Here is a 72,089-nt window from a genome sequence, read left to right as displayed (position 1 = left end):
CACTATTTCCACTGTTTCCCCATCTATCTGACATGAAATGATGGGACCGGATGCCATGATCTTAGTTTTCTGAATGTTGAACTTTAAGCCAACTTTTTCACTCTCTTTCACTTTCATCAAGAGGCTCTTTAGTTCTTCTTCACTTTCTGCCATAAGGGTGGTGTCGTCTGCATATCTGAGGTTATTGATATTTCTCCTGGCAATCTTGATTACAGCTTGTGCTTCTTCCAGCCCAGCGTTCCTCATTATGTACTCTGCATCTAAGTTAAATAAGCAGGGTGACAATATACAGCCTTGACGTACTCCTTTTCGTATTTGGAACCAGTCTGTTGTTCCATGTCCTGTTCTAACTATTGCTTCCTGAACTGCATACAGGTTTCTCAAGAGGCAGGTCAGGTGGTCTGGTATTCCTATCTCTTTCAGAATTTTCCAGTTTATTGTGATCCACATAGTCAAAGGCTTTGGCAAAGGGACTCAATAGCTAACTTGAAAAGATAGCAAAAGATAAAACAATTTTAGGAAAAAGATAATATTTAAAAGTATGGAAATACTAAATATATTGAAAATCCATGTGCTCACAAAAATTTTTAAAAATGAAAACTTCTATCACCTTTTGGAGAATGGAGGACATGAGGGAACCAATCTATTATTATGAAAATCAGTTAAGTAAAAGGAATAAATCCTGCATTATTTTTACTATCTTTTCTTCATTAACTATACCTGAAAGTAACTGAATAGTTGATGAGGACAAGTTCTTTATAGAAATTTTTCAGCTAATAAATAAAAAAGAAAGTTAGATTTTGCAGCTCTTAATGGCATAATCAGATGCATCAATGGGTGCTAAAATCATTAGGCAAACTGTAGGTGGGAGGTGAGGAATGGGAATTGTATAAGGTATGGATCAGACTGACAATAGCTGAAACTTCTCATCAATCTAACCTTACCATTGCATGAGAAAAAGAGCAACCAAATGTTACATGCCTCCTTGTATGACGCAACAGAAAGTATATATCACCACCTACGAAATTATTCTTGCCTGAAAAAAAAAATTAAGCCTGAGTTAAGTTTTTACATCTAACTACTGTTTAACAGAAACAGGAGACAGAATAACATATTTAACAACACCTAGGATGCAGTCTGGCTCTAGGTGAGTGATCATACCATCGTGATTATCTGGGTCGTGAAGATCTTTTTTGTACAGTTTTTCTGTGTATTCTTGCCACCTCTTCTTGGTATCTTCTGCTTCTGTTAGGTCTATACCATTTCTGTCCTTTATCGAGCCCATCTTTGCATGAAATGTTCTCTTGGTATCTCTATTTTTCTCGACGAGATCTCTAGTCTTTCCCATTCTGTTGTTTTCCTCTTTCTTTGCATTGATTGCTGAGGAAGGCTTTCTTACCTCTCCTTGATATTCTTTGGAACCCTGCATTCAGATGCTTATATCTTTCCTTTTCTCCTTTGCTTTTTGCTTCTCTTCTTTTCACAGCTATTTGTAAGGCCTCCCCAGACAGCCATTTTGCTTTTTTGCATTTCTTTTCCATGGGGATGGTTTTGATCCCTGTCTCCTGTACAATGTCACAAACCTCCGTCCATAGTTCACCAGGCACTCTATCTACCAGATCTAGGCCCTTAAATCTATTTCTCACTTCCACTGTATAATCATAAGGGATTTGATTTAGGTCATACCTGAATGGTCTAGTGGTTTTCCCTACTTTCTTCAATTTAAGTCTGAATTTGGCAATACGGAGTTCATGATCTGAGCCACAGTCAGCTCCCAGTCTTGTTTTTGCTGACTGTATAGAGCTTCTCCATCTTTGGCTGCAAAGACTATAATCAATCTCATTTCAGTGTTGACCATCTGGTGATGTCCATGTGTAGAGTCTTCTCTTGTGTGCGTCTAGTCAAGGCTATGGTTTTTCCTGTGGTCATGTATGGATGTGAGAGTTGGACTGTGAAGAAGGCTGAGCACTGAAGAATTGATGCTTTTGAACTGTGGCGTTGGAGAAGACTCTTGAGAGTCCCTTGGACTGCAAGGAGATCCAACCACTCCATTCTGAAGGAGATCAGCCCTGGGATTTCTTTGGAAGGAATGATGCTAAAGATGAAACTCCAGTACTTTGGCTACCTCATGTGAAGAGTTGACTCATTAGAAAAGACCCTGATGCTGGGCGGGATTGGGGGCAGGAGGAGAAGGGAACGACAGAGGATGAGTTGGCTAGATGGCATCATCGACGCAATGCACATGAGCTTGAGTGAACTCCAGGAGTTAGTGATGGACAGGGAGGCCTGGCGTGCTGTGATTCATAGGGTCGCAAAGAGTCGGACACGACTGAGTGACTGAACTGAACTGAGGATGCAGTCATCAAAATCCTGAATGTAGGTGTACAGAAAAAAGTTAATAAAGCACGCCCAAAAATTCTATCCTTAGAAAAACCTGTTTGCAAGGTTGGACCTTAGCTGGTGTCTGGGAACTCAGATTTCAGTAAGGCTCCCACCATTGCCAAAACTGGTAAGAGCGCTCGATGTGCTTAAACTGTTTGTACAATGTGGTTTATGGTGAACACCTGCTCTCCTTCTCAGAGTCTTAAATTTTGGTATATGCCAGGCAGAGGATACCTACATAGTCAACCTCCAATAAAAACCCTGGTACTGAATCTCTAATGAGCTCTTCTTTTTAAAGTATTTCACACGTGTTGTCACAATTCTTTCCTGAGGGTTAAAATTAAGCACATCCTGTGGCACTCTACTAGAAGACTCTTAGAAACTTGTACCTGGTTTCCTCCACACTTTGCCCTCCATCTGTCTTTTCCCTTTACTGGTATTACTTTGTATGCCTTTGCTATAATAAATACCCATGAATACAACTATATGCTGAACCCCTGAGTCCTCCTACTGAGTCACTGAATCTAGGAGTGGTCTTTGAAAGCCCCAACACAGCGGGAAATTTAACAGATTAATAAACTGAATTCATTAACAAATAAACTGTATAAGAAAAAAAAGGGGAAAACTGTAAAGAAATGTAATAATAAAAGTTTAATTTTAATGTTTTATTTCAGTTCCTGTGATTAAAGATTAAAAACTCTGGCTGGAAAAAAAAAAAGTTTATTCATGATTAAAAAACCATAAAGCTTACAATACATTTAAATAAACTTCCAAGTAATTGTACAAGTCTGTGGCATTTATACTCTTGAAGTTATTCAAATTTAAAATTACAGTAAGACTTTCGGAATAGCCTATATAAGCAACCTAAATTTGACACAAGAAGAATATCAAGAACCGGAATATATTCATGAACATCAAAATATTAAATCAGCAGTCAAATATCTATCCACAAGAAAGCATCAACCCAAGGCTATTTATAGAAAGTACTATCAAATCTTAAAGAAACAGGTAACACTTATTTTAAACAAGACATTTTAGAGAACAGAAAAACAGAAAAAGCTATTCAGCTCATTTTATAAGGCTAGTATAACATTCCCTGGAGAAGGGAATGGCAACCCACTCCAGTATTCTTGCCTAGAGAATCCCATGGACAGAGGAGCCTGATGGGCTATATAGTCCATGGGGTTGCAAAGAGTCAGACACAAAACTGTAAAAGAAAAAACTATAGGCTAGTCTCATTTACTAACCCAGATTTTTTTAATTCTACATAAAGTATTAGCAAATTTAATCAATTTAATAATGCAGACTATGTGTCTGTGTACATCAGCTACATGCGAGTATGAGTGAGTAAAAGTAGCTCAGTTGTGTCGGACTCTTTGCAATTCCATGGACTGTGTAGCCCTCCAGGCTCCTCTGTCCATGGAATTCTCCAAGCAAGAATACTGGAATGGGTTGCCATTTCCTTTTCAAGGAGATCTTCCCGACCCAAGAATCTGAGCCCAGGGCAGGATGGCATTGTCTTGAGGATCAAACAGCAGATTTAGGACTTTTGAAGTCAGCAGAAGCAAGCCCATTTAGGTTATCATGATCAAGTTTATTCCAGGAACTCAAGGAAAGACTAACACTTAAAAATCTATTTATAACATGGGTAAACCTATGGCTGATTCATGTTGATATTTGGTAGAAACCAACATAATACTGTAAAGCCATAATCCTTCAATTACAAATAAATAAAAATTTTAAACCTATTAATATAATTGTCACATCAACATATTAATAAAAAAATCATATGATCTTTTTAAAAGATCAGCAGGATCAACATGAAAAAAATCAGCATGCCTATATTACCTTTTGTTGAGAACCTCTTAGCAAGCTAACAATACAAAGAAATCTCCTTAATCTAATATTAATAGTAAAACTTATATTTGAAGTCAGAAACATGATGAAAATGTTTGCTTTATTCAACCTTATACAAGAAAGCCTATTAAATATTTCTTAAACAGTTATTATTTGCAGATAATATAATTATATAGAAGATCCAAGAGAATCTAAAAATTGTTAAGACTAAAAATACAGTTCAACAGGTTACTGGATATAAGATCAATATACAAAAAATTAATAGCATTCCTGTACACAAAGAACAATCAAGTAGAAATGTAATTAAAGATCTCATTCACAATAGAAACAAAATCATAATGTACTTAAGATATCTTACAAAATCTGAGTAAGACCTCTATAAAGGAAATCATAAAACTTTATTGTCAGGCATAAAAAGAAACACAGATGAATGGAAAGATATACCATGTTGGTGGATGGAAAGACTGAGTTTCATAAAATGTCTATTCTCACTAAATTATTCTATAAATTCAATTCCAACAGAAATCTCATGAAGGGTGTTAACAGATCTTGACAAAATAACCCCATAAATTCACACATGAGAGTACAGACTGAAAATAGCACAATTCTGAAGATCAACAAGTCTTATCCACCATCCACTGTCATATTAAAAAGCTTTGTTATTTAGATGGCATGATACTGGCACAGAGATGAACAAACCTAACCACACAAAATAGAGAACCCAGAAACAGATCCACCCACTGATGGCAATTTGGAAGATGAAAAAGTTAGCAAGACAAGTCACTGAGAAAAGGAGAAATTACTTTTTAAATGATGCTGAGAAATTAATTTATACAAATGGAGGAAAAACTAGATCAGTGTCTCATAAAATAAATCCCAGGTGGGTTTAAAAAAGCTAAATCTAGAAGGCAAAATTATAACACTATTAGAGGAAAAAGGAGGAAATTAGCCATATGCCATCAAAACAGGAAAAGCCTACTTAAACAAGAGCCAAAAAAGTACAAGTATTAAAGGGAAGGCTAAAAAAGTTACACAAAAAATTGTAAAACTTCTATACATTAAAACATTACTAACAAAGTAAAAAGATAAGCCATAAAATGAGATATTTTATAATAGATATAACCAAAAATAATTATAAAGAACTTCTAAATCAAAAAGACAAAAAACATTTTTTAAAAAGGAATACAAACACAAAATTCCCAGAAAAGGAAATCCAAACAGCCAATAAACATACGAAATGTTGCTCATTCAAAATATTAATATTAGGAAAAATGTATATTAAAACAAAATAACATTTGACACTACAGTCTAATAAATTTAAAAATCAGCAAGTATGCAAAAAAATCTTTATACTGGTTGAAGTATAAGTTGGTATAGCTACTTTAGGGATTGAGTTGGCAACATCATGTAAAGTTGACAATGATTACAACCAATAAGTGCATGCCCCCAAGAAACGTACACCCACGTGTAAGGAAACAAGCATAAAAGGGCCACTGCAGGTTAGGCTGGAAATAGTCTAAATGCCCAGAAACCAGTGTGTCATTATAGATAAATCTCAAAAACATTAGACTGAGTGAAACAAGTTCCAGAAAATGAATAGTGTGATATCATTTGTATGAAGTTTAAGAACATGAAAGCAATGGTATATATCAGAACTTTCTGCCATGATGAAAATGTTCTGTATCTGCACTAACACAGTACCCTAAGGCACGTGTGACTACTGAACACTTGTAATGTGGTTCGTGCTCCTGAGGAATTTCATGTATTTCATTGTATTTTAATTCTAATTTAAATGGCTGTTGGCCACCATATTGGCAGAGCAGGTATACATCATTTATGGGTACATACATACATAGAAATATAAAATCTTAGAGGAAGAATACACACCAACTTCAGGATAGTGCTGGAGAAGTGAAGTGGGCTAAAACGGTATGCGAAGGGATTCCCCAGTCTCTGTGACCTTTTATTTCTTAAAACAACAAAAATATATACAATAAATACGTCAAAATGCTAATATACGTTAAATTAGTCTGATAAGTGTATTTTTTGCATGAAACACTTCCTAATTTAATTTTTCTAATATTTCCTAATTTAAAAGTTTCATTTTAATTTCTTCGAAATATATATTAATTTATATTTTTAAATAACTTTTTGAAAGTAAACAATATTTAAATCTTTATCATATCTAGAGAGCTAAAAAACCAGGAGATCAACCATCATATATTCCCTGATAGCTCAGCTGGTAAAGAATCCACCTGCAATGCAGGAGACCTCAGTTCTATTCCTGGGTCAGGAAGATCCCCTCGAGAAGGGAAAGGCTACCCACTCCAGTATTCTGGCCTATAGAGTCCATAGGGTCTCAAAGAGTCAGACACAACTGAATGACTTCCACTTTCACATGTTAGTCTCAGTGAATATATGTAACACTGAAAAAAGCAGACTACAGAGCAAACTTGTGACATAATATGTTAGTATACCTGTATGCAGGTCAGGAAGCAACAGTTAGAACTGGACATGGAACAACAGACTGGTTCCAAATACGAAAAGGAGTACGTCAAGGCTGTATATTGTCACCCTGCTTATTTAACTTATATGCAGAGTACATCATGAGAAACGCTGGGCTGGAAAAAGCACAAGCTGGAATCAAGGTTGCCGGGAGAAATATCAATAACCTCAGATATGCAGATGACACCACCCTTATGCCAGAAAGTGAAGAAGAACTAAAGAGCCTCTTGATGAAAGTGAAAGAGAGTGAAAAAGTTGGCTTAAAGCTCAATATTCAGAAAATGAAGATCATGGCATCCAGTCCCATCACTTCAAGGCAAACAGATGTGGAAACGGTGTCTGACTTTATTTTTCTGGGCTCCAAAATCACTGTGGATGGTGATTTCAGCCATGAAATTAAAAGATGCTTACACCTTGGAAGGAAAGTTATGACCAACCTAGACAGCATATTAAAAAGCAGAGACATTACTTTGTCAACAAAGGTCTGTCTAGTCAAGGCTATGGTTTTTCCTGTGGTCATGTATGGATGTGAGAGTTGGACTATAAAGAAAGCTGAGTACTGAAGAATTGATGCTTTTGAACTGTGGTGTTGGAGAAGACTCTTGAGAGTCCCTTGGACTGCAAGGAGATCCAACCAGTCCATCCTAAAGGAGATCAGTCCTGGGTGTTTATAGGAAGGACTGATGTTGAAGCTGAAACTCCAATACTTTGGCCACCTCATGCAAAGAGCTGACTCATTGGAAAAGACCCTGATGCTGGGAAAGATTGAGGGCAGGAGGAGAAGGGGACAACAGAGGATGAGATGGTTGGGTGGCATCGTCGACTCGATGGACATGGGTTTGGGTGGACTCGGGGAGTTGATGATGGACAGGGAGGCCTGGCATGCTATGATTCATGGGGTTGCAGACTTGGACACGACTGAGCAACCGAACTGAACTGAACTGATGCCAGTATAGCTCCTAACTTACATTATTTTTACAGTTAATTTTCAAAGGCCAACAAATATACTTCAAAAATGTGTTATTTTAAATTCTAAATGCAACAAAATGGAGAAAATCAAGTATTTATCTTATTGATAAATTAGAACTATTATAAATATATTGAATAAAATACTGAAAATAGCATTGGACCAAGGGTGGTCAAGGTAGTTTAGATTAAGTTTCTAGTACTGGTTTACATTTGCATTCTGTGTTCTATTTACCTAAGTTTCCTCATTTGTACAGGATGAACTAGGAGACTGAAATCACTGTCAATTTTTTTTAAGATTAGAAATTTTGAGTTTTCTTTCTTCTTTCAAATACATACTTAATAAGTAATTTAGAGTAATCATTCCTTTGTATCAAAGTGTCAAAATATCTGCACACCTGAAATCCACAGTACCTTATCATTGTCTGATCCTACCTCCTATTGTCCATAAAACAGAAAAAAAAAGTAAATTTATGATTAGCCAGTTAATGATCCATGGTTTTAAAAAAACCTCATTTTTCTTTATTTTTATTGAGGTACAGTTGATTTTAAAAACTTAATTTTGATGCATAGCAAAGCAACTTTTATATATATATATGTGTGTGTGTGTATATATATATATCCTTTTTTATATTATTTTCCATTATGGTTTATCTCAGGATATTGAATACATTCCTTGTGCAATACAGTTGGACCTTGTCATTTATCCATTCTCTATATACCCAATCCCAATCCAACCCTCCACCACCCCTCTCCCTCTTGGTAACCACAAGTCTATTCTCTGTGTCCCCGATTCTGTTCTGGTTTCACAGATAGGTTCATTTGTGCCATACTTTAGATTCCACATATAAGTGGTATCATGTGGTATTTGTTTTTCTCTTACTGACTTACTTCACTTAGTATGATAGTCTCTAATTGCATCCATGTTGCTGGATGCAATGGTGCTGCAAATGGCATTATTTTGTTCTTTTTAATGATTGTGTAATAGTCCATTGTATATATGTACCATCTCTTTATCCATTTATCTGTTGAAAGGCATTTAGGCTGATTCCATGTCTTTGGCTATTGTGAACAGTGCTGCTATTAATATAAGGGTACATGTTTTTTTTTTGAAATTATAATTTCATCCAGATATATGCCGAGGAGTGAGATTGCTGGATGATATGGTAATTCTATTTTTAGTTTTCTGAGGAACCTCCATACTGTTTTCCATAGCAGCTATCCCAATTTACATTCCCACCAACAATGTAGAAGGGTTCTATTTTCACCACACTCTCTCCAGCATTTGTTATTTGTACACTTTTTGAAGATAGCCATTCTAACTGGCATGAAGTGGTACCTCACTGTAGTTTTGATTTGCATTTCTCAAGTAATTAGTGACTCTGAGCGCCTTTTCATGTGCCTATTGGCCATCTGTATGTTCCCATTGGAGAAGTATTTATGTAGACCTTCTGCCCATTTTTTCACTGAGTTGTTCGTTTTTTGCTATTGTTGGGCTGTGTATTTGGGAAGAAAAACTCACTTTTTAAAGCCTGAAGCTTTTCTGTTGCGTGGTTGCTTTTCTTTTTCTCAACAGAAAATCACATTTATCCCATATCCTCAACGGAAAATGTGATTCTCTACGTAAGCTACATCTTTGCTCACATGAATTTTCTTCAACTCATAAAAGTATAAAACTTATGCCTAGTTCCAATGCACATTTTGCTTCATTTTACATTAACCAGAGATCTCAATTCATTCAGTGTTCTCCCCATGTCATTATGCATCAGAGAATGGGAAAGAATTGGGTCCCTCCATGCTGTATCTAACTCTGTGAAAGAAATGTCCAGATTGGAGAAGTTTAACCTGCATGACTATTACTAAGTTGTGAGGTTCTGGGGTTAAATTATTTTGAATAATGGTACAAACAGCAGGAAATGGTAGTAATAATCTCTTGCTTTGGGGTTTATTTTGTGGCAAAATTATGGAGACATTTCTGACCTTCATCACCTTTCATAAGACATGTACAGAACTTAACAAATGTCTCCTGTGATTCACTTCTCAACCATGATGAGGGGAAGGGCAGTATTCTTACTGTACCTAAGTATTTTTGTTTTTTAGCATAAGGGAAAATTCAAGCTTGGAGACTGCAAGGATTGAGAAATAGGGAAGAGTATGTCCTCTACACAAAGACGAGAAGAGCATTTTATGTTCATTAATCCTAACTGTAACAGTTGACCCTTATGGAGACCATTATAAACTAGGAGTTTATAGATAAGATTACAGTGAATTTGAATATATACAGTTTACTTTGAAACACTCAACTTTTCTTTCATGTTATACTGTATATTCAAAGCCAAAATAACACGGCTGAATGTTGAATTCAAGACTACTTAAAGGAACATTTGTTTGAAATCCAAGGACTGAGAGAGAAGAGAGAAGAAAATATTTCAGTTTGGTATTTCTAGTAACACCCAGTACTGAATATTCTATACCAAAAACTATAAATGCAGTAAATTGCTACTTTTTGATAAATCTAAATTGAAAATAGCCAAAAGGGGTGGGGTGGGGGGGAATGAACATAAATGGCACTATCCTCATGATTAAAATATACAATCCAAAGGCATATGTTTTTCTTCTCTCAGCTTCCAACCAACCAAGGGATTTTTACCTCCAGCATCCATTAAAATATGAAATTCATTCAAAGAGCTTGTGTAATGAAAATGAGAGGTTCTGTGCTGTCATAAAGTCTGGCCAGTTTCCCGGCAAACAGAGGAAATGCTAATAGTATATAAATTCGAGATTATTTGTAAATTACCTACCATTCAGTAACTAGTAAGAAGTTAAACACTGTTATACCCCTTTTTTTCCCTTTAAGCAAGAGAATATTTTACTAGGGGCAATTCTTTCTGATACATTGAATTAAAAACTTAGGGAGGCAGATTTAACATTATATAACAGTGTAACTAGAACTCTCCTTTAGGAGTGACTGGCAATCAAACCAGTCATTTCAAGGAAATCAGCCCTGAATATTCACTGGAAGGACTGTTGCTGAAGCTGAAGTTCCAATACTTTGACTGCCTGATGTAAAGAGCCGACTCATTGGAAAAGACCCTGATGCTGGGAAAGATTGAAGGCAAAAAGGGAAGGGAGCGGCAGAGGATGAGATAGATAGTATTACTGACTCAATGGACATGAATCTGAGCAAACTCTGGGAGACAGTGGAAGACAGAGGAGCTTGGCGTGATAAAGTCTGTGGGACCACAAAGACTTGGACGCGACTGTGACTGAACGACAACTAAACCTGAATGCTACAGAGCCAGTTTAAGGAATTTCAAATTTACACTTTGATTGTGAAAATAAAGAGAAATATTTTATAAAACTAAAAATCATTTTTAATTTTTAAGTGTCTTATAGTAAATGCAATTTAAACAACATTATGAATAGTTCATGTAACAAAGCAAAACTGACAAATTTAAAGTGAAGCTAATGGCTTTCCTTTATAAAGTTAAGTTTCAAAAAAGTTAAAAACCTCAATGAAAAAATGATATAAATTTTAATGTTTCCATTAAAATCTTAAAAAAAGGAATTATATTTTGGCTATCTTCATAGTTTCCAAGTTGCTATATTTTCCTGTATTTCAAGGCAAAGAAATACTGTATAAGAAAGCAATGTGTAAAAAAAAAATAATTTAACATATGAATTTATTACACCAATTCCAAGCATATAAAATAAAGCCATGGGGTTTTCTATAATGGTCCAGATTTTATACTTAACATCACTTTTATCATCTATTTTATATAGTTCTTTATTACATTAAAATTGTTTAAGTTCACTTAGCCAACGGAAAATTACTCCCACCCATAATTTTGTCAAAACTCTTACCACTAGAACTCTGGGATATATGACACATGTAATAATTGTTATCAATTACTAAGGGTAGTTTCCTAATTCTTTTATCATTTTTATCATTCAAATATGTACCTATCATTTTTATATTTCTCTCAAATGTTGTATTTTCTCATAAGATCCCACATACCTCTCCTTAGGAATTAATTCAAAATTTAACTCTAAAGTTATTTGACTAATGTCGATCTCTTCCACTAGATTATAAGTAAGTATAATTTATCCTCAGCATCTAGCACAATATCTGACTGAGAACAAATGATCAATAAATACGTGTTAATCAATGGGTGCTATTAACAGAATATTGTTTTCTTTCACTTTTAGAAAGTCTATCCATCTCCTATAAATAAACTGGTCCTCAATATATAGGTGACTGAATGGAGATAATGCCGGAAGACTTCCCTCAAAGCACAGCTATATAGCCAAGAAATATATCACTTTTATCTCTTTTGTATACCAATTTTGTCTCTTTATATTTAAACGTAAGGTAATAAACTGAAAACAGAATGCATCCTTATTAATATGTACATCCAGCGATTTCTGGAATCTCTTGAAAAGGCACATAGTATGAAACTAATAATTATGCCATGAACAAACTGATGACCAAGTTTTCATAATTAATGTAGTGCAATACTAGCACCTGGGCAATTAACTTGTACCTGACACAAACAGCACACAAAGGAATGAAAAAACGAATGACATTTTCTCCTCAAAAGGCACTACGTCTTAGTATGCCCACTGCAGTATTTTGGTACGCACAAAGTATATACACATTACATGTAAACATATTGCCACCACAAATAATAATATAAAGTTAGAGATACTTGAAATGCAAGGCAGCAATACTAAAATTAAACTAGCAGGATACCTCTGTGAAGTTAAGAAACTAGAACGGAATAATCTGAGTACTTCATATCAAAACAAGAGATCTCACTTTTTATTTAGAGTTACTACATTTCTTTCACTACACAATGCACTAGTTAATAAAAGATTCACAAGAATAGCACATATCTACCAAACTACAAAAAGAAACCATGTAGCAGATTTACTCAATTACACAGCTAACACAAACCATCCTGTACTTAGTTTGTAAAATATAATGGGAGTATTTTCCTGAATCTCTCGCTGATAGAATACAGTCTTTTTGATTAATTTACATTATTATTTGATATATGCTCTTCATGAAGTCTTTTAACTCTTATTTTCCCCCTCCCTAAAACTCCAGAAGCTTTTCAAAAACTTCTAAAGGTTCTAAAGCACAGTAAGCAATTGCTTGATACCTTCTTTCCACCCCTACATTTTAAAGTGTTGTACAGCTGTTAATGTATGTTTGTGCTGGCATTGCAGAGTGGAGCCTTGGGAATACAAAATCTGATTTCAGAGAAACCAGAGCTAGCTTCAAAGAAAAGAGTAACCGTCTCCAGCTGATAAGATTTTTCCTGAAAGAAAACAACTACCAAGTAAGAAACACACTGATGATATCTCCTGTTAGTCCTCTACAATCCTTATTTATTCAACTACGTATTTCCATTTCACATTTTCTTCTGTAATGGTTTAATTTTTTTAATTAAGAGTCTTTTTATTTTATTTATTTACTTAGTCACACAATGCAGCTTGCAGGATCTCAGCTCCCCAGCCATAAATCAAACTCTGGCCACTAAACCCTCAACGAACTTCTTGGTAGTTTAGCTTTTGTTAATTTATTTATTTACAGTAGGTTTCAGAGTACAATCCCATTGTTTCAAAGTACAATAAATTGGATATTTAAGGCAAAGAAAAAAAGCTATGCAATTGCACAATATCCTCAAAATATCTCAGGATGAGATGAAACAAATTTAAGAAATATGCAATATCTTTTATAGATTTACAATGTTACTAGGTAATAATAAACAGGTAATTTATTTTCATATGCTCATACTATAAAACTTAAATGTCATAACTGATTAGTTATTAGTAAGTTTATTTTAAGTCTTCTTTTCAGAAGACAGGAATGAAATAAACAAAATGGTCACCAAGAATTTTATCCCTTATTCTGGGAAAGACTTGAGTTAAAGAAGGAAGAATGAAATTGTGTGGACAACCTATTACATAACTCTTCGTAGTTTACAAATATAAGTTTGAACTGCGGTTGGAGGGGAGAAGAAGAGAAACATTCATTCAAAGGACTTCTATAATATATTATAGACATAAAATTATCTTTGAAGTTTGAACAAGAGTTCTGCAAAACTTAATTTATGATAAATATTAATAACATGAAACAGACCTAGTAGTAAGTAGACCAAGTATCTCCAGACCTGAAACCGTGTGCAAACAGTAGAAAGAGCACTGAGCTGGTCTTTTCAAACATATAATTAAAATGATGGATTTATGAGTAGTAGTGCAGTAGAATAAGCTTCCCTGATAGCTCAGTTGGTAAAGAATCCACCTGCAATGCAGAAGACCCCAGTTCGATTCCTGGGTTAGGAAGATCCCCTGGAGAAGGGAAAGGCTACCCACTCCATTATTCTTGGGTTTCCCTTGTGGCTCAGCTGGTAAAGAATCTGCCCGCAATGCAGAAAACCTGGGTTTGATCCCTGGGTTGGGAAGATCCCCTGGAGAAGGGAAAGGGTACTCACTCCAGTATTCTGGCCTGGAATTCCATGGACTGTATAATCCAAAGAGTCGGACGCAACTTTACTTTCAGTGCAGTAGAATACTGTAATCCTGACTTTGTATTTGATGGAACTTTACAGTTTAAAACATTTTCACAAAAGTGATTTCATTCAATCCTCCAAGTTATCCTCAAAACCCCATTTTACAGGTGAAAAAACAGAGAACCAAAAGAGTTTTTTCCAAATCCTAATCCACATAATTTCAGAAATGGAATATGAACCCAGATCTTATCATTCCAAGGTAATACATTTGTCTTCACCTGTACTTGTTTCTTCATCTTTAAAATGCGAACCATGACTCCATGCAACAGTTTTTCATTTACTCCTCAAAAATTTGATAACAATTATATGACAGGCAAGGTTAAATGACATGCATGGTGAAAGTACTTTGGATGCTGTATAAAAATAAAAGCAAAACATCCATACACAAAGGTAGGGTGGTAGCACTAAAGAAACTGGTCTGGGCTTCAAGATCTCAGAACTAATCATTTAACCCACAGCACTGTGTTCCTGTGGGCTCCCTACAACATGTATGTGAGAAATAATCATGACAGAGGCTGGTGCAAAAGTCTATTAAATTAGATTTAAAGTAGATTAAAATAGTCTAGTAGACTATTAACATTTTAAATTAAGCCAAAAAATCACTAGCTAAGTGACTTCTCTCTCAGGGATTAGGATCTAAAGTCAGCATATAAGGAAAATTTGCATATGGTCAATGGCACACTGAAGATGGACACACTTTCTCTCATAGTCAGTTTTTTTTCTTTGATTGAGTACCAGAATAATTAGTTAGTTTGCATTTCATGTTACATTGAAAATATATACATATCTTCATGGGAAATAGATGGGGAAACAGTGGAAACGGTGTCAGACTTTATTTTTGGGGGCTCCAAAATCACTGCAGATGGTGATTGCAGGCATAAAATTAAAAGGCGCTTACTCCTTGGAAGGAAAGTTATGACCAACCCAGATAGCATATTCAAAAGCAGAGACATTACTTTGCCAACAAAGGTCCGTCTAATCAAGTCTATGGTTTTTCCTGTGGTCATGTATGGATGTGAGAGTTGGACTGTGAAGAAAGCTGAGCACCGAAGTATTGATGCTTTTGAAGTGTGGTGTTGGAGAAGACTCTTGAGAGTCCCTTGGACTTCAAGGAGATCCAACCAGGCCATTCTAAAGGAGATCAGCCCTGGGATTTCTTTGGAAGGAATGATGCTAAAGCTGAAACTCCAGTACTTTGGCCACCTCATGCAAAGAGTTGATTCATTGGAAAAGATTCTGATGCTGGGAGGGATTGGGGGCAGGAGGAGAAGGGGATGACAGAGGATGAGATGGCTGGATGGCATCACCGACTTGATGGACATGAGTCTGGGTAAACTCCAAGAGTTGGTGATGGACAGGGAGGCCTAGTGTGCTGCGATTCATAGGGTCGCAAAGAGTTAGACACAACTGAGCGAATGAACTGAACTGAAACGGAACTCTAGAACCACACTCATCCCAGCTCACATTAAAGAAAAAAAAAAAAATGAGACTGACAGGCAAAGAATATTTACATCTCACATTCATTCCCAACTTACATTTATTGGGGAGAATATTTTAATTTCTCTTTTTGATTAAATTTCCATATATGTATTTAAGTAAATTTATACTATAAATTTAGTAGAAGTCACTAAGATAGAAAGCATAAAGGTATATACCCATACCAATATTCACATATGTGTGGAAATAATAACATACTCAAAAAATTGCCACACTTTATGATGCTGAGAGAACCCTTAACTTCCATTTCTACACTGCATATTTCAGTAATAACTTACTTTTTAGGCTATATGTTATCCCCATTAAAGAATATGGATCTATATATAAATGTATATTAAATGTGCCAAAAGAATACCTTATAAAACCATACTTTCTATTTAGACAAGCATGTTAGAGCCCAGGTCTGTTGTTATTGTCCGATGATTCTTAATGTTTGACATAAAGGAAAGTATCCACCTTGATTAAAAGAAATGTGTGATCTTTTATAGAAAATGATTCTACAATCAATAACTGCTGCTACATATTTTGTTCAATGTAACACTTAAATATAATGCATCTGAAAAATTAAGACTAAAATAACATTTAAAAAGTCTAAACTAAGAGAAAAAATTCTAGAATATTACTCATCAGTGATGACTAAGTACAAACTGACATTTCTCCTAGCTAAGATTTTTTAAAATACTATTTATAAAAAGACAAATTGAGCATTACTATAAAGTCTCAATGTTAAGATTCATAGGGTTTTTAAGAAACAAATTCACATTCATCATTACTTATAGTAATAAATAGATCTTATTAAACTCTATGTAAATCACATACTTCAAAAAGAAAAATGTGGTCTACCTATTTAAAAACCAAATTACATATATATATTATATTATTTTCTACATTCTCAAAAAGTAAAATTGTTTAAAATTTTATTTTTTACAAACTCATAGAGAACAAATCAGTGGTTACCAGCAATATAGGTGTGGGGGAGTGAGACATACAAACTGTTAGTTTTAAGATAGTCTGCAAGGATATATTGTGCAACAAAGGGAATATAGCCAATATTTTGTAATAACTGTAAATGGAATAATCTTTAAAAACTGCATAAAACTACATACATAAGGAGGAAAATGAAATTAAAATTTTTAGTTTTAGTTGTTTATTTACTTTTGCCTCTTTTAAGCTGGAAATAATTTGTTTTGGTTACTCTTCACTCTCAGACAGTAAAGAATCTGCCTGCAATGCAGGAGACCTGGGTTCAGTCCCTGGGTCAGAAAGATCCCCTGGAGAAGGGAATGGCTACCCACTCCAGTATTCTTGCCTGGAGAATTCCATGAACAGAGGAGCCTGGCAGGCTACAGTCCATGTGGTTGCAAAGAGTCAGACATGACTGAGTGACTAACACACATATATATAAGGAGGGAAACAAAGTTAAAATTTTGAGTTTTAGTTGTTTACTTTTATATCTTTTAAGTTGGAAATAATTTGGTTAGTCTCCACTATATGGACATTTCCATATTCTCCTTTTTCTGAAGAAAGAATGTCAGATCTACCTGGAAAAGCTGTCAATCCACAGTGTCATTTTCACATATTTAACATACTCAATTAACCAAAGAAAAATGCCTAGACAAGTAGACTAACCATTGAAATTTTAATAAGATCAAGCAAAAAATACTGTGTTAATATTCTCCTTTTTCATTCAACAGAAGAAACATACAGGTTCTCCTGACTGCAGAATCAGTTCAGTTCAGTTCAGTCGCTTAGTCGTGTCTGACTCTTTGCAACCGCATGAATCGCAGCACGCCAGGCCTCCCTGTCCATCACCATCTCCTGGAGTTCACTCAAACTCACGTCCATCGAGTTGGTGACGCCATCCAGCCATCTCATCCTCTGTTGTCCCCTTCTCCTCCTGCCCCCAATCCCTCCCAGCATCAGGGTCTTTTCCAATGAGTCAACTCTTTGCATGAGGTGGCCAAAGTATTGGAGTTTCAGCTTTAGCATCAGTCCTTCCAATGAACACCCAGGATTGATCTCCTTTAGAATGGCCTGGTTGGATCTCCTTGAAGTCCAAGGGACTCTCAAGAGTCTTCTCCACTTAGATAACAGAAATAGTGAAAAATTTGGCAGTTATCTTGAGACACAATTGTGCCAAAAAATTTTTATTCCTCATTTTCTCTTTAATAGTTTATTTATTTCAAAGTATCTACAATTCTCTACTTCCCTTTTCTGGGGGAGTCAAAGCCAAAGTAATCATAGGTGAATTCGTAATCACATGATGCATCATTTTCAATAATATAAATTAATTTATATTATGGAGACACTGAGGAACCAGGAATTTTAGCTCTGAATCTAAAACACAAACCTCACTTTTATTCATGTAGATCTGTTAATATAAAATATAAACAATAAAAAACTGCTATGTTTCAGGAAAGGGGGTAAAGTTACTTTGTACAAATATTCACAACTTTCATACTTCTGAAAAACAGGTAACTCTGTAATAAGTTTATAGTTCACAAGATTCTCTTTTGAAAAAATGATTCACTGTATTCTTACATCAGCCCTATATTCATTTTACAAATTAAAAACTGTGATTCAAATATGTTAAATTATTTGTCCAAAAATAAATCATAGAATTCATAACTGACAGTCTGAAATTCAAATTCCAATATCTGGAACAGCTATATTTTTTAACAGGGTTATCAACAACAGCCACTATGTTTACACTAGATCTTAGGCATTACATGTTTCACAGCTGACATCTTGTGGCCTTTTATCAACCTCTCCATATTTCCCTCACCTTCCAGTTCCTGGTAACCACTTTTCTATTTTTTGTTTATATAAATTTGAAGTTTGTTTGTTTTACTTCACGTGTAAGTGATATTATAAATTACTTATCTTTGTCTGGCTTATTTCATTTAGCAGAATACCTTCAAGGTCCATTTTGTCACAAACGGCAGGATTTCCTTCTTTTTCATGGCTGAATAATATTCCATTGTGGGTGAGTCCCACTGATGGACACTGAAAAACAAAAACTGCTGACACTCTGAGCTTTGCTACAGAGGAATTGATCTGGCTGGAGCTGGAAGCAGGATGAAATACCAGTTATGTATCATATAGATGATGTCCAGAACCTTTAAATTTTCTAATAAAACTTATTTCTGAGTTCTAGTCCAAATGACAACATAGGAGACTCCTGAACTCACCTTCTCCCACAAGCATACCAAACTCAGTTATACCCAAAGTAATCCCCTCTGAAAAAATCCAGTAACTAGCTGAGTGACACTCATATCAGGTACACAAGAAAATATCCACATTACAACAGGTATCAGCACATCCTCAAACACTGGGAAGCACTAAGAACAAATAAAGCAGGTTGAACGATCACAAAGGTTTGAGCAACAACCAAGAACTTGGGCCAGCAGAACAGTAAGGTTTATCTTCCTAAATGGGGCCACTCCATCACTGGAAGGTGTCTGTTCTAAGACCAGAATCAACATACAGAGTAAAAAATTTTGAGGAAGCAGCAATATGTTCCAAACTAAATAAGAAGATAAAACTCCAGAGAGGTATTAATGAAACAGAGATAACTGATGACCTAATAGAATTCAAAATAATGATCACAAAGATGTTCACCAAGGCCAGGAAAGACAATGCATGAACTGAGTGAGAATTTCAACAAAGAGATAACACAAGAATATACCAAATAGAAATTGCGGAGCTGAAAAATACAATAACTGAACTGAAAATTTCAATACAGGGACTAGATGAAATGGAAGAAAGGATCAGTGAACTTGAAAATAGGGCAGTAGGATGCGTCCAATCAGAGGAGCAAAAGACAAGATAATGAAAAAGAGTGATGACAGCTTAAAGGACTTATAGGGCACCATCAAGCAGACCAAATAAACAGCCCAAGTTTATACCTCAAGGAACTAAAAAAGAAGAACTAAGTCAACAGTTAGTAGAAGGAAGGAAATAACAAAGATCAGAGTAGAAATGAATGAAACAGAGACTAAAAAGACAATAGAAAAGATAAGTGAACATTTCTCCAAAGAAGACATACAGATGGCCAAGAGGCACCTGAAAAGATGCTCAACATCACTCAGACCAATTTATATTCACCCCAATAGTGTGGAAGTGTTTCCTTTTCTCCACACCCTCTCCAGCACTTACCTGTAGACTTTTTGATGATAGCTGTTCTCATTGGTATTAGGTGATACCTTACTATGGTTTTGATTTACATTTTTCTAATAGTGATGTTGAGCATCTTTTCATGTGCCTCTTGGCCATCTGTAAATTGGTCTAGCCACTATGAAAAACAATATGGAGTTTTCTTAAAAAACAAAATAGAGCTATCATATAGTCCAGCAATTATCCCACTCCTGGGTATATAAACAGAAAAGATTAAATCTCTAATTCAAAAAGATACATGCACCCCAGTATTCATAGAGACACTATTTATAATAGCCAAGACATAGAAACAACCCAAGTACCCATCAACAGATGATTGGCTTAACAAAACATGGCATAAATGTGCAATGGAATGTTAGCCACAAAAAAGAATGAAATATTAGAGAAAGATAAATATAGTATCACTTATACATAGAATCTTAAAAAAAAATGATACAAATAAATCTATATACAAAATAGAAACAGACTCACAGATACAGAAAACAAACTTATGGTTGCCAACGGGGAAACGGGGTGGGGGAGGGATAAATTGGGAGCATGGGGTTAACAGATACAAACTACTAGATAAGCAACAAGGACTTACTGTACAGCACAAGGAACTATGTTCAATATCTTATAATAACTTATAATGGAAAACAATATGAAAATGCACACCTGCTAAGTCACTTCAGTCCAATTCTTTGTGACCCCATGGACTATAACCCACCAGGCTCCTCTGTCCATGGGATTCTCCAGGCAAGAAATTCTGGAGTGGGTTGCCATATCCTTCTCCAATGTGAAAATAAATAAATATATATCTGTATAACTGAATCACTTTCTGTACATCTGAAGCTAATACAACATCAACTATACTTCAATAAAGTAAATCAACCATACTTCAATAAAAAAAAGGAAAGATCAGTGAAACTAAGAGCTGGTTTTTTTGAAAAGATAAGCAAAATAGATAACCCTTTAGCTAAAATTTACCAAGAAAAAAGAGGAGTCAAACAAATAAAATAATAGGTGAAAGAGGAAATATTACAACTGATATCAAATACAAAGGATCATAAAAGACTTGTGTGTAGAATTCTCTGGCAAAAAATTAGACCACCTAGATGAATAGAAACATACAACCTACCAAGACTGAATCACAACTGAAAATCTGAACAGACAAGAAATCAGTAATCAAAGCCTCCAAAAAAAAAAGTCTAGGACTGAACAGCTTCACTGCGAATTCTACCAAACGTTTAAGGAAGTCATACCAATCCTTCTCAAGCTCTTCGAAAAGACAGAAGAGGAATGAACAATTCCAAATTCATTGTATGAAGCCATCTCTACCATGAAACTGAAACCGGACAAGGATATTACAAGAAAAGAAAATTACAGGCCAATATCCCTGATGAACACAGTTGTAAAAATCCTCAACAAAATACTGGCAAACCAAGGCCAACAAAACATTAAAAGGATCACAAACCATGACTAAGTGGGATTTATGCCAGGGATACAAGAATGGTTCAATGTCTGCAAATCCATCAATATGATGCACAATATTAACAAAATGAAGGATAAAACTCATATTATCATCTCAATAGATACAGAAAAAGCATCCCCAAAATTTAACATCTATTAGTGATAAAATTCTCACAAACTAGGTATTAAGTGTGCATACCTCAAGCTAATAAAGGCCATCCATGACAAGCCAAGGCTAACATCATACTCAGTGACAAAAAAATTGAAAGCTTTCCTCTAAGTCCAGGAACAAGACAGGGATGCCCACTTTCATCACTTTTATTCAACACAGTATAGGAAGTCCTACCCAGAGCTATCTGGCAATAATTAGAACCAAAAAAGACATTCAAATTGGAAAGGAAGAATTAAAACTGTCTCTGTTTGTAGATGACATATTACATACAGAAAATCCTCAAGATACTACACACACACACAGTTAGGACTAATCAATAAATTCAGTAATGTTGCAGGATACAAAAATTAATATAAAAATAAACTGTATTCCCATACATTTTTTATATCAGAAAGAGAAATTAAGAAAATAATCCCAATCGTAATTGCATCAAAAGACTAAAATACCTAAGAATAAACTGAACCAAGAATGTGAAAGATTTATACACTGAAAACTATGAGACACTGATGAAAGAAACTGAAGAAGACATATAAAAAATGGAAAGAATCTCAGTGTTCATGGCTTGGAAAATTAATATTATTAAAATGTCAACACTACTCAAAGCAATCTACAGATTCAATGCAGTCACTATGAAAATAACAATGGCATTTTTCACAAAAACAGAAAAAACAGCTAAAATGCATACGGAACCACAAAGGACTTCAAGTAGCCAAAGCAATCTTGAGGAAAAAAAAAAAAACGGACAAGGCTGGAAGAATCCACATTTCCTGGTTTCTAACAATATATCTATAGTAATCAAAACAGTATGGTTTGGGCATTAAGTACATGCCAAGAATGAAACTGGACCCCTATCTTCTACCATACACAAAATCAACTCAAAATGGATTAAAGATTTGAACAAAGACCTGAAACTGCAAAAGTCCTAGAAGAAAACACAGAAGGTAAGCTCATTGACGCGCCAAAGAATTGATGCTTTCAAACTGTGGTGTTGGAGAAGACTCTTGAGAGTCTCTTGGACTGCAAGGAGATCCAACCAGTACATCCTGAAGGAAATCAGTTCTGAATATTCATTGGAAGGACTGATGTTGAAGCTGAAACTCCAATACTTTGGCCACCTGATATGAAGAGCTGACTCATTTGAAAAGACCCTGATCCTGGGAAAGACTGAAGGTGGGAGGAGAAGGAGACGACAGAGGATGAGATGGTTGGATGGCAGCACCGACTCGATGGACATGAGCTTGGGTAAACTCCAGGAGTTGGTGATGGACAGAGGAGCCTGGTGTGCTGCAGTCCATGGGGTCACAAAGAGTCAGACACGACTGAGCAACTGAACTGACTGAAGCGCATTGACATCAGGTCTTGGTAATGAATTTCTGGATTGGATACTGAGAGAGTCAATTCCTAGGCAGGTTGATGAGAAGTGCGGGGTCCAAGAGGAGATAAAAGGGGTCTGGGGCTCTCAAGAAGGAGATAGGGTCTAGATTCTCAAAGAGGAGGAAAGGACAAACTTTTTTTCTACATTATTTAGTAAAGATTATATATAATAACAATGTATCCTGCTTGAGGACAGTTTCTCCTTCTTGAAAACCTTCTGACTAATCCTGTTATCTTAGAATGTATATTATGAGAATGGATCTAAGTAAGATCTTTCTATTGTTAGTTCTAACCCTGTCATCTTAAAATGTAAATTGTGGGAGTGGGTCTAGTAAGATCTTTACAACCTTGAGACATTCTTTTGATTTAGTGTAATAACCAATTTAAAAAGTATACAATTCCCTTGCTAAGACTAGCCAGGGGGCACTCTCTGTCCCTCTTCTGATGTCTATGTCAGAAACTTTCTCTGTCCCTTTTTCACTTTAATAAAACTCTGCTACACCAAAGCTCTTGAGTGATCAAGACTGGTCCCTGGTCCCGAAGCTAAATCTTCTCCTTCAGAGATCATAAATCTGACACGGTTCACTATAAGCTATCAATATAAGAGCAAAGGCAAGAAAAGCAAAAATAAACAATTGAGGGTATTTTCCTGGTGGTCCAGTGGTTAAGACACCATGCTTCCATTGCAGGGCATGTAGGTCTGATCACTGGTTCAGTTCAGTTCAGTTCAGTTGCTCAGTCGTGTCCAACTCTTTGCAACCCCATGATCACTGGTAGGGGGAAATAAAATCCTGCCTGCCACATGGTGCAGCAAAAATTTTTAAAAAAAGATTATATAAAACTCAAAAGCTTCTGCTCAGCAAAGGAAACTATGAACAAAATGAAGAGGAAACCAATGAAAAGAAAAAAAAATAGTTGCAAATCATACATATCATAAAGGGTTAATATCCAAAATATATAAACAATCCATACAGCTCAACAGCCAAAAAATCTGATTTATAAGTGGGCAGAGGAACTGAACAGACATTTTTACAAAAACATACCAACAGCCAAAAGGTACATGAAAAGACGCTCAACATCTCTAATCATCAAGAAAATGCAAATTAAAACCACAGGACATCATCTCACACCTATTTAGAATAGCTATCATCAAAAAGAAAGGTAATACCAAAGAATGTTCAAACTACTGCACAACTGCACTCATCTCACTAGCAAAATAATGCTTAAAATTCTTCAAGCCAGGCTTCCACAGTATGTGAACCATAAACTTTCAGATGTTCAAGCTGGATTTAGAAAAGGCAGAGGAACCAGAGATCAAATTGCCAACATCCGCTGGATCATCGAAAAAGCAAGAAAGTTGCAGAAAAACATCTACTTCTACTTTATTGACTACGCCAAAGCCTTTGACTGTGTGGATCACAACAAACTATGGAAAATTCTTAAAGAGATGGGAATACCAGACCACCTGACCTGCTTCCTGAGAAATCTGTATGCAAGTCAAGAAGCAACAGTTAGAACTGGACATGGAACAACAGACTGGTTCCAAATTGGGAGAGGAGTATGTCAAGGCTGTATATTGTTACCTTGCTTATTTAACTTATATGCAGAGTATATTATGCAAAATGCCAGGCTGGATGAAGCACAAGCTGGAATCAAGACTGCCAGGAGAAATATCAATAATCTCAGGTATGCAGATGACACCACCCTTATGGCAGAAAGTGAAGAACTAAAGAGTCTCTTGATGCAAGTGAAAGAGGACAGTGAAAAAGTTGGCTTAAAACTCAACATTCAGAAAATGAAGATCATGACATCGGGTCCCATGCGGCTACTGCTGCTGCTGCTGCTGCTAAGTCGCTTCAGTCATGTCTGACTCTGTGCAATCCCATAGACGGCAGTCCACCAGGCTCCCCCATCCCTGGGATTCTCCACGCAAGAATACTGGAGTGGGTTGCCATTTCCTGCTCCAATTCGTGAAAGTGAAAGGGAAGTCGCTCAGTCGTGTCCAACTCTTAGTGGCCCCATGGACTGCAGCCTACCAGGCTCCTCCATCCATGGGATTTTCCGGGCAAGAGTACTGGAGTGGGGTGCCATCACCTTCTCTGCGGGTCTCATGACTTCATGGCAAATAGAAGGGGAAATAATGGAAACAGTGAGAGACTTTATTTTCTTGGACTCCAAAATTACTGCAGATAGTGATTGCAACCATGAAATTAAAAGAAACTTGCTCCTTGGAAGAAAAGCTATGACCAACCTAAACAGCATATTAAAAAGCATAGATATTACTTTGCCAACAAAGGTCCCGTATAGTCAAGGCTATGGTTTTTCCAGTAGCCATGTATAGATGTGAAAGTTGGACTATAATGGAAGCTGAGCACCAAAGAATTGATGCTTTTGAACTGTGGTGTTGGAGAAGACCCTTGAGAGTCCCTTGGACTGCAAGGAGATCCAACCAGTACATCCTAAAGGAAATCAGTCCTGAATATTCATTGGAAGGACTGATGCTGAAGCTGAAACTCCAATACTTTGGCCACCTGATGAGAAGAACTGACTCATTTGAAAAGACCCTGATGCTGGGAAAGATTGAAGGTGGGAGAAGAAGAGGATGACAGAGGATGAGATGGTTGGATGGCATCACCGACTCAATGGACATGAGTAAACTTCGGGAGTTGGTGATGGACAGGGAGGCCTGGCATGCTGCAGTCCATGGGGTTGCAAAGAGTTGGACACAACTGAGTGACTGAACTGAACTGATCATAAAAAAGACAAGAGTTGGTGAGATGTAGAGAAAGGGGAACCCTGTGCACTATTGGTGGAAATGTAAATTGGTGCAACCACTATGGAAAAGAGTATGAAAGTTCCTCAAAAAAATTTCAAGTATAACTACCATATGGTCCAGTAATCTCACTTCTGGAAATATATCCAGAGGAAATTAAAACAAAGATATTGAAGAAGTATCAGCACTCCCGTGTTCTTTGCATTATTTATAATAACCAAGAAATGTAAGAAACCTAATATTTGTATTTTTAATTAGAATCAAAGTCCTTCCTGATTTGGAGGTTTTCAAGTGGTCATTTCATTCATGACTGAGAGTTCTATACCAGAAGTATGCATCTCTGGTTCCACCAGAGATCACCTAGCCTTCTCCTTTAGGCCCTAGAGAAGTCCACTTGCTGGCCTTACCAGCCTCGTCTTTCCTTCTCATCAGAGGCAGCAGCAGCAGGACCAATGGTATTAGCTCCAGCAGTAGTAGAAGTGTCAAAGGGAAGCAGGCAAAAGAGGGAATACAATGGTAATTGCCTTTTTTAAATGGATTCACCGCATCTTTCTTACTTCAAGGTCCTGATTCACTTTCTCCTTAACATTTTATTCACTGAGAAAAGTGACAGAAATACCAAATTTAGCAAGTCAGTTCCTCAATCCTACAAACATTTGGTAAGATGCAACTTAGTTTGGAGTTGGGGAAAACCGTAAAGATCAAATTCTAGACTCCATGACAAAATAGATTCAGGTAGACTCAGTGACTTGTCCAAGATTACTTTTCTGAAGTTAATATTTTTAAAAAGTAAATAAACATTTTTCAAGTTTTTCTTTGACAACTTTTATATGGGAAAAAGAAGTAAAGATCTGTCTAAACTTTCAAAAATAAGTTCTGGTTAACGGTCTCCCCGGGGGCGTCAACCAGGCCGCTCGTCGGTCCGCGGACCCTCCCCAGGCCGGGCTGGCTGAGGGAGGCCGGGCCGGCCCCAGGACCCCAGGAAGCCGCCGACGGGCCGAGGACGGGCTTTTGTATATATTATGATCCATGTCATTGTATGTTTTCTTTGAAGTAGTGAGTTTTGGAAAAATCTAATTTTACTATGTCATTTTTACTCATTTTAATAACTTAGTGTTTTTAAATAAAGAATTTTCAGTGTTATATGTATTTAACTGTTTCATGTAAAATTTAAAAACTGCATTTCATCACTACGTGTTGAAATGTTCTTCACTAATCACTTTTCAAAAATAGTTTTCCAGATAATATTAAAATTTTTGAACTTGAGACAGATGGCCTTATAGATTTCAAAATCTTTGAATATTTGACTGAAAATGAAATAAAATGTTTTCAGAAAAAAAAAAAAAATAAGTTCTTTTAAAAGTTGTCATTTTCTAATTTTTCCAACACAGTCTGATTGGAAGTCATTGTCCTCTTATTTAATAAGAAACAGAAAACTGTTTATCAACATATGTAATACCTTATAGTGCAGCATGTTCCTGATATTAAGGAATTCAAGGTAAAGAAAAAGGCAAATGACTTACAGAACTTCAGAGAAATTTTTTTCCTGAAGAGAGTAAAAACAAGACCACCTGTGAGTTAAGATATTCTCAGAAAAATACTGTTTAAGAGATGAATGTGTTTGTTTCACTGTAATACAAGGGAAAAAAAGAAACTGGACTTAAGAAGCACACTGGAAAGTCCCATCATTCCCAAGCCTATCCTCATCAGTACAATAAAATAATGAAAGCCAAGCTATCCCTGGTTAGAATCCAAACTGTGTGCTTTGGTTTCTACTAGGAGTTACACTAAGTTTCCCAATGAAATGTTTTTATTTTTTACTTTATCTGGGTTATTTCTTTGTAACTGCTACCACCCCACAGAAGAGTGATTTTACAGTTCAAATGACCTATGGCTTGCACTCTGTCTTTGGGAATAGTTCTTCTGCCATTTTTTCATTGTCCCTTGCCCTACCTTTTTCTACCTTAAGAATATCCAGTGCCCACATCTTTATTAACAAAATATTTCAAATCCAAGGAAGAACGAATACCAAAATTGACCAAGATAAAAATTGTATATCTATAGTGGTGTGCAAACAGAAGGAAACAAATAATGTAGACAAATATGATAGCCAAGAAGCTGAAGAAAGCTCTTAAAGCCAAGATTTAATGTCAGAGAAGGTAAATCTAATATTCATTTTGTTTTTTCTGTTCCTGGAATGAATTCCTACTCTGAGCAAGAATAACAACAGCAATAAATCTAAAGGGAAACAAATATTGAGGAAGCCTAATTATACCTTTTTCTTCATAATACACAGCAAATCTTAACACTCAGTAGCATAACATATAATAGTAGGAGAGCTCATTAGTTAAAATATCTCACTAGACTGTTTAAAGACTGCCTCTGGTGGCTTAGGTGGAACAGATATTTATTGCCTCTTTAAAAAAGCCTACAATTACCCCAAATTTTTCTGCCAATACTTTTAATCTTATTTGTTATTTCAATATACTTCTCTTTTTTCAAAAATGTATTTGGCAATTCATTTTCTAAGAATTTATCATAATAAATTTAGTTTGTGGACCTCTGTCCCTAAGAAAAAAAATTCTAGATTTACTTCTAAAACATGAATTTATCTGGTTGTCTCACTTATATACTTACTTTTTAAAAATTCCTTGCATTTTTATAAATTTCAGAAGGCAAGATTCAGACATAAAGAGAGAGTGAAAGAGAGAAAATTTTGTAATAGAATCCTGCCTGAGCCAACTCTCAGTAGTCTTTTGGCAAAAGGCCTGTGTGTGAACTACTTCCAAGACCTCAGTCTGAAAGGCAGCCAAAGACTCCATAAAAGAACAGGCCCAAAATGACTTATTACCTTTAACCTTTGACCTTTTACCCAGTTGCCTCATACTTTGTGAACTTGAAATCTTGTGAGAGAATGCTTAGCCATGCTGTTTACAAACAGCCTATTTATTCCACAGGAACAGCTTGGCAGGACATATCCAGGTCACCTGACCTTAGGTTGTCACAGAAACCATGAGACTTGGGTTCTTTTTGCAGTTAAGCCAAAACTGCAACATTCTGACTGATGAAATGAGTATAGAACTATACAGCAATCCTCAAACATTTAATTCACCTGTATATTGAATACTTCACCGAAGTATTAACACACAAAATGTGAAAGAAATCACAAATGAACTACAAGGAGAATAAGCCATGCCTTCTGCAGAGAACAGAAAAAGCATAAATTTTTAACCTCAATGTTACAAGTTGATCTCAACTATTATTCTGCCCTAGATCTTGTTCAGCTTATCAGCACACAACAAAAAATCACACAATCTTTAAGTTATCCATATATTTTCAAAACTCTAACCTGTGTGTGTATTTAACTCTAGCCTCTGTTTTAGTCAGACTTTATATTAAGCATTTACCTGAAGAAATTACTTCATTAATTTCATTATCTCCAGCATGTTTTAACTAATTCTTCAAGGCTGCTTCTTTGATCATTTCAGTGATCCTTTTCAAATAGATTACATAATTAATTCTCACAAATTATTAGTGAGTATAAATATAGCCAGATTTCCTTTTTTAAGTGAAAATTGATTTCAAGAATGAATAAAATAGTGAGTAATCACATTTAAAAGGGTCCTTTATTATTCAATGAATTTATTTTCAGGACTTATTTTCTAAATTTCCTTGCCATACCCAAAATACAAGAGAAGGAAATGGCAATCCACTTCAGTACTCTTGCCTGGGAAATCCCAAGGACAGAGGAGCCTGGCAGGCTACAATCCATGGAGTCACAAGAGTTGGACACGACTGAGCAACTAAACACAGACACACACCCAAAATATAATTACATTTGCCAAAATATGATATGCACACAACTTATCAGGGATACCAACATTTGAAATAAAGTTAATGAGTTTTCTTAACTGAAGAAACTGAAGAAAATACAGTGTAACACTGTATTCACATATATATCTGCTGCTGCTGCTGCTAAGTCGCTTCAGTCGTGTCCAACTTTGTGTGACCCCATAGATGACAGCCCACCAGGCTCCCCCGTCCCTGGGATTCTCCAGGCAAGAACACTGGAGTGGGTTGCCATTTCCTTCTCCAATGCATGAAAGTGAAAAGTGAAAGTGAAGTCGCTCACTCGTGTCCGACTCTTTTCAACCCCATGGACTGCAGCCCACCAGGCTCCTCCGTCCATGGGATTTTCCAGGCAAGAGTACTGGAGTGGGGTGCCACTGCCTTCTCCACACATATGTATCTACTACTAAGGGAAAATTGAGTTAATTGCTTGGATATGTCACAACAGAATGGCCACTTGAAAAATGGTAAGGATGATCATAACTTTACGAAAAGAGTTTCTTTTTTAAAATCTAAGAATAATAATGACAATAGGTAACATGTATTGAATGTGGAAGGATTTTGACATGGATTAGATAATTTAATCTTCACAACAACCCTATGAGATAGATACTATTATCACTCTCATTTTATAGATGAAGAAAGTGACACTAAGAGAGATCAGGCCACACTCCTAGCAGGAGGAAGATTTGGAATTTGAACTTACAGCAATGTGACTTTACTGTCTCTAAAACCATGGCCTTTAGAAAATAACTCACCAAGTACACAAGTAAAATAACACATTATTACTTAGAATATTAGAAACTTAAATACCACTTTGCACTTTATAAAGTACCATCACAAATATTTCATTTAAGTCTTATAATAATCCTGTGAAGTAATAGCATTCCTATTTTGCAAATGAAGAAACTAAAGGTAAGAACGGTAAACTGACTTTCCCAAAGTCACTTGGCTAATAAATAATAGAATGAGGATGCCAATCCCGGTCTTTTAATATTATGTCTTGTGTGTGTGTGTGTGTGTATTAGTTGCTCAGTCGTGTCCGACTCTTTGCGACCCCATGGACCACAGCCCATCAGGCTCCTCCATCCATGGAATTCTCCAGGCAAGAATGCTGGAGGGGGAATATTATGTCTTACATTTTTCCAGCTATAATTACTCTCCTTATTCCACACTAAAATCTTTCCTAAGATATTATTCACTCAATGACAAGTAGAATGAAGACTTTCCAATAAGAATGACATTTTAAAAAAAGAAAGTAAAGGTTTTCTCAATTTAACATTAAAAGAAAGCAGTATTATAGTAAAACATTTTCATGAAAATAAATCTCAGTTCCATATTTTAAAATCATGTAATTCTTAGTAGTGAGACTTTCATTTTCCTTACTAAGTAGTCACAAATACATTCTTAATCCAAATAATGAGGAGGAAGAGCAGGAGGGCCTTATACCCAAAGGATACTCCCATGATCCTACCAAACAGAGGATCACCCAAGAAATAACTAAGTTAGAACCAGGATAGTGTAAAAGCTGTACTAAGAGTTTGACTTAGAACCTCTACCAATCCTCCTCCCATGAACATTTTTAAGGGATTCACCATCACCTGGATTATTAGCAAGGTTAGGCTAGGCATATTACATGGAAGATCATTTCCCAAGAGGTACTCTCCCAGCTCTTGGTTCTCGATTTGTCTAGAAGCCAACAACTGTTTCAGTAATAATAGATTTTAAAACAGATATCTATAAAAGTCGGATGGTATGCAATTTTAGAAAGCAGTATCTTTTCCGAAAGACTAACTGCAGAGCACATCTGCAGAGCAGGAAGTACAATAAGGAAAGTCAGCCCACATGCTACTAGAGTAAAGAGTGTTATGAGGCCATCCTTAGGCAGAGAGACCTATTAGAAATTGAATGAATAAGGCCTGAACTTTTCTCATCTGTGACTGTCTTTGGCCAAGTCTGTGGCATAGTTGCAGTCATTACCCCCTCCAAAAAAAGCAAAGAAAAATATAAGAGGGAAAAGAGAAAGAAAAGAAGAAGAAAAGAATGTAAAAATAAATAAATGGAGAGCTTTAAAATTTAAATTTAAAAATATAAATTTTTTAAAGAAAACGAATAAATATGAATAAGAGATCAAGATTTTTAAAGGAAAATTCGGCTGATGTCAAAGTATCTTAAGACCTATATGGATTAATCAATGATAAACTCTTTTGGAAAGTCTATAATGTGCAATCTAAAAAGCTTCTTGAATATGCCTCATGACCATGAATGTACTCTGGGCTGCCAATTAACTTACTAAATTGCTATGTGATATATTTATCTTTAAATCTTCACTGGAATATTTCAAAAATATATATTATAGTTGTTAATAATTTTACATACAGGAAAGAATGGCATTTTGGGAGCTAGAGGGTAAATGTGCCAAGAAAAAAAAAATGGGAAGTTATCTATGTTGACGGAGAAGGCAATGGCACCCCACTCCAGTACTCTTGCCTGGAAAATCCCATGGATGGAGGAGCCTGGTAGGCTGCAGTCCATGGGGTCGCTAAGAGTTGGACATGACTGAGCGACTTCACTTTCACTTTTCACTTTCATGCACTGGAGAAGGAAATAGCAACCCACTCCAGTGTTCTTGCCTGGAGAATCCCAGGGACGGGGGAGACTGGTGGGCTGCCGTCTATGGGGTCACACAGAGTCGGACACGACTGAAGTGACTTAGCATAGCATAGCATAGCATCTATGTTCAAAGCCCTCTTCCACCAAGGAAGAATATGCCTGATGAGTGTGTGTCATCTGTTTAAAAAGGAAAAAAGATAAGATCTTTCACAGACCTATAGATGTTTCTGGATTCCCTTTCTCTTTATTTCAAGGGCTATAGCTCACTCACAGATACTGATTACAAAGCCCATCATTCTTCGTAGCTCTGATGCTCTATCAAACAGGCTCAAGGGGTTGTCCTTATGGAATCCTATCTGATTACTAAAATTCCTTTACTTCTCTGACATTTCAGCACTAAAATTTGCTTTGAAGACCTTAGTGTTTCCTCTATAGTGCAAACAGACATTAGTTTAAACAGATTTATGACACAAAGTGACAACTAAAGAACATGTCCTAGAAATGAGCATTCAGATAAAGAATTTTCCTTTCAAAGTAATTTAAAACTCACACATTCACAAGCGGACATTTTTTATCCACTGAAAAAAAAACACAATAAAATTTTTGTGACATGACTGGAATTGAGAGATTCTAGAGGGAAAAACCTGGGAACATCAATAAAGGAAGATAAGTCACTATTCCACTGTATATGAAGGTATATGAATGCTTTGATGACACATGATTGGCTGGTTTAATAAAAGAAAATGGGTTTCTCACTTTAACAGTTTAGAAATAAATGCCTCAAAATGCCTTCCAATGATACCTCTCACTTCATTTGTTTTCCCTCACATTTCCCCAACTCTTCATAGGGGTTCAACAATGCTCTGACCCTCCAGCTGCAGGCTCTGTCTTACCTTGTATCTTGGTTCATTTTCACTAAGGTAAAAAAATTCTTAAACTGATAATATGTTACTAAAGAACCAAAGGATACTAAAGAAATCAAAGAGGAAATTAAAAACATACCTAGAGACAAATGAATATGAAAACATGATCCAAAACCTTTAGAAGCAGCAAAAGCAGTTGTAAGAGGAAAGTTTATAGCAATACAATCTTACATCAGGAAGCAAACAAACAAAGATATCTCCAATAAACAACCTAATCTTACATCTAAAGCAACTAGAAAAAGAATAACAAACAAAACCCAAAGTTAGGGCTTCCCTGGTGGCTCAGGGGTAAAGAATCCACCTACTGATGCAGGAGACACGGATTTGGTCCAGGGTCCAGAAAGATCTCACAGGCCGCAGTGTAACTAAGCCTGTGTGCCACAAATATTAAGACTGTACTCTAGAGCCCAGGAACCAAAACTATTGAGCCCATGCATGGCAACTACTGAAGCCTGCGTGCCCTAGAGCCCATGCTCCACAAGAGAAGCCACTGCAATGAGAAGCCTGCTTACTACAAAGAAGAGCAGAGCCCACTCTCCTGGACTACAGAAAAGCCCCTGCAACAACTAAGACCCAGCACAGCCAAAAATAAATAAATAAAAAAATTTTTAAAAGTTAGTAGAAGGAAAGAAATCATAAAGATCAGAGCAGAAATAAATGAAACAGAGAAGAAGAAAACAACAGCAAAGAAAGTAAAAGCTGGTTCTCTGAGAAGATAAACAGAATAGATAAACCTTTAGCCAGACCCATCAAGAAAAAAAGGGAGCAAACTCAAATCTGTGAAATTAGAAATTAAAAATAAGAAGTTACAACAGACACCACAGAAATATAAAGAATCATAAGAGCCTACTACAAGCAACTATATGCCAATAATGGACAACCTAAAAGAAATGGACAAATCCTTAGAAAAGTACAACTTCCTAAGACTGAACCAGGAAGAAAATACAAATAGACCAATCATGAGTACTGAAATTGGAACTATTATTAAAAATTTTTCAACAAATAAAAGTCCAGGACCACGTGGCTTCAAAGGCAAATTCTATTAAATGTTTAGAGTATAGTTAACATCCATCCTTCGGAAACTCTTCCTAAAAACTGCAGAGGAAGGAACACTCCCAAGCTCATTCTACAAGGCCACTATCACCCTAATACCAAAACCAGACAAAGATATCACAAAAAAGAAAATTATAGGCCAATATCATTGCTGAACATGACACAAAAATTCTCAACAAAATACTAGCAAACTGAATCCAGAACACATTAAAAGGATCATAGGCCACGATTAAGTGAGATATATCCCAGACTGATCTGATCTGATCTGATTCCAGGGATGCAAGGATTCTTTAGTACACATAAATCAACCAATGTGATACACCACATTAACAAATTAAAGATTAAAAATATATGATAATCTCAGTACACTGAAAACCTTTTGACAAAATTCAACACCCATTTATGATAAAAATATCCTCCAGAAAGTGGGAATAGAGAGGACCTACCTCAACATAATGAAATCAATAAATGACAAAGTCACAGCAAACATCATGATCAATGGTGAAAAACTGAAAGCATTTCCTCTAGGCTCAGGAACAAAACAAGGATGTCCACTGTCACCACATTTATTCAACATAGTTTTGGACATTCTAGCCATAGCAACCAGAGGAGAGAAAGAAATAAAAGGAATACAAACTGGAAAAGAAGTAAAACTGTCACTGTTTGCAGACAGCATGATGCTATACATAGAAAATCCTAAAGATGCCTCCAGAAAACTACTAGAGCTCATTAGTGAATCTGGTAAAGTTGCAAAATACAAAATTAATACACAGAAATTTATTGCATTCTTATACACTAAAAACAAAAGATCAAAAAGATAAATTAAGGAAACAATCACATTTGCCATCACAACAAAAGAACAAAATACCTAGGAACAAACCTATCTGATGAGGCAAAAGACCTGTACTCAGAAAACTATAAAATACTGATGGAAGAAATCAAAGATGACACAAACAAATGAAAAGATACACCATGTTCTTGGATTAGAAGAGTCAACATAGTCAAAATCACTGCACTACCCAAAGAAATCTACAGATTCAATGCAATATCATCAAACTATCAATGGCATTTTTCACAGAATTAGAACAAAAAATTTACAATTTGTATGGAAACAGAAAAGCCCCCAAATGGCAAAAGCAATCTTGAGAAAGAAAAACAGATGGAGGAATCGGGCTCCCTGACTTCAGGCTATACTACAAAGCTACAGTTATCGAAGCAGAATGATACTGGCACAAAAACAGAAATATAGATCAACAGAACAGGATAGAAAGCCAGAAATAAACCCACCCATCTATGGTCAACTAATCTATGACAAAGAAGGCAAGAACATACAGTGGATAAAAGACTGTCTCTCCAACAGTGGTACTGGGAAAAGTGGACAGCTACAGGTGAAAAAATGAAAGTAGGACACACCCTAACACCACACACACACACACACACACACAACTCAAAGTGGATTAAAGACCTAAATTTAACACCAGATACTATAAAAGTCTTACAGGAAAACATAGAACACTCTCTAACATAAATCGAAGCAGGATCTTTTTTGATCCACCTCCTAAAGTAATGAAAATAAAAACAACAATAAACAAATGGAACCTAACTAAACTTAAAGGCTTTTGCACAGCAAAAGAAACCATAAGCAAAGCAAAAAGACAACCCACAGAATGGGAGAAAATATTTCAAACAAAGTGATCAAGAAGGGATTAATCTCCAAAATACACAAACAGTTCATGCAGTCAATATTTAAAAAAAAAAAAAAACCCAATCGACAACCCAATAAAAAAAAAAAAATGGTCAGAAGTTCTAAACAGACATGTCTACCAAGAAGACATTCAGATGGCCAAGAAACACATGAAAAGATGTTCATCACTAATTACTGGACTTCTTGGGTAGCTTACCTGCTAAAGAATCCACCTGCGATGCAAGAAACCCCAGTTCAATTCGTGCGTCAGGAAAACCCCCTGGAGAAGGGATAGCCTATCCACACCAGTATTCTTGGGATCCCTGGTGGCTCAGACAGTAAAGAATCTACCTGCAATGCAGGAGACCTGGGTTTGATTACTGAATTGGGAAGATCCCCTGGAAGAGGGCATGGCAACCCACTTCAGTATTCTTGCCTGGAGAATCCCCATGAACAGAGATACCTGGCAGGCTACAGTCCATGGGGTCACAAAGAGTTTTTAAAAAAAAAAAAAAAAAACAATCAACAAGCCAATCAAAAAAAAAAAAAAGGTCAGAAGTTCTAAACAGACATTTCTCCAAAGAAGACATAGACATGGGCAAGAAACACATAAAAAGATGTTCAATATCACTAATTATTGGAAAAATGCAAATCAAAACTACAATAAGGTATCACCTCACATTGCTCAGAATGACTATCATCAAAAAATCTATGAAAAGTAAATGCTGGAGAGGGTGTGGAGAAAAGGGAACCCTTCTCACTGATGGTGAGAATGCAAATTGGTATAGACATTATGGAGAACAGTATGGAGGTTCCTTAAAAGACTAAAAATAATCCAGCAATCCCACTCCTGGGCATATATACAGAGAAAACCATAATTCAAAAAGATACACGCATCCAAATGTTCAGTTGAGCTTAGTCACTCAGACATGTCCAACTCTTTGCAACCCCATGGACTGCAGCACACCAGGCTTCCCTGTCCATCACCAACTCCCAGAGCTTGCTCAAACTCATGTCCATCGAGTCAGTGATGCCATCCAACCATTTCATCCTCTGTCGTCCCCTTCTCCTCCTGCCTTCAGTCTTTCCCAGTATCAGGGTCTTTTCTAAAGAGTCAGTCATTCACATCAGGTGGTCAAAGTATCAGAGCTTCAGCTTCAGCATCAGTCCTTCCAACGAATATTCAAGACTGATTTCCTTTAGGACTAAAGAGTCTTCTCCAACAACACAGTTTAAAAGCATCAATTCTTCAGTGCTCAGCTTTCTTTATACTTCAACTCTCACATCCATACATGACTACTGGAAAAACCATAGCCTTGACTAGACGGACCTTTGTTGACAAAGTAATATCTCTGCTTTTTAATATGCTGTCTAGATTGGTCATAACTTTCCTTCCAAGGAGTAAGCGTTTTTTAATTTCATGGCTGAAATCACCATCCGCAGTGATTTTGGAGCCCAGAAAAATAAAGTCAGCCACTGTTTCCACATCTATTTGCCATGAAGTGATGGGACCAGATGCCATGATCTTAGTTTTCTGAATGTTGAGCTTTAAGCCAACTTTTTTACTCTTCTCTTTCACTTTCATCAAGAGGCTCTTTAGTTCTTCTTCACTTTCTGCCATTAGGGTGGTGTCATCTGCATATCTGAGGTTATGGATATTTCTCCCAGCAATCTTAATTCCAGCTTGTACTTCTTCCAGCCCAGCGTTTCTCATGATGTACTCTGCATAGAAGTTAAATAAGCAGGGTGACAATATACAGCCTTGACGTACTCCTTTTCCTATTTGGAACCAGTCTGTTGTTCCATGTCCAGTTCTAACTGTTGCTTCCTGACCTGCATACAGGTTTCTCAAGAGGCATTTCTCAATCAGATATTAATGAAACAAATATTCATAACTGAAATTATGACCACAAATGAGTGGTGATTATTTTCTTATGCTCCTCTGTCCATGGAATTCTCTGGGCAAGAATACTGGAGCAGTAGCTATTCCCTTCTTCAGAGGATCTTCTCGACCCAGGAATCAAACCCAGGTCTCCCGAACTGCAGGCAGATTCTTTCCTGTCTGAGCCATCAGGAAAGCCCTTATATTCTTATAATATGGGCTAAATATTTGTGTCTACCCCACCAAAGTTCATATGCTTAAGTCCTAATCCCAATTTGATGGTATTTAGACGTAGGACCTTTGTGAGGTAATCAGGTCTTGAGCAAGGAGCTTTCATGAATGGAATTAGTGCCCTTATAAGAAAAGACATGAGAGAAAGAATCTTTCTTCCTCACCATGGGAAAATACAGCAAGAAGATGGCCATCTATAAACCAGGAAGAGGGTCCTCATCAGACACAGACTATGCCAGCTCCTTGATGTGAGACTTTCCAACCTTCAGAATTGTAGGAGATAACTGTTGTTTAAGCCACCCAGTTTATAGTATTTAAATACAGTACTTTGAACTGACTTGAACATGTTGCAAAGAAACAACTAACTAGTTACAGAATCTAAGAAAACAAGATACAAGTATATGAAATTGTGATATGCTTTCTTACAAAGATACATGTGAGACTCTACATCAAGCAATGCAACTGAAGAAATGTTTGCCAGATCCTTTGAGAAAATCATAAATTTCTAAGTGATTAGGGTCAATATGACCAATTAATTCATTAACTATTATTAAGGCATTAGTAGTATATTCTTTCTCTTTTAGTGATACATAAATGGTACATCTTAAAACTGATGATATTTTATATTCAATTAAAAAGAGATAAGAGAGCAACAAAATTTTCCAGAATTGATGAAAAACATCAATCCATGTATGCTGCTGCTGCTAAGTCGTTTCAGTGGTGTCCAACTCTGCGACCCCATAGACAGCAGCCCACCAGGCTCCGCTGTCCACAGGATTCTCTAGGCAAGAATACTGGAGTGGGTTGCCATTTCCTTCTCCAATGCATGTATGCTGCTGCTGCTACTGCTAAGTCACTTCAGTCGTGTCTGACTCTGTGCGACCCCATAGACGGCAGCCCACCAGGCTCCCCCGTCCCTGGGATTCTCCAGGCAAGAACACTGGAGTGGGTTGCCATTTCCTTCTCCAATGCATGAAAGTGACAAGTGAAAGTGAAGTTGCTCAGTCGTGTCTGACTCTTCAGCGACCCCATGGACTGCAGCCCACCAGGCTCCTCCATCCATGGGATTTTCCAGGCAAGAGTACTGGAGTGGGGTGCCATTGCCTTCTCCACAATCCATGTATACAGGAAGCCAAAAGTTCCCAAGCAGTATAAATAAAAGGAAGTCCACACTTAAAACACATTATCATGAAACTGTTTAAAACCAAAAGGAAAGAGAAAGACCTTAAAAGCCATCAGGGCACAGTAGAGGGAGGGACAGACAAAGATTACCTTCAAAAGAAGCTCAGATACCAGGTTCATGGAGTGGAAAGTTCAATAACGTTCAGAATAGTAATTCTCCCCAGGTTGATTCATATATCAATTGCTACCAGATTTTCAGCAGTCTTTTAGCAGATATTGGCAAGATGATCCTAAAATGTGTTCAGAATTGCAAATTACATAGAATTACAACATTTATACAGAATTCATATAGAACGCCAAAACAATTTTGAAAATGACAAAGCTGGACAACATATGCTTCCCAATTTCAAAACTTGACGTAAAGCTACTCGAGTAGTTGTGAACAGTGTAGTACCAGCACAAGGACAGACATGTAAATCACTAGAACAGAACTTATTTTCAATAAAGGTGCAAAGGAAATTCACTGAAGGAAAAGATAGGCTTTTTAATTAATAGTACTAGGAAAGCTCTATATGCATATGCCAAAAGATAAAGTTACACCTTTATTTCACACTATACAAAATAAATCACAGATTTAAATGTTAGAGCCAAAACAAACTTTTAAAAGAAAACACAGGTGATTATCTTCAATACCTTAGGTCAGGCAAAAATTTCTTTGCTATGACACCAAAAACATGGTGCATTCTTTATAATCTGGTAGATTAAACCTCATCAAAATTCAAATCCTTTACACTTCAAAAGATGCTATTATGAAAATTAAAAGATAAGCAACAGACTGGGAGAAAATATTTGGGAAACATATATCTTATAAAGACTTTGTGTACAAAATATGCAAAGAACTCTTTGTATACAAGACAAACAACCCAATCAAAAACTGGGTAAAATTTTTGACAAAACATTTCACCAAAGAAGATATATGGGTGGCTAATAAACACACAAAAAGGTATTTCATGTTAGTTTAGGAAAATGCAAATTAAAATCACAATGAGAAGCAATTTCACATCCATTAGGATGACTGTAATAACTTTTTTTAAAAAAGGATAATAACAAATGTTAGCAAGGATGTGGAAAAAAGGAGTCCTCATACTTTGCCGGTAGGAGCACAAAATAATGCAACTACTTTGGAAAGTTTGAAGTCTCATTAAAAGTTAAAAATAAATTTTCCAAATGACTGAACGATTTTACACTTAGAGAGAAAATACCCAAGAGAAATGAAAATATGTATTTACACAAAGACTTATACATGGATCCTCTTAGCAGCATTATTCATATTCATAGTCAAAAACTATAAAAAACTAAATGTGCATCAACTGATGAATGGGCGGACATGATGCAGTGTATGCATACAGTGGAACACTGCTCATCAATAAAACAACAAACTATTAACACATGCTTCAACACAGGAACCTCAAAACTGTTATTCTAGGAGAAAAGGGTAGGGGGAGGAATAGACCAGGATTTGGGGATTGATATGTACATGCTGCTATATGTAAAAGAGTTAACCAACAAGGACCTACTGTATAGCACAGGGAATTCTGCTCAATATTCTATAATAAGCTAAATGGAAAAATAATTCGAAGAAGAGTAAATGTATGTATATGTATGACTGAATCACTTTGCTGAACACCTGAAACTAACACAGCACTGTTAACTAACTCCAATATAAAATAAAAATTTTTTAAAAGAAATAAAAATTGAAAATAAATAAAAATGTTAATATTAAACAGTAACAGTAACATTACACAAGTGAAAGCACAATAAATCATCCTAATGAAATTATCATATATAGAAGTATTTTCATACTTAAGCACATTTTAATATTTCAGAAGCTTTCATAATTTTCATAAATGAATGATGATAGTGAATACTTACTGAGTACACCAAACAGTTAGACATCAAAGATTTCCAGTGTGAAAATATATGTATTATTCTAAGTCAAAGAATACCAACATAAGAGACCACATATTGTGTGATTTGATTTATATGAAATTTCCAGGAAAGAAAAATCTACAGAGAAAGAAAATAGATTAATATTGTCCAGGGTAAGAAAAATGGATAGAAGTTACCAAAGGGGAAAGTCATGGGGGATAAATTAGGAGTTTATATTAACTGATACACACTGCTGCTGCTGCTAAGTCACTTCAGTTGTGTCCGACTCTGTTCGACCCCAGAGATTGCAGCCCACCAGGCTTCCCCGTCCCTGGGATTCTCCAGGCAAGAACACTGGAGTGGGTTGCCATTTCCTTCTCCAGTGCATGAAAGTGAAAAGTGAAAGTGAAGTCGCTCAGTCGTTCCCGACTCTTAGCGACCCCATGAATTGCAGCCTACCAGGCTCCTCTGTCCATGGATTTTCCAGGCAAGAGTACTGGAGTGGGGTGCCATTGCCTTCTCCGAACTGATACACACTACTATATACAAAATAGATAAAAACAACAAGGACCTACAATATAGCACAGGAAACTGTAGTCAATATCTGGTAATAATCTACAATAGAAAAGAATCTGAAAAAGAATATATACATGTACACACATAACTGGATCACTCTCTGTACACTTGAAATATAACATTGTGAATCAACTATACTTAAACTTAAGAAAAAGGAGAGGGAATGGACATTAACAATTAATGAACATAAAGGATCTTATTTGGGTGACAGAAGTGCCTGAAATCTGATCAATGGTGAAGGCTGCACAATTTGTTAAATTTACTAAAAAAAAAAAAGTCATTGAATAAATACTTGCAATGGGTGAAATGATATACCCCAAAGCTATATATACAAACATATATATATATACAAACACATATGACTATACATACGTATATACATATATGAACATCAGACTGGTAATTCATGTCACAAAAACAACAGTGAAAACCAGAAAACAAGACACTGAGATCTTATACAAGATGACAAACAAAATTGCCATCCCTGAATTTTATTCCCAGTGAAATATATTTAAAGAATTAACACAAAACAGAGACTTCTTCAGGCCTCCCTGATAGCTCAGCTGGTAGAGAATCTGCCTTCAATGCAGGAGACACCAGTTCAATTCCTGGGTCAGGAAGATCCCCTGGAGAAGGGAGAGGCTACCCACTTCAGTATTCTTGGGCTTCTCTGGTGGCTCAGACGGTAAATAATCTGACTGCAATGTGGGAGATCCTGAGTTGGGAAGATTCCCCTGGAGGAGGGGTGGCAACACACTCCAATATTCTTGCCTGGAGAATCCCCTTGGACAGAGGGGCCTGGTGGGCTATAGTTCATGAGGTCGCAAAGAGTCAGACATGACTGCGTGACTAAGCACACACACACACAGAGCCTTCTTCAGAACAATGAAACTGGAGTTTGTAATCAGCAGATACTCTAGAAGAACTGCTAAAGAATAAACTACAGATAACAGGAATGAGCGACTAAGCTAACCATCGGACAATCACATTCATCTCCCATGCTAGTAAGATCATGCTTAAATACTTGCATGCTAGGCTTCAGCATTATGCAAACCAAGAACTTTTAGATGTCCAGCCTGGGTTTAGAAAAGGAAGATGAACCAGAGATCAAATTGCCAACATTCACTGGATTATAGAGAAAGCAAGAGAATTTCAGAAAAACATCTATCTCTGTTTCATCAACTACACTAAAGCCTTTAACTGTGTGGATCATGACGAACTGTGGAAAGCTCTTAGAAAGATGGGAATACCAGACCGTCTTACCTGTCTCCTGAGAAACCTGTATGTAGGTCAAAAAGCAGCAGTTAGAACCCTGTATGCAATAACTGATTGGTTCAAGATCAAGAAAGGAGTTCTACTGGGCTGTCTGCTGTCACCCTGTTTGTTTAACCTATATGCTGAGCACATCATGAGAAATGCCAGGCTGGATGCAAGTCAGAAATGCAAGTCGAAATCAACTTAGGCAGGAGAAACATCAGCATCCTCAGATATGCAGACGATACCACTCTAATGGCAGGAAGCGAAGAGGAACTAAAGAGTCTTTTGATGAGGGTGAAGGAGGAGAGTGAAAGAGCTGGCTTAAGACTAAATATTGAAAAACTAAGATCACAGCATCTGGCCCCATTACTGTATGGCAAATAAAAGGGGAAAAAGTGGAAATAGTGACAGATTTCCTCTACTTGGACTGCAAAATCACTATGGACGGTGACCGCAGCCATGAAATCAGAAGATAATTGTTTCTTGGCAGGAAAGCAATGACAGATCTAGACAGTGTGTTGAAAAGGTATGTATAGTCAAGACTACGGTCTTCCCAGTGGAAGCTGGGACTGCAAGAAGGCAGGACGCCAAAGAACTGATGCCTTCAAACTGTGGTGCTGGAGAAGACTCTTGAAAGTCCCTTGGACAGCAAGGAGATCAAACCAGTCAATCTTAAGGGATATCAACCCTGAATATTCACTGGAAGGACTGATGACGAAGCTGAAGCTCCAGTATTTTGGTCATCTGATGCAAACAGATGACTCACCGGAAAGGTCCCTGATGTTGGGAAAGATTGAGGGCAGAAGGAGAAGAGCACATCAGAGGATGAGATGGCTGGATGGCATCATCGAGGCAATGAACGTGAACTTGGGCAAACTCTGGGAGATTGTGAGGAACAGGGAGGCCTGGCATGCTGCAGTCCATGGGGTCGCAAAGAGTCAGACGTGACTGGGCAACCGCACAAGGCAACAACAAGAAGGAATGAGCTCCCAGATGAATGAGCTAACATGCAAGAAAGAACCAGCAACAATAAAGTGACAAATACGTGAGTGTACGTACATAAATATCAAGTATAAAAATTAGTAATAATAAAGTTTCATGGGATTAAAAATAATCATAAAACAACAATTTTCAGGAGAGGGGGAACTGGGGTTAAAGCGTCTTTATATTATCAAGATGGAAGCTAAAAGTAATAATAATAACTTGTTGCTGCTGCTGCTGCTGCTAAGTCACTTCAGTCATGTCTGACTCTGTGTGACCCCATAGATGGTAGCCCACCAGGCTCTGCTGTCCCTGGGATTCTCCAGGCAAGAATACTGGAGTGGGTTGCCATTTCCTTCTCCAATGCATGAAAGTGAAAAGTGAAAGTGAAGTCACTCAGTCGTGTCTGACTCTTATCGACCCCATGGACTGCAGCCTACCAGGCTCCTCCATCCATGGGATTTTCCAGGCAAGAGTACTGGAGTGGGTTGCCACTGCCTTCTCCGATAATAACTTAAGACTCTGATAATTATGTTTATTATAACTTCCAGAGTAACCAATAAGTGAATAGAAACAGAATATATAACTTCTTTATTAGAGGGAAAATAAAATCATTTAAAAAAATTATCCATTGTTAGGGCTTCCCTGGTGGCTCAGATGGTAACGAATCTGAGAGATACAATGTGACCTGCCTGCAATGTGGGAGACTTGGGTTTGATCCCTGGGTTGGGAAGATCCCCTGGAGGAGGGCATTGCAACCCACTCCAGTATTCTTGCCTGGAGAATCTCATGGACAGAGGAGCCTGGCAGGCTACAGTCCATGGGGTCTCAAAGAGTTGGACACAACTGAGCGACTAAGCACAGAAGACAGCACTCTGTATTAGTCAAGGTTACTCAGAGAAACAGAACCAAAAACAGTAGGGTTTGTCATGTGTGTTACATGTGTGTGTCGAGAGAGAGAGAGAGAAATACTTATTATAAGAAACTGGCCAATGCAATTATGGAGGCTGACAAGACCCAAGATTTACAGTCAGCAACCTGGAGACCCAGGAGAGCTGATGGTATAGTTCCAGTCCAAGTCCAAAGGCCTAAGAAACAGGAAAATCAATGGTATGATTCTAGTCTAAAAGCCAGTAGGTTTGGGAGCCAGGAAGATGTTTCAGGTTGAGTCTGACTATGGGGAAAAAGCAAATGTCCCAGCTCAAAGGCAATAAGGCAGAAGGAGTTCCTTCTTACTCATCCTTTTTGATCTCTTTAAATCTTTAACAAATTGGATGAGATGCACCCATATTGAGGAGGGCAATCTGCTTTACTCAAACTACCAATTCAAATGTTAATCTCATTCAGAATGTTTGATAAAATATCTGGGCACCCTGCGGCCTGGTCAAGCTGACACATTAAATTAATCATCACATCAATCCAAAAGAAAGCAAAAATGGAGAGCAAAACAGAAAAGACACGTCAAATAGAAAGTGAAAAACAGAACAGCAAAGCCTACCACATCAGTAAATGCATTGAGTGTGATCAAATTTAAACCCTTAGAATCAACTAGATGTCTGATAGAAGGTACATTAATTCAATCCACTGATTCACTAACATCTACTATGTGTTATCTACTATTTTAAGTATATAGACACAACAGTGGGAAAAAAGCAATCAGATTACAGAATAATACACAACTGTTCTGTATTCATTTTCATCTATCTATAATCCCTACCTCCCTTTTAAAAAGACTGTGCTGATTTATAATTGAAAAAATTTTATAAAACAGGTCAATATAAAATTAAAGACAAAGGAAGCTCAATAATTACATGAACAAATTCAGGGGTAAAGAATTCGCCTGCCAACACAAGAGATGTGGGTTCAATCCCTGAGTCAAAGATCCCCTGGAGAAGGAAATGGCAACCCACTCCAGTATTCTTGCCTAGGAAATCCCATGGACAGAGGAGCCTGGTGGGCTACAGTCCATGGGGTCACAAAAGTTGAACATGACGTAGCGACTAAACAGCAACAAGAACACAGTTAAATAAGCAACCACACATGAGGAAATTACTAAAAGTAAGTAGTATCAGTATTAAAACTTGAGCTAATAGGCATCCAAGGCAAAAAGGGAAATAGCACATTTTAGTCACCTACCTACCAAAAATTGTATATTCAGTAGAACACACAAATTTTCATTTAGCCCTAAAGTATAATGAAAATGAACAGAGATCCTTATATTCTGAGAAATATATAATTATATAGGCTGTTCCAAGAGATCCAGTAGCCAACCTAAGAAGCTTCATACAAAGATAACTTGGGTACAATAGGAGAAAAACGTGGGCCTCATATTCAGAACTGAATTTCAGACATGTTCCATGCCAGGCTGGATGAATCAGTAAGTGGATTCAAGATTGATGAGAGAAATATCAACAACCTGAGATATGCAGATGATAGCACTCTAATGGCAGAAGGCAGAAAGCAAAGAGGGACTAAAGAGCCTTTTGATGAGGGTGAGTGAGGAGTGTGAAAAAGCTGGCTTAAAACTCAACATTCAAAAAACTGAGATCATTACATCCTGTCCCATCACTTCATGGCAAATAGATGGGGGAAAAGTGGAAATAGTGACAGATTTTATTTTCTTAGGCTTCAAAATCACTGTGGACAGTGACTGCAGCCATGAAATTAAAAGATGCTTGCTACTTGGGAGAAAAGCTATGGCCAACCTGGACAGCATATTAAAAAGCAGAGACATCACTTTGCCAACAAAGGTCCATATAATCAAAGCTATGATTTTTCCAGTAGTCATGTACACATGTAAGAGTTGGACCATAGAGAAAGCTGAGTGTCAAAGAACTGATGTTTTTGAATTGTGGTGCTAGAGAAGACTCTTGAGATTCCCCTGGACTACAAAGAGATCAAACCAGTCAATCCTAAAGGAAATCAACCCTGAATATTCATTGGAAGGACTGATGCTGAAGCTGAAGCTCTAATACTTTGGCCACCTGATGCAAAGAGCTGATTCATTGCAAAAGACCCTGATGCTGGGAAAGACTGAAGGCAAAAGGGAGACAACAGAGGATGAGGTGTTTGGGTGGAATCACCGACTCAGTAGACATGAATCAGAGTAAACTCCGGGAGATATTGAAGAACAGGAGAGCCTGGCGTGCTGCAGTCCATGGGGTCAAAAAGAGTCAGACACAACTTAGCAACTGAACAGCAAAAACATGTTTCATCACCTACAGTCTGTACAAACCTGGCAAGTTACTTACCTTTCTGAAATCAATTTCCTCATCTCTAAAACAGAAGTATGAATGAAGGAACTAGAGAGATGTTTTATAAAGTATCTGGCATATAATAAATTCTCAATTTTAAAAAAGTTATTATTATTATTATAGCACATAATCATAAACATAGGGGCAATGTAAATTGATACAGAGAGGAGTTTCTACTTATAGATCAAAGTGTATGGTGCTTAAAGAATAGTCAGCTCCACAGTACCAATGAACTAAAATATGAACAATATGGAAGTAATATAAATGAAGAGAAAGTTGACTATTGTACACAAATCATAAGGTTTGTGTATATACATTTACATAAGGCAAGTCAAAGGAAAACTGGGCTTTTGTCAAGTGGGTTCATCGTTGGGTTAACAACCACTTTTTGCCTTTTTCCCAAGCATCAACATTAACCAGTAAACTACATAAGGGTAGAGTCCATTCATGGTTTTCCATGCCATTCTTTCCCAGTATAGACACATTCAGAGCACTCGATATTTGTTAATCAAAAAATGGGTATCAGCTATTATCTCTGGAATTGATAGTTTTCATTTCAAGAACGTTGTCTAATATATTTTGCAGTGATGGTTTGACTCTATGCATTTCTGTGACTTGTGACATAAACAGGTTTTTTAAATGACCAACTCTGATGGCTAATTTTATGTGTCAACTTGGCTATGCTATAATACCCAGTTATAGATGAGGAAACAATGGAAACAGTGAGAGACTTTATTTTTGGAGTCTCTAAAATCACTGCAGATGGTGACTGCAGCCATAAAATTAAAAGACGCTTGCTCCTTGGAAGAAAAGCTATGACCAACCTAGACAGCATATTAAAAAGCAGATATATTACCCTGCCAACAAAGGTCTGTCTAGTCAAAGCTATGGTTTTTCCAGTAGTCATGTATGGATATGAGAGTTGGACTATAAAAAAAAGCTGAGCATCGAAGAATTGATGTTTTTGAACTGTGGTGTTAGAGAAGACTCTTGAGAGTCCCTTGGACTGCAAGGAGACCAAACCAGTCAATCCTAAAGGAAATCAGTCCTGAATATTCGTTGGAAAGACTGATGTTGAAGCTGAAACTCCAATACATTGGCCACCTGATTCAAAGAACTGACTCAATAGAAAAGACCCTAATGCTGGGAAAGATTGAAGACAAGAGGAGAAGGGGATGACAGAGGATGAGATAGTTGGATAGCATCACCGACTCAACAGATATGAGTTTGAGCAACACTCCAGGAGTTGGTGATGGACAGGGAAGCCTGGCATGCTGCAGTCCATGGGGTCAAAAAGAGTTGGACACAACTGAGCGACTGAACTGAACTGATAATCAAACACTAAGTTAGGTGTTACTAAGTAGGTATTCTGTAAATATTGTTACTATCTCCAATCAGCTGACTTTAGGTAACAGAAATTATCCTCAGTAACTTGGGTGAGCCTCAAACCATGAGTTGAAGGCCTTAAGAGCAAAAATTGAAGGTCCCAGGCAAGAAGATTCTTCCTCCAGACTGCAGCATTATCTTCTCCCTATCTTCTGCAAACTTGCCCTACAGAATTTAGACTTGACAGTCCCCTCAATCAAGTGAGCCACTTTCTTAAAATAAATCATAAATGCATGTGTGTATATGTATATTATACATATATCTATTGGTTCTGTTTCTCTGGGGAGCCCTGACTAATACACCACTGAATTGAATGATTTGTTTGAGGCTTTAAAGTACTAAGTCAACATGAAAAGTAGAATACACCAAAAATAATATTGTGTGTTGCTTTCAACCTATAGTTTTAACTAAAACAATATGTGTCTTTTCTATTCTTCTTTGATATCAATGCTAAAGTACTGATTCCAACCAGCATCTATCATCTTTAAAATTCAAGTCCCTTGAATATTTTTGCATAATAAGATAGAGATTTCTCAGTATCAAAACCATGTACTATTTTTTAACCATATATCATTAAATCCAGTAGAAAGGAATTTCTTTAAAAATCCTTTTATAGATTATCCATCACATTAATAGCATAAGACTTAAAATCATACAACATGCACTAATACCCTATTAGTGTTCATATAATAAAAAGTAAGATATAATTGTGTACTCCACACCTATTTTTTATTTGTGTGGTTGGTTGGTTGGGTTTTTTTAATTTATTTATTTTAATTGGAGGCTAATTACTTTACAATATTGTATTGGTTTTGCCATACATTGACATGAACCCGCCAAGGGAGGTGGGAGGAGATTCAGGATGGGGAACACATGTACTCCACACCTATTAATCCTTAGTTCCACTCCTTAGCATATACCTACATGAGAGAAATAAAGAGCTTATCAAATCTATGCCAAGGATGGATTTAACCAAAAATATTCAAAAGGGCCATATATTTTAATACACCAGATGCTACTTAAAGATTCACTTTATATCATTAGGATAAAACTGCTACTTTTATTGTACAAAACTAGAAAAGGTATACCAATGTAATGTTGATATTGAGAAATGCAATATATATTTATATAATATGAGACACTTGGAACATGTTACAAAAATGCAAATTTTACTTTCCTATATGTACATTTAGTGATAAAAGAGATGGAGATTAAATGTCAAGGGTTAAAGTGTAAACTGGAACAAAAGCCTTTGGCATATTTTATTTACACTGAACATTCTGACCCTGTTAAATACTCACCTAGAAATGTAAATACCAGAAATTTATTCTTATATATTTTGCTTCAGTTTTCCCATAATTTACAGACACTTCCATTCTCTCTCACTCTACTAATGCTAAATTTTTCAAGTGAATCAATTAATAGAAGCAATCAGGTTTATATATCACAAAATGTAGACAATCTAGAAATCTATTTTACTTAGTCAACATAAACAAATGATTAAAATAATTCAGCCCATTTCTGTGACTTTAAAAAATGTTCTTGTGTCCTCCTTTCCATGCTAGTCTTCTTCTATTCCCAAGTCTTATAGCCAGGTCACAGCAACAAAAGCCCATTTTACCATCTATTGCTTACCTCAATATACCTAAAGAAGTACAATAAATGTTTCTAGATTTCAAATGTACAGCTATGTCACAGAGGTAAAAAGCACTGAGCCAGGCTGGAAAATGACAGTATTTTATGGTCCCACTTTAGTTTATGGTCATTACACAAAATCTGCCAAAGTCATAAAAGATTTAAAGTTTGTTTCTCTACTGATAAAATTAATAAGTTGATCCTTTGTCTTCTCATTTCTAATTACTAATTCTGCAATTTCAATTCTACTAGGATGGTTTATATTGTTAAAAACATCTTTGGAGAATTAATCTTTTGGTCATAATTTTTAAATGAATAATTGATTAAATATATAATTCATTGCCTAATCAGGAATAAAATTTTAATCCCATAAAAGATGTTTAATAGCAATTTTAACTACTAAGCACATAATTAATGGTGTTAGGGGACAAAAATTAAATTTCAAGGTGACTAAAGCATAAATTCAAGAACTGCAGACAATTCTAGAGTAACACAACATTAAAACTAAAAGATGATAGCTATGTTTATAAAATTATACGTAATTATAAGTTACTATCCACCTTTCCACATAAATTAATATAGTGTAAGACTTTATTCAGAAAAAAAACTTTTGTAAAACATTTTTAAAGGCAATGAAACAGCAATAAAACAATTTTTAGTTCTAATTTAAATAAATCTTATTCATAAAAGAAAGCAAAGAAAGTTAAAAGGCATTGGAACTCTTAAGATATTAATTACTGTGCATTTACATAGAGAGAAATTATGACAGTACAATTCCATGACCCTTCTATGTGCAAAGCTCCCATTAACTTTGATTTTGCCTTTATAAGCAACAAAGAATTACTTTATCATATATAATATTTTTATTAGTAAGAGAATCTCATAATAATACTGTTAAGCAATTGAGGTCCTACATTCTCAAGCCTCAGAGTTTTCAATGAAGGAACCATATTTTTACTATGGCAATGACTGAATTTTGTGCAAAATTCTCAAATTTTGAATATATCACATTATGGAGCATCCATTTTATTTTTCAATTGCTTGGGTGGATAGAATCAAAGGAAATGCAATTATACTACAGGAATTTTCCACCATTCAATTCCCAGTGTAGTTATGCATGAAGAACTCTAAGTCAAAAGAAAACAGAATACATTTGAAAGCAGAATTGACCCCTTTATTTCGTTTTACAAATGAAAAGATTCAAGATTCAGGTCACTTTTCCCTACTCAAAAAGAGACCTATTAATAAGCATTAAAATGCTTCACATTTTACAGTCTGCAATATCATTGCTTCATTATGAATTAGGTATTTAGGGGAAAACACATTTCCTACAAAGGAATTGTACAAAAATATACAATTCCTCCAACATGCATTTTTTAAATACTAAGAAAGAAATGTAACTGTTGTTTTCTGCAACCTAGGCTCAGGCAACTGCCCAAGCAGCCTATGGGGGACTGATATCAATAGGAGTTTTATGCCTGATGGAAAATCATTCTAAAGATTTTTTTTTATCTGAAAAATAACGTCATCACTGTGATTTCCACCCTGGGATACAGAAGCGGGAATTACATTGTGTTGTTAAAATGTTAGCAACCGCATTTCATTTTTTGAAAAGGTAATTTAGTTTTCCTGAAGTAAAGAGTTGATTATATCTCTTATTACTGTTACAAGAATTTGATATATCACAAAGTATGAGTTACAGCATGTGCCAACTATCAACCAGGAAAAATGAACCTGATTCATAATTCACTTTGAGAATGTCTAGTTAGTCAATCAAGTGATTTGTAATCATGAAGGCTGCCAGAAATGGAATGAATAATGAGCCACAGTAAAATCCCTGGATTTTTTTTTTAGTATTCTTATTTCATTATGTGACTTTTATTGCCATTTTTGATCGCTGTTTCTCAGCAGCACAAATTAAATCGTACATATTTACTTAGAAGTTTTTGACTATTAAATAGGCTAAAGGATACACAAGTTGAATGACCAGAGTATTTAATGTCTCCCTACAAAATTAAAAGTCTTAGTGATTATAGCTTTAGCACAGAAAATTTCATTATCTTCCAACTCCCTCAACACTTGCCTTATTTTATTTAAATTATTTTGTGACTATGCTATTTCTGGATAGCTTATTGTAGTTCAGAATACTTTCTCAAGTTGTTTCTATATAGTCTAAAATCATTTAACAGAATTTTGTTAATATCAGAAGCCTTAAACCTCCTTTAATATCTTCATCGCATACTATTTCCTCAGTTAAAACTATAACATAAGCTGATGGCCAAAGAACTTTTGCCCTCTAACATATGTTATTAAATAATATATATTTATTGCTAAATATCGGACACAACTGAGCTACTGAACTGAACTGAACTGATACATAATATAATATTAATTATTATAATATACAGTCATATTAAAGTATATAATAGATATATCTATAGTTATTAGTATAATCTTATTAAATTACAAATATAAAAAATATAAACCAACTTACAGCTTGGCATATTACTAAAGGGGTAATATGATAAATTAGTGTTTTTCAAAATGTAAAAATACTAAATTATGTAAGAATTTGTCACTCTGATAATATTGGCTATTATTAGCATGTTATGAAGATGGCATAACAGAAGAACTACCCAGTTGTAAAGCAAATAAAACTGTAAATGTGATAACAAATAGGCTCATTCTTTGTTGTATTTTTCATAATTTTCAAGCAAAAAAGTCTTTATCCAAATTTAGACTGATTACAACACCAGACCACCCGTGGCTCTCCTTATAAGTAATAAGTCCTTAAGTCAAGACCTATTCTACCCATTATTGAAATCTAATACTTATGAAAAATTCAACTATTTACATTTTGTGGATTAATTTCCAATAATAAATGCTCAAGATAACAAAATTCCATGCATACACTATACTGACTCCAAGAAGCAAGGACAATTACGGTGAGACCTCAGGAAAGACACTGGTTTTCATTCTGGATAGTCCCTGAAAAGTATAGCAGCGCTCTTCTTTGGAATTCAATTTATCACCATTATCACACCAACTGTGAGAATCATCTTCCCTTTCCTACAGAGATTAACCATTCATTCAACAAATGCTTATTAAGCGTCCATTATGCGTCAGATGGAGAAGGCAATGGCACCCCACTGAAGTACTCTTGCCTGGAAATTCCCATGGATGGAGGAGCCTGGTAGGCTGCAGTCCATGGGGTCACTAAGAGTCGGGCACGACTGAGCAACTTCACTTTCACTTTTCACTTTAATGCATTGGAGAAGGAAATGGCAACCCACTCCAGTGTTCTTGCCTGGAGAATCTCAGGGACAGCAGAGCCTGGTGGGCTGCCATCTATGGGGTCGCACAGAGTCGGACACGACTTAAGCGACTTAGCAGCAGCAGCAGCAGCATGTGTCAGATACTGTGCTAAAAACGGGGGATGTAAAAATGAATCAGACACACAGCCTTTGTACTCACCCTTGAGAGACCCATAATCTAGTTAGAAAGATTCATACAGGAAAACAAATAAAATAAAGGTTCTAGAATAGATCTATGTACTGGAAAGACTCAAAGAATGTAAGGTACAATGACAGGTCAGGAGTCACAAAAAGCTTGAGACAGATAACAAAGTTGAATCTTATATGAAAAGTCACTATTCACCAGGAAGCAAGGAGAAAAGATCATAATGGTAAGAAGGAGAATATTAATAAAGAAGTGCCAAATAGCAAATTACCATAGGGTGACCACAAGCTACTCAGTTTAACTGAAGTTGACATGTAAAGAATATATATGAAGTTGGGTGGTGAGGAAGAAGGCTGCCAGAAGTAAGCCTGAAGTAAGCCTGAAGTAAGCCTGAAGTAAGCCTGAAGTAGTATGTAACAGATCAATAACAAAAGTTCTATTTGTACACTAACACAATATATGTCTTACAAACAATAGAAACTTTTGAAGAACTTTAAGCATAAAAATCACAGGGCCATAGGTTTCCATAATGTCTAAACAATTTATGCATTTGGCTTCCTTCACAATGGTCAAATTAACATTTTACATTTTATTATGTAGCTTATAGAGAACTAATACCACTATTTTGGCCTACTTATTTTATATTCATATGTAAATAATCTCCCAAAACAAGGGTCTCAGCCTCTAGCAGACTTGTGAATTGAACAGCAATTCTGAAGAGTGTGGCAAACACTAAAAATATACCAAGTTTACCAAGGAAGCATATCAAGATTCTACTTAGAGAAGTCATACATGTGATATATGTATATACATACACATACAACACGGATAATATATTGACTTTCAAACGTTATGTCCATTTAAAGTTATGATAGCAAATGTTTAACATAGACACATTTTGGTGTACTTCAATCAGTAGTACAAAATCACTATGAACTAGCCAGACTATGTTTCAAAAATAAAGTACCCCAGTCCTGAATTGCATATGTAAAAGCTTCATGTAGCTTAATGCAGCATTTATAAACAGGAACTCTGAGGTCAGAGTCCAGGGTTGGAATCCTGGATTAGCCACAATCTTATACCCTGGAGAAGGAAATGGCAACCCACTCCAGTACTTTTGCCTGGAAAGTCCCATGGATGGAGGAGACCAACAGGCTACAGTCCGTGGGGTCGCAAAGAGTCAGACAGGACTGAGTGACTTCACTTCACTTTATACAAATTATTAACCTCTTTGAGTCTTAGTTGCCTTATCTATAAGCCTGGGATAATTATTTCTGTCCCACAACACTGTTATGAAGACACAATGAGTAGAGAAAGTACTTAGCACAGGGCTGAGCAAACATTAATTATTCAATAAATAGTATCTTATTATTATAGATAGAATAGAAATTATTCTAGTTATGATAAACTCATTTATACACTAAAAAAATTTGGTTTATTTGCATAGACTATTAAAGAAATTACGAAAGTCTAGTCCAACTGAAAATATTTGATGTAGGCTTAATGTGAAAATAATAATATGAGAAAATCATCTAAAAACAATGTTTTAAAGGAAAAAGGTTTTGAAAAATGCATCAAATTATACTTAATTACTTCCAGAGCATGGGAAGGGTGAGTCCAATCACTATAGGACTATTGGGAGCCTCTTTCAGGAAAAGGAAAACTACAGTCAAATCTTTTTTCCAAATACAGTGTCATGTCATTCCTTTTTTGAATTTCATTGCCTCTTACTAAAAGATTTAGTATAGATGATGAGGCTGGTTATAATCACATAATGACATGTACCTGTAGTATAAGGATCTTCTCCCTAGAGTGAGGTCTTTCTTTGACTTCGGTGAGCATCAGTCCTAACAGTCTCCGATCTTGAGATTTGTTTATAACCTGAAAAAACAACAACAACAACAACAAAAAGAGAATAACAATAAAGCAACAAAGAAGTAGAATACTAATAAAGCAAGACTGTAAAAGAAAATTTACTTTGACAGTCTGACAATAGAGCTGACTCAAATGAAAATAACTAGAATAGAGGGCCAAAGCAACATGGTAACTGTATCAAGTTACTTATACATATACTCAGTTCAGTTCAGTTCAGTCGCTCAGCCGTGTCCGACTCTTTGCAACCCCATGAATCGCAGCACGCCAGGCCTCCCTGCCCATCACCAACTCCCAGAGTTCACTCAAACTCACGTCCATCGAGTCGGTGATGCCATCCAGCCATCTCATCCTCTGTCGTCCCCTTCTCCTCCTGCCCCCAATCTCTCCCAGCATCAGAGTCTTTTCCAATGAGTCAACTCTTCGCATGAGGTGGCCAAAGTACTGGAGTTTCAGCTTTAGCATCATTCCTTCCAAAGAACACCCAGGGCTGATCTCCTTTAGAATGGACTGGTTGGATCTCCTTGAAGTCCTAGGGACTCTCAAGAGTCTTCTCCAACACCACAGTTCAGAAGCATCAATTCTTCGGTGCTCAGCTTTCTTCACAGTCCAACTCTCACATCCATACATGACCACAGGAAAAACCATAGCCTTGACTAGACGAACCTTTGTTGGCAAAGTAATGTCTCTGCTTTTCAATATGCTATCTAGGTTGGTCATAACTTTCCTTCCAAGGAGTAAGCGTCTTTTAATTTCATGGCTGCAGTCACCATCTGCAGTGATTTTGGAGTCCAAGAAAATAAAGTCTCTCACAGTTTCCATTGTTTCCCTATCTATTTACCATGAAGTGATGGGACCAGATGCCATGATCTTCGTCTTCTGAATGTTGAGCTTTAAGCCAACTTTTTCACTCTCCTCTTCACTTTCATCAAGAGGCTTTTTAGTTCCTCTTCAATTTCTGCCATAAGGGTGGTGTCATCTGCATATCTGAGGTTATTGATATTCTGAGGTTATTCTTCCAGCAATCTTGATTCCAGCTTGTGCTTCTTCCAGCCCAGCGGTTCTCATGATGTACTCTGCATAGAAGTTAAATAAGCAGGGTGACAATATACAGCCTTGACGTACTCCTTTTCCTATTTGGAACCAATCTGTTGTTCCATGTCCAGTTCTAACTGTTGCTTCCTGACCTGCATATAGGTTTCTCAAGAGGCAGGTCAGGTGGTCTGGTATTCCCATCTCTTGAAGAATTTTCCACAGTTTATTGTGATCCACACAGTCAAAGGCTTTGGCATAGTCAATAAAGCAGAAATAGATGTTTTTCTGGAACTCTCTTGCTTATACTCAAGATTAGGTATATTTGGGTCAAGTCAAAAATGTAATTACTATAGTAAAATGAAGTTATGATTATTAAATATGCATTAAATGATATCAACCTGAACTACAGATTTCTATACACTACTAATTCTTGTGATAATATTAAACATACATATGTAGTCATTCACTGTGTTTCTGAGATAGAAAACGTGCGGCAAGCATTAACATCAGGTACCCATTGAAAAATCATAATCTATATATTTGAAAATGGAAAAAAATCTTTACAATTATATTGCAATTATTCTGAAATTTCCTAAACCTCAGTAATATATTTTAAAATAGGCATGTAATACAGGTGGTTCTATTCTACCCATATTTATTCAAATAAAAGTCATGAATTATAAGTCAGCTGCTGCTGCTGCTGCTAAGTCGCTTCAGTCGTGTTACCATGTGTTATATAGAAACAAGAACAGAGGTGAGAGAAAGAAGGTAATCAAACTACTTTTATTAGGTATATTCATAAATAGAAAATTATTACTTCCATTCCAATTTTATGCAATCCTTTAGACACAAGTAATGAAGCACTATGGTTTAACATTCTAATGTTGTTGTTTAGTCACTCAGTCATGTCCAGCTCTGCAATTTCATGGACTGCAGCATGCTAGGCTTCCCTGTCCTTCACCATCTCCAGGAGTTTGCTCAAACTCAAATCCATTGGGGCTTCCCTGGTGGCTCAGCTGGTAAAGAATCCGCCTGCGATGCAGGAGACCTGGGTTCGATCCTTGGATTGGGAAGATCCCCTGGAGAAGGGAACAGCTCCCCACTCCAGCATTCTGGCCTGGAGAATTCCATGGATTGTATAGTCCATGGAGTCACAGAGTCCTACATGACTGAGCGACTTTCACTTTCTAGTCCCTTGAGTCGGTTATGTCATTCAACCATCTCAGCCTCTGTCACCCCCAAAATACTGTCTCAAAAAAAAGTTTAAACCAAATAGTTGTTTGATAACACTGAAAATATAAAATAATGCTAGTATGATCTTTCCTGTATGAAGATGACACTGACTCACCATCAACAAAGACGAGCTTCAAGCTGATTTTCCACAGTGAAGATAGACTTTCTGATACAGCCATTCTCTTGCCAAAGATCCCTGGTGAATAAGAGCTTGTATCTGCAAGATAAGTGTTACCAATAGTCACAGAAAGTAACAAAATAAAATTATCAATATAGAAATGAAACCTATGCCTTGGTCCCAACCACTATATTTTGATGAACTAAAAATGAAGTCACAAAAATATATAAGTACTGTATAATACTTAAAAACAAAATTGCATATGCATTTACTCTGATACATTAATTGTATTCTATATATCACTGACCTAAAAATACAAATAACCACAGCCTGACCTCTATCCCTAAGTAAAAATGTTCTCAGCCATCTTAACTACAACAAAAATTGCATCTGACATGTAAAACCCGAAGTATATAATGAAAATGCTCAAAACATGAAAGCATGCCAACTTTACATCCCTCATCACCAGTAGCAATAACTGAGGAAATTACAGAATATTTTTGTTAATGTTAGCAATATTCTCAATAGCATTAAAAACAGTATGACTACAACCAAAATTATTTCAATATTTCCCAGAATCCTGAAAAATACTTCTACTTTTCATGAAGAAAAAGTACTTTCGTTACTAGCTTCAGTGTTCATTCATGTTAATGCAGAACAGAGGTTTTGTAATTAAATATTCCTGATACGGAATTTAATCAGTTGCCAGATGAATCTCCTTCATAAGAGTTGAGGAAGCTAGCTAAACATTGCTGAAGATATACTTTATAGTAAAAGTAAAATTAATGTATGGGCTTCTTTGTTATTTAAGGAAGTAAGAGATTAATATTTGTTAAAAGTCAGTAAGAAGCAGAACTTCCCTGGAGGTCCAGTGGTGAAGACTGTGCTTCCAATGCAGGGGTCGTGGGTTTGCTCCCTGGTCAGGGAATTAAGATCCCACAAGCCACGTAGTATGGCCAAAGTAGCCAAAAAATTAAAATTTTTTAAATTTAATAAAAAAAAAGAAAAAAATGAGTAAGCAGCAGCTAACAACTGGATACAATTTAAACAAAAGCATGATGCTAAGTACCTATGATGAGCAGTGTTAGTCGCTCAGTCATGTCCGACCCTGTGCAACCCCATGGACTGTAGCCCGCCAGGATCCTCTGTCTGTGAAATTCTCCAGGCAAGAATACTAGAGTGGGTTGCCATTTCCTTCTCCACGGTGTCTTCCCGACCCAGGGATCAAACCTGGGTCTCCTGCATTGCAAACAGATTCTGAGCCACCAGGGAAGCCTCTGAGTCTATTTGGAGGGGTTGATACGGGGTTCCGTATCAAGTATAAAAATAACAAGGCATAGTACACAATCTCAAAGAAATCATAATATCAGTATTATTGAAACATTCCCCACTTCCACTTCTACATAGTTCCTGCAATAATAAACAGCTAAATTCCAACCCAGGTCCTCTGCTAGAACAGGAAGCATGAAGTAGAAGAGCACAGCATCATACCAGAACAAGTTAGCTACCACAGGGATGAGGCTCTGGGGCTCCTCCTGCAAATGGAGATAAGGAAATTTCAATAGGAATGTTGAGAAAATTTGCTACCACCTGTGATGGGGGTCTACTGCCACCTGTAAACAAATAAACTGTTAATTCTAAGGCACTAGACTAAACTGTCAGAGAAGGCAATGGCACCCCACTCCAGTATTCTTGCCTGGAAAATCCCATGGACGGAGAAGCCTGGTAGGCTGCAGTCCATGAGGTCACCCACTAGGAGTCGGACATGACTGAGCGATTTCACTTTCACTTTCATGCACTGGAGGAGGAAATGGCAACCCACTCCAGTGTTCTTGCCTGGAGAATCCCAGAGACGGGGGAGCCTGGTGGGCTGCCATCTATGGGGTCGCACAGAGTCGGACACGACTGAAGTGACTTAGCAGCAGCAGCAGCAGACTAAACTGTTTCCAGTCACAATTCTGTTTTAAAAGGTCATTCTCCTTATCACCTCTTCATTATTTTCCTTACCATCATCTCTCACCCAACTCATCAAAATTGAGAATTAGGCTGCAAACTCCTAAACTTCCTTTTCATTGTGGTTCCCATTTTCACAATGCCTAGCAGAGCACCTTCCAATTTTTAAATGCTTAATAAATGTTTGGTAAATTGAACTGAACTAGTTATCTTACTTGTCCACTTGTCACCCACAAAATCATCATTAATGCTAACTACACCCATCCCTTGGACTGCAAGGAGATCCAACCAGTCCATTCTGAAGGAGATCAGCCCTGGGATTTCTTTGGAAGGAATGATGCTAAAGCTGAAACTCCAGTACTTTGGCCACCTCATGCGAAGAGTTGACTCATTGGAAAAGACTCTGATGCTGGGAGGGATTGGGGGCAGGAGGAGAAGGGGACCACAGAGGATGAGATGGCTGGATGGCATCACTGACTCGATGGACGTGAGTCTGAGTAAACCCCAGGAGTTGGTGATGGACAGGGAGGCCTGGCGTGCTGCAATTCATGGGGTCGCAAAGAGTCGGACACAACTGAGCAACTGAACTGAACTGAACTGAACACCCAACATTCTTGGCAGGACAGTATGAGATGAAAAGATAAAATGATTTATTAATTCAACAAATGTTTTGCTCAAACACCTACTAGGTACCATGTTAACTTCCATGGATATTAGTGTAAATGATCACTGCCCTTAAATAACTCAGTCTAGTAAGAAAGATAAAGATGGAAAATAGCCATTATAATACACTGAAATCAGTTTATAACAAGTTTAATAGAAAGTGCTACAGATACTAAAAGGGAGGAAAACTGGCTTAGAACAAAGGCTTTAGAGAGGAGATGTCATGTAAGATGAGTACTAACAAATAAGTAGCTGCTGAACAGAAAGATAAACAGAGAAAGGGCATTCTAAGCAAGAGAAAGAGTGAAAAATTATCGATATGCAAAAGAGTACACGATATATTGAGAATTTTGATAAGCCTTTGGAAAAGTAGCAAATGAGGGGAAAAAAAGACATACGGAAGATCATAGAGATGCCTTATGATACTAAAAGGCTACAGCTCTGTCCCGACTAAAGGAGATAAGCCAAGAATATGACGTGACCATTAAAAAGATCTTGGCAGCAGTGTGAAACATCAGAGGGAAGACAAGACGAGAGAGGCATGGGACCAAATTATGAGACAAAGATGACTTGACTTTAATGGTTTATGAAAACTATGGTGACCTAGTTCATGGGTGACCATTAGGTTTGTTACCCAGCGGACCTTAAACTTAGATATGCATTTAGAGACTACTACAGATTCTTATTTTAGAAAACTGTTTATGTGATATAACCTCAACCAAACAGCAGAGTAGGAATTTCAAAGAAATTATATCAAGATACCAAAATATAATGACTAGCTCAGGGTACTGGGATTACAGGTTATACTTTTCTTCTTGTTACTGATATATTCAAAATTTCCCACACACTAGAATTAAAAATAAATTTCAGGGCAATTTCTTGAAACATAAAAGCTACAACTGGCATTAACCCTAAATGGCCAGTGCCAGGATTCCTTGACAACATAATTGACTCCAAAGGCTCCCTTCACGACCACAGCCCACTAGACATAAAATACACACGCCTACATGGGAACATAAACCCATTCCCTTTCTGCTTCTGTAATTTCCTCTTACCCTGAATGCCTATCTAAATCCTAACCTCATCATTTGTTGTTGTTCTGTTGCTAAGTCATGTCTAACTCTTTGTAACCCCATAGACTGCAGCATGCTAGGCTTCCCTGTCCATCACCAATTCCCAGAGCTTGCTCAAACTCATGTCCATCGAGTCAGTGATGCCATCCAACCATGTCATCCTGTTGCCCCCTTCTCCTCCTGCTCTCAATCTTTCCCAGCATCAGGGTCTTTTTCAATTATTTGGCTACCTCTTCACATCAAGTGGTCAAAGTACTGGGGCTTCAGCTTCAGCATCAGTCCTTCCAGTGAATATTCAGGACTGTTTTCCTTTAGGATTGACTGGTTTGATTTCCTTGCAGTCCAAGGGACTCTCAAGAGTCTTCTCCAATACCACATTTCAAAAGCATCAATTCTTCGGTGCTCAGTTTCCTTTATGGTCCGGCTCTCACACCTGTACATGACTACTGGAAAAACTACAGCTTTGACTAGCTGGACCTTTGTCAACAAAATGACATCTCTGCTTTTTAATATGCTATCTATGTTTGTCACAGCTTTTCTTCCAAGGAGCAAGCATCTTTTAATTTCATGGCTGCAGTCACCATCCACAGTGACCTGGAGCCCAAGAAAATAAAATGTGTCATTGCTTCCAATTTTTCCCCATCTATTTGCCATGAAGTGATGGGACTGGATGCCATGATCTTCATTTTTTGTATGTTGAGTTTTAAGCCAGCTTTGTCACTCTTTGCATTCACCCTCATCAAGAGGCTCTTTAGTTCCTCTTTGCTTTCTGTCATTAGAGCGGTATCATTTGTCTATCTAAGGTTGTTGCTATTTCTCCCAGCAATCTTGATTCCAGCTTGTGCTTCAACCAACCTGGCATTTCTCATGATGTACTCTGCATATAAGTTAAATAAGCAGGATGACAATATACAGCCTTGATGTACTCCTTTCTCAATTTTGAACCAGTCCATTGTTCCATGTCCAGTTCTAACTGTTGCTTCTTGACCTGCATATAGGTTTCTCAGGTGACAAGTAAAGCAATCTGGTATTTCCACCTCTTTAAGAATTTTCCACAGTTTGTTGTGATCCACACAATCAAAGGCTTTAGCATGGTCACCAACAGCTATAATGATATTATACATGCATAACCAAAAGCTCATTATCTGCCCCACACACTGTGACATCCAATCACATTATTTATTGAAACCCTTCTTGAATAGTTCCCCAGTTTGGGCTTCCCTGGTGGCTCAGAGGTTAAAGGGTCTGCCTGCAATGCAGAAGACCTGGGTTCGATACCTGGGTTGGGAAGATCCCCTGGAGAAGGAAATGGAAACCCACTCCAGGATTCTTGCCTGGAGAATCCCATGGACGGAGGAGCCTGGTGGGCTACAGTCCACAGGGTCACAAAGAATTGGACACGACTGAATGACTTCACTTTCACTTTGTTCTTCCTACAATTTTCTACGATACTAGTGAGTAAAAAAACAATGCTAGTGCAAAATCAGTCCTATTCTAAAACAAATATTCAGACATGACTCATTTATGGATATATGTGCATATAATTATACCAATGACTTAATAAACTGAAAATTTATGTATATAACCACTACAAAAGAGTTTTCAAATCTATTATCTCAGAAGAAATTGCTTACTATTATGAGTTGCACTGTGCCCCCTACAAGATGTTGAGATCCTAACTCTCAGTACCTGCAAATGCAACCTTATTTAGAAATAGGGTTTTTGCAGATAATCAAGTTAAAATGAGGTCATTAGGGTGAACGCTAATTCAATATGACTGATGTCCTTATAAATAGAGGAAATTTGAACACTGACACAATAATATACACAGGGAGGATACCACATGAAGACGAAGGCCAGGTTCAGGTTTATGCATCTACAAGTCAGAGAACACCAAAGACTGCCAGCACACCATCACAAGCTACAGAAGAGGCATGGAATAGATTTTCTCCCTCACGGCCCTCAGAAGAACCAGCCCTGCCAACATCTCAGTCTTGGTCTTCTAGCTTACAGAACTGAGAGACAGTAAGTTACTGTTACTTAAGCTACCCTCATTTGTGGTGCTTTGTTACAGCAGCCCTAGCAAAACAGCACATCCACTAAAGGAAACCATGATTTTTTCCTTTGAAAGTCACTAAAGATGAAAACATTCTGAAGAAAGAATGCAAATCAGAAATAATTTCTTCCTATTCATTTTTAAACTTTATAGCAAAAGTGCTATTTAGCAGCTAAACCAACCTGGTGCCAAAAAATTCTAATGGGATATGATTCAATCTTCATCCTATATAGTACCTTTATACATATAGCATTACATTGGAGGATGATAGCATCCCATGGGGCTTCCCTGGTGGCTCAGCTGGTAAAGAATCTGCCTGCAATGCGGGAGACCCGGGTTTGATCCCTGAATTGGGAAGATCCCCTGGAGGAGGACAAAGCAACCCATTTCAATAGTCTTGCCTGGAGAATCCCATCGACAGAGGAGCCTGGCAGGCTACAGTCCATGGGGTCACAAACTGTCAGACATGCTAAGATGTCAAACTACCTTTACAACCTAGACTGACATCAGGTTAACTCTAATGGTATGGTATCATCCATTATAACTTTCCATCAGGTATTACTGATGTATTTTTGCCTTTTTTAAAATAATGCAAAACTTAACTGATTACCAAAATTCAAAAGAATCTTGTTATATCATGCAAACACTCTTCACAAGATATAAATTATACCTCCACTGCTCACTGCAATCAGTTAGTTCAGTCGCTCAGTCATGTCCAACTCTTTGTGACCCCATGAATCGCAGCACACCAGGCCTCCCTGTCCATCACCAACTCCCGGAGTTTACCCAAACTCATGTGCATCGAGTCGGTGATGCCATCTAGCTATCTCATCCTCTGTCATCCCCTTCTCCTCCTGCCTCCAATCCCTGCCAGCATCAGAGTCTTTTCCAATGAGTCAGCTCTTCACATGAGGTGGCCAAAATATTGGAGTTTCAGCTTTAGCATCATTCCTTCCAAAGAACACCCAGGGCTGATCGCCTTCAGAATGGACTGGTTGGATCTCCTTGCAGTCCAAGGGACTCTCAAGAGTCTTCTCCAACACCACAGTTCAAAAGCATCAATTCTTCGGTGCTCAGCTTTCCTCACAGTCCAACTTTCACATCCATACATGACCACTGGAAAAACCATAGACTTGATTAGACGGACCTTTGTTGGCAAAGTAATGACTCTCCTTTTGAATATGCTATCTAGGTTGGTCATAACTTTCCTTCCAAGGAGTAAGCATCCTTTAATTTCATGGCTGCAATCACCATCTGCAGTGATTTTGGAGCCCCCAAAAATAAAGTCTGACACTGTTTCCAATACTTATACTTAAATGACACTTATACATCTATATATTAAGAAATAAAAGACAATTCCCTGGCATTCCAGTGGTCAAGACTTGGCATTTTCACTGCCATGGCCAAAGTTCAATTCCTGGTTGGAGAACTAAGATCTTACAAGCCATGTAGCATGGCAAAAAAAAGAAATTAATTAAGTCTAAAAAAGACTGAAACTACTACAGAGAGAGTGGTGGTATTTTTTTGTCAACCTTTTCACCTAAAGTAGCTATCATCTGTTGTTGTTGTTGTTGTTTAGGTGCTAAGTCATGTCCAATTCTTTTGTAACCCCATGGACTACAGTCCGCCAGGCTCCTCTGTCTGTGGGATTTCGCAGGTAGGAACACTTGAGTGGGTTGCCATTTCCTTCTCTGGGGTATCTTTGTGACCCAGGAATCAAACTTGCATCTCCTCTATTGGCATACAGATTCTTTACCACTGAGCCAGCAGGATCTACATTGGTCAAATTTGTTAGAAAATGTACCAACAACACACTTCTCCCTGTGAGAATGCCAAATAGTAAATTATTCTATAGTACTCTTAATAAAATTTGGTGAAGTATAAAAGTGTGATGATGCTGGGAAAAGACCCTGATGCTGGGAAAGATTAAGGGCAAAAGGAGAAGTGGGCAACAGAGGATGAGATGGTTGGATGGCATCACTGACTCAGTGGACATGAGTTTGAGCAAACTCAGGGAGATGGTGGAGAACAAGAAAGCCTTGCATGCTGCAGTTCACAGGGTAGCAAAGAGTCAGACACAACTTAGTGACTGAAAAACAACAAATAAAAATATGTTCAATGCTGTAATAAATTAAATAATATTAAAGATAACATGAGGTCCAGACCAAACATATGTATATTTCTAAACATTTATAAAAAAACATGTTTTGCCTTCATACTTAGTATATGTCCTAATGTTAATTCAAATAGACTTTGCAATTTAGTTTCTTTAAAAAATGAATCTGCTTCTTGCCAAATAAGGAAATGGAGGTCACCTTTCAAAAAATATTATTATGTAATTATATTTTATTTAGACAGATTGGCATATTTAATATAAACAGAGCATAAAGAAAAATTCTTAGGTCTTATTTTTTAACTTATTTAAAGTTAGCTAATGCCATATTCTATTGATTCAAAATACTATGACAGTATTTTTCTTAGCTTATTTTTGTGTATGGTGAGAGAATGTGTTTTAACTTCATTTATATGCAGCTAGCTAACCTGCCCAACATCACTTGCTGAAGAAACTGTCTTTTTCCCATTGTATATTCTTGCCTCCTTTGTCAAAAATTAATTAACCATAGGTGTGTAGATTAATTTCTGAGCTCTCTATTCTGCTCCATCAATCCATTTGCCTGTTTCTGTGCCATGCTGTTTTGATTACTGTAGCTTTATAGTACTGTATTGCCTGTGATGGCTACGCCTCCTACTTAGTTCTTTTCCTTCAGGATTGCTTTGGAAAAATGGCTTAAAGGCTTAAACATAAGACATGACACCATAAAACTCCTAGAAGAAAACACAGGCAAAACATCCTCTGACATAAATTGTACAAATGCTTTCTTAGATCAGACTCCTCAGGCAATAGAAGTAAAAACAAGAATAAATAAATGGGACCTAATCAAACTCACAAGCTTTTGCACAGCAAAAGAACCATAAAAAAAATGAAAAGACAATCTACAGAATGGGAGAAAATATTTGTAAATGATGCACCAACAAAGGCTTAATTTCCAAAATATACAAACAGTTCATACAACTTGACAACAACAAAAAAATTTTTTAATGTGCAGAAGACCTAAAGAGATGCTTCTCCAAAGAAGAAATACAGATGGCCAACAGGCACATGAAAAGATACTCAACATGACTAGTTATTAGAGAAATGCAAACCAAAACTACAATGAGCTAACGCCTCATGCCAGTCAGAATGGCCACAATTAAAAAGTCTACAAATAACAAATGCTAAAGAGGGTGTGGAGAAAAGAGAACCCTCTTACACTGTTGGTGGGAATGTAAGTTGGTGTAGCCACTGTAGAAAACAGTATGGAGGTTTCTCAGAAAATTAAAAATAGAATTACCATACGATCCAGCAGTTCCACTCCTGGGCATATATCCAGACAAAACAGTAATTCTAAAGGCTACATGCACCCCTATGTTCACATTAGCACTGTTTACAATACCCAAGACATGGGAACAACCTAAATGTACTTCAACAGGTGAATGGATAAAGAAGATGTGGCACATATATGCAATGTAATACTACTCAGCCATATAAAAAGAATGAAATAATGGCATTTGCAGTAACATGGATGCAACTAGAGATTAACATACTAAGTAAAATAAGTCGAAACAGAGAAAGACAATTACCATATGGTATCACTCATACGTAGAATCTAAACTGTGACACAAATGAACCCATCTATGAAACATAAATAGAGTCAGGGATATAGAGAATAGACTGATGGCTGTGAAGGGGAGGGCATGGGACACGGTTAGATTGGGAGTTGGGGATTAGCAGAGGCAAACTGGTATATACAGAATGAAGAGACGACAAAGCCCTCCTGTATAGAGCAGGGAACTATATTCAGTATCCTGTGGAAAACCATAATCAAAAAGAATACGAAAAAGAATGTGTATATATGTATAACTGAGTCACTGAGTTGTACAGCAGTAATTAACACAATATTGTAATTCAACTGTAAATTCAAATTACAATTTTATTGTAATTCAATAAAAAATAAAGAATAACATAGTATTAAAACAAAGTGGAGATCCCTCAAAAAATTAATAATAGAACTACCATATGACCCAGCTGTTCCTCTTCTGGGTATTTATCCAAAGAACATGAAAACACTAGTTCTAAAATAGGTGTGTACCCTTATGCTCATTACAGCTTATTTATAATAGCGAAGATATGGAAGAAATTGAAGTGCCCAATGATACATGAATGAATGAAAAAGATGTGATGCATGTTTATGTGTAATGAAAAATTAATCAGTCATAAAAAAAGAGTGAAATCTAGCCCTTTGCAATAACATGGGTGGTCCTTGACAGTATTATGCTAACTGAAATAAGTCAGATGGAGAAAGACAAATATCACACTACTTCACTCATGTGCAATCGGAAAAAAAAAAAATAATAAATAAAATAAAAACAAGCTAATAAATACAGAAATCAGATTAGCGTTTATAAGAGAGGAAGTGAGTGGGAAGAGGTGGGTGAAATGGATGAGAGGGGCAACTAGACTTATGGTGGTGATCACTTTGTAGTGTATACAAATGTCACATTATAATGCCATACTTGTATAATAAAAAATAATAAAATATCATTTTGGCTGAGCTCAAATTATAATTCTAAGAATCTTCTCAAAAGGTAAAGAACAGCAACAGAAAACTAAGCATATTTTCTTTTTCTTTTATGTCCTAATATAATAATATAAAATCACACAAATTCATTATATTAAGAAAATACCATATGTTAAATTATTGGCAAAAGACAGTATCAATTATTATCCCCCTGAAGACAGGGACTATGCCTTTATCTACTTCACATGCTTAAGCAAAAGAACTCAATAAACGTTAACTATACTTCAAGCTAGTGGAGGTGATAGAATTCCAGTTGAGCTATTCCAAATCCTGAAAGATGATGCTGTGAAAGTGCTGCACTCAATATGCCAGCAAATTTGGAAAACTCAGCAGTGGCCACAGGACTGGAAAAGGTCAGTTTTCATTCCAATCCCAAAGAACGGCAATGCCAAAGAATGCTCAAACTACCGCACAATTGCACTCATCTCACACGCTAGTAAAGTAATGCTCAAAATTCTCCAAACCAGGCTTCAGCAATATGTGAACCGTGAACTTCCTGATGTTCAAGCTAGTTTTAGAAAAGGAAGAGGAACCAGAGATCAAATTGCCAACATCTGCTGGATCATGGAAAAAGCAAGAGAGTTCCAGAAAAACATCTATTTCTGCTTTACTGACTATGCCAAAGCCTTTGACTATGTGGATCACAATTAACTATGGAAAATTCTGAAAGAAATGGGAATACCAGACCACCTGACCTGCCTCTTGAGAAACCTATATGCAGGTCAGGAAGCAAGTCCAGTTAGAACTGGACATGGAACAACAGACTGGTTCCAAATAGGAAAAGGAGTACGTCAAGGCTGTATATGGTCACCCTGTTTATTTAACTTATATGCAGAGTACATCATGAGAAACGCTGGACTGGAAGAAACACAAGCTGGAATCAAGATTGCCGGGAGAAATATCAATAACCTCAGATATGCAGATGACACCACCCTTATGGCAGAAAGTGAAGAGGAACTCAAAAGCCTCTTGATGAAAGTGAAAGTGGAGGGTGAAAAAGTTGGCTTAAAGCTCAACATTCAGAAAACGAAGATCATGGCATCCGGTCCCATCACTTCATGGGAAACAGACGGGGAAACAGTGGAAATAGTGTCAGACTTTATTTTTCTGGGCTCCAAAATCACTGCAGATGGTGACTGCAGCCATGAAATTAAAAGATGCTTACTCCTTGGAAGGAAAGTTATGACCAACCTAGATAGCATATTCAAAAGCAGAGACATTACTTTGCCAACAAAGGTTCGTCTAGTCAAGGCTATGGTTTTTCTTGTGGTCATGTATGGATGTGAGTTGGACTGTGAAGAAGGCTGAGCGCCGAAGAATTGATGCTTTTGAACTGTGGTGTTGGAGAAGACTCTTGAGAGTCCCTTGGACTGCAAGGAGATCCAACCAGTCCATTCTGAAGGCGATCAGCCCTGGGTGTTCTTTGGAAGGAATGATGCTAAAGCTGAAACTCCAGTACTTTGGCCACCTCATGCGAAGAGTTGACTCATTGGAAAAGACTCTGATGCTGGGAGGGATTGGGGGCAGGAGCAGAAGGGGACGACAGAGGATGAGATGGCTGGATGGCATCACTGACTCGATGGACGTGAGTCTCAGTGAACTCCGGGAGTTGGTGATGGACAGGGAGGCCTGGTGTGCTGCAATTCATGGGGTCACAAAGAGTCGGACACGACTGAGCGACTGATCTGATCTGATCTGATCTGATACTTCAAGAACAATAAGCACAACCGTAACATAACTCTTCTAAGAATCAAGTAATAGGAAAATTCTAAAGAGCTGGGAATTCAAAACAAGCCATGAACAAAATTTTACAACGTGCAAATTCTAATATTAGTAGAAGAAAATTCTACCCCCTGTAACCCACAGACAAATTCCAAGGTCACAGATGTAAAGTGTATATTGGCTGTGTCAGAAGCTATACAGTCAATGCTGGTTTTATAATAATCTTAACTTGGCCTAAAGCAAAGTCTTTCTCCTTCTGATTTACTTCACTTAGTATGATACTCGCTACCAGATTGCTGCAAATATTATTTCATTCTTTTTTGTGGTTAATACCACATGATATCATGTATATGTGGAATCTAAAATAAGATACAATGAACTTATTTACAAAACAGAAACAGACCCACAGACATATAAAACAAATTTATGGTTACCAAAGGGAAAAGGGGTTGGGGAGGAATAAATTAGGAGCTTGTATTTTTGCCTGGGAATCAGTCCACGGGGTTGCAAACAGTCGGACCCGCCTGAGTGACTTCACTTTTGGGATTAGCAGATATAAACCACTAAATATACAACAAACATGATACTACTATATAGCACAGGGAACTATATTCAATATCCTGTTATAACCCATAATGGGAAAGTATATATATTTCTTTTCTGGACACCAGAAACTAACACGACATTGTAAATCAACTATACTTCAATTTTTAAAAATCTTAATAAATAAAGTGAAATCATTAAGAACAGAGGAGAATTGATGCAGACATCGAAGGACCTAAATATAATCCTCAACCCAGGGATCGAACCGGGGTCTCCTGCATTGCAGACAGACACTTTACCGTCTAAGCCACTAGGGAAGCCCAATAAATAAAGTGAAGTCATTAAGAACAGAGGAGAATCGGTGCAGACATCGAAGGACCTAAATATAATCCTGGTAGTCCATATGGCCAAAAGAAAATTATCTTTTTACCATATTTGGTTGATGTTTTTGCAAACAGCACATCAACTGTCTACTATTATAAGTAAGGTGGTAACTGTGGACTATACACAGACTATATATCCTTCTGTCTACGGGGATCTTTCTGATATTAGCATTGTTGGCTTGATGGTTAAAAGTCTGTATACTCACCACCACCAACCAGATTTATCCTGTGGTCAGGAAGAAAATGGGTTAGTCAGGAGGTAGTTTCCTTAACCTACACCTTTTCTCTTGAGTTTCACCTACCTGCTAAAGCAATATGGGGGATTTAACCAGTATAGAGAATTCTTTATACTACAGACTACAGATGTTCACCAGAACTTTCAATTAGATAAGAACTGCCTTTTGAAATACACACACATATACACAGGGGTTTCCCTGGTGGCTCAGATGGTATAGAATCAGCCTGCAATGCAGGAGACCTGGGTTCAATCCCTGGGTTGGGAAGATCCCTTGGAGAAGGGAATGTCAACCCACTCTAGTATTCTTGCTTGGAGAATCCCATGGACAGAGGAGCCTGGCAGTCTACAGTCCATGGGGTCGCAAAGGGTCAGATATGACTGAGCAACTAACACTTCATATACACATACCACAGCTCTCTCTCTAGATAGAAATGCTACAGAAATTAAAGAAATCGTATTCAGTGAGTATAATCACATGAAGCAATGGCTAAATAAGAGGTACTAAATGCTGGTGTCTGATCGCATTGGGTCTTTCCTACTCAACCTAACATACTATGGGAAATTTACTACAAGCTGCTGAACATAAGCTAATTAATCTAAAATACTCAGAGAAAAATGTGTTACCTGGCTTATTGTTAAAATACAACCACCTTGAGAATATTTATAGCATTTACAAAGCTACTATTAGTAGTTTCATTGGCCCTAAAAAGAATTAACTACCATTACAAGTTTCCAAGTATGTATTTACAGAAGGAAGCAAACAATTTATTAAGCCAACTTTTTGGTCTTGAAGCAACAGATTTGGGGAAAGATAGTTTTACAGTAGGACACAGAACTCACTTCTAGTTACACTGCTATTTTTTCACAGGAGAGGCATGGCACTGTCTGTGTGAATATTATGACTCAAGCTTACTCATCTTAACTAAGAATGAATTAAATTTGTTAGAGTAAAAACCTG

The sequence above is a fragment of the Bos indicus x Bos taurus genome, chromosome 7, assembly GCF_003369695.1.
Source record: "Bos indicus x Bos taurus breed Angus x Brahman F1 hybrid chromosome 7, Bos_hybrid_MaternalHap_v2.0, whole genome shotgun sequence".
NCBI lineage: Eukaryota > Metazoa > Chordata > Mammalia > Artiodactyla > Bovidae > Bos > Bos indicus x Bos taurus.
This window is presented reverse-complemented; position numbering follows the sequence as displayed.